This window comes from Crotalus tigris, unplaced genomic scaffold (assembly GCF_016545835.1).
Source record: "Crotalus tigris isolate CLP2741 ecotype Arizona unplaced genomic scaffold, ASM1654583v1 scf7180000017601.7605149639:7615979, whole genome shotgun sequence".
NCBI classification, from domain to species: domain Eukaryota; kingdom Metazoa; phylum Chordata; class Lepidosauria; order Squamata; family Viperidae; genus Crotalus; species Crotalus tigris.
In genome coordinates this window covers 802,829-863,776 of record NW_024096505.1, presented here as the reverse complement: position 1 = coordinate 863,776, position 60,948 = coordinate 802,829, and the positions used below count along the sequence as shown (strand labels likewise).

At 37.8% G+C, this 60,948-nt stretch overlaps 2 protein-coding genes and 1 long non-coding RNA gene across 3 annotated transcripts in view; all 3 read right to left on the bottom strand.

Annotated features, from left to right (window-relative positions):
• Positions 1-1,066: 1,066 nt before the first annotated feature.
• Positions 1,067-12,378, bottom strand: ICOSLG (inducible T cell costimulator ligand). Its single transcript, XM_039368267.1, has 6 exons — positions 12,136-12,378; positions 10,923-10,963; positions 8,789-9,133; positions 5,933-6,202; positions 3,854-4,012; positions 1,067-1,553 (listed from the first exon to the last, which is right to left on the bottom strand). The coding sequence occupies exons 1-6, from the start codon at positions 12,153-12,155 to the stop codon at positions 1,519-1,521; spliced, it is 870 nt and encodes a 289-aa protein (XP_039224201.1). The 5' UTR covers positions 12,156-12,378; the 3' UTR covers positions 1,067-1,518.
• Positions 12,379-17,609: 5,231 nt separating this feature from the next.
• On the bottom strand, positions 17,610-36,520 carry DNMT3L (DNA methyltransferase 3 like). The gene is made up of 13 exons (XM_039368021.1): positions 36,457-36,520; positions 34,904-34,993; positions 32,110-32,193; positions 31,375-31,419; positions 30,721-30,800; positions 28,196-28,308; positions 26,889-27,060; positions 26,581-26,671; positions 25,581-25,669; positions 24,693-24,768; positions 21,522-21,661; positions 19,999-20,084; positions 17,610-17,754 (listed from the first exon to the last, which is right to left on the bottom strand). Exons 1-13 carry the CDS (start codon positions 36,518-36,520, stop codon positions 17,610-17,612), a joined length of 1,275 nt encoding a protein of 424 aa, XP_039223955.1.
• A 23,238-nt stretch (positions 36,521-59,758) lies between these two features.
• The window catches only part of LOC120319231, an 11,944-nt gene continuing 10,754 nt past the window's right edge, over positions 59,759-60,948 (bottom strand). Inside the window, exon 5 of the long non-coding RNA XR_005559714.1 lies at positions 59,759-60,542. This is a non-coding gene — a long non-coding RNA (uncharacterized LOC120319231). The remainder of the gene's footprint in view (positions 60,543-60,948) is intronic.

The window sequence follows — 60,948 nt, the reverse complement described above, 5'->3', positions numbered from 1 at the left end:
GCATGGTAAAAGTTTAATAGCCCCAAAAAGACTTGTAGTTCCCCTTTAGACTTAGGGCTTGGGGCCTGCTGAATGGGATTGAAAGATGAAATTTGTATATTAGTGGATGCAGATTGAAGAGTTACACATTTCCAGAATAGAACTGAATTCTTAGAATGAGTGGCAGAAATTAGTTGATTCCAAGACCGTATCGGAGCTTGCCTTTTCTTTGCCTGCAATAACTGCTTATATTTCCTTTTGAAGAGGAGCAGGTCCTGGGTTGAGTTAGGAGAAAGATTCCTTTTTTAATATTCCTTTAAAGCAGGAAATTAGTTGTTTCTTGGCTGTGTGGTTAACATTATCAAGCCAAGGTTGGTTAAAAAAATGCTGATTTCTGTTATCACTAGTTGGACTAGTAGAGAGAATTGGCTGAAGAAGCTAAACTAGATGAATATAAAATGGCGAAGTTTGATGGGGGACCTATCATCTAGAATAGGGGTCCCCAATCTGTGGACTACTGAGCCGTGTGAGTGGTGGGCAGGTGCGCCCATGTGCAGCCCATCACGCAAATGATGTGTGCTGGTGCTTGCACTCGCAGCATGCACCGCACTCACAGCCCTGTCATGCAAGTGGTGTGCACTAGTGCTCGCAAGCCCCTCGCGCAAATAGCATGTGCCAGTACTCGCAGCCCCCTCATGCAAGCTGCATGGCTGGCGGTCACAGTCCCCCTCGAACAAAATTATCCCTCTCCTCCCTCTCCCCCCGCATCAGGCTGCCAACCTGGAAAGGTTGGAGAACACTGATCTAGGACAGTTCTACGTAGTTGAAGTGCCTCATTAAGAGCATTTGGGTTACTTTGTCCTTCATCTGACTTGTCCATGTTTGTATTTGTTCTGGGAAATCTTCAGATGTAATATGGTGTATATCCAAATGGAGATCCCAAAATCAGTATGTTGGGACAGTATCACTCTTGGGATGATCCAATATGGAATTGGAGAATTGACAAACAGATTTCTTGATATGACAATGTAGTCAATCAGATAAAGCTTTGTGCCAACTCAATGAAAGAACTCTGCCAGATAATCTGTAACAGTGTAGACATTCATAATTTACAAATCCAACTTGTAAAATGTTTGCAGCGCTTGTAAGCCCCTGAAATCTCCAATATGGTCTTTAGACTTTCTAATTAGGAGCGGCATTTGATGACCATAAGAAAGCTATCAAAGTTTGAACCTTATGCTGCCAAGATTGAAATTGCCCTCTGTTGAGTCAGAACAGTAAAGGATTACAAACGTCACAAAACGCAGAGATCCAAAAACCTTACATGTCAAAAACCGTATTCAGGAGGTTGCCTTTATCTCCAACCCATTGCAGACGAGCTGAAGGTTGGCTTCAGTTGATTTTCAGCTGAATTTCATTAGAACTTTGTTACTTGCAGGGAACGTTCAGTTTTCAGTTTCATAAAGCACACTATGTCCAATATTTGAGGGAATTCGTCAAGGTTGGGCTGCAGTGTCATCTGATTTCTTCCCAAGGAACCTATGGCCCCTGGAAATTTACCACTTCCACGGGAGCTTCAAAAACAAAATAAAATACTCATACTACAGTATATAGGAAAAAAGAGAACTGCTTAAATCTGATATTCACTTAGTGGAGCATGTAACTTTTTCCGCCCCAAAAATGACACACCAGCATCAATCAACATATTAAATTGTCTTTCATCCATCCCATGATCTTAGTACAAAGTCTTCTGTGGAAAGAAGTTAAAGCAATTCACCCGCCTGAAGATTGCTGCAAAGGGAAGACTGTAATGTTTCTTTATTCAATTCCTATAGCCTCCCAACTCAACCAAGTGATTCTGGGTGGCTTACACTTTTAAAGGTTCCTAAATATCAACACAGAACGTTGGATGCTCTGGTTATGGAGTGAAAAGTCTTCACAATCATTGGCCTTTTCAGAAAGACAACTTTTCCAAAAACCACCACCAGCAACAACAACAACTAGAGATTGGCAGAGAATTGGGGATATATATGGTGAGCCATATTGAAGCTCCTGAAAAGTATGAAGTTTTTGCATATTTATTTTTTAATTGGATCAAAACATACTTCCACTTTTAAAGACCCCAGCTTGCTTTTCTATAGCTATCATGCTGACTACAATTGTCAGGACCCACCAGTTTAGCTAGCTTTTGTCTGATGCTTCTTGTGTCCAGTATGATATGATGTGGATAGTATTAAATACAAGAATATTAGAAGAGGGTGTTGAAATAGATTGTGTCTAATAGATGCGAGAAAGTGGATATAACCGTTTGACAATGGAGGCAGTAGAATTGCAGAAGAAAAGAAGGAAGAAAGAACTGCAAATGTGAAAAACCATAGCATTTGCCATAGCAAATCCAAAGTGGTGCTGTCATTTCACAGTGGGCAGGAAAAAAAAAGTTGAAGAACAGGGTCAAGGAGGGAAAGTGATCAGTTGAGCCAGCCTGGAAGTGGGGATGGGGGTTGCACTTTGGAATATGGAAATGATCTGACCACATGACGTTGTGAGTTATCAGCTGGGAATGGACATTGAAGCCATGAGCTTCAATGAGAGGAAGTGATTGGAATATGCTGGAGTGTTGATGTTACTCAGAAATAGAAGGAAATGAGGAAGAGCTGGTGGGTGATATAACCCACAAGGGAGAAGCAGGGAGTGGTAGGTGGATCTCCCACCAGAATAACAGAAGCAGGGGAGTTAACCACAGTCCCAGGGTAAACCTAGGGCAAGAACTTTGGGAAATCCAATACTGTAGCTGGGGGTGATTTGCTTCTTGTTGTCTTAATTGCTATAGAGGAAAAGACAATGGGGCAGTAAATTGATGTAGATTCCTATCGGTGAAACCCTCCTTATAGGTTGGATTGCTGGCAGCCACAGCTTCAGGCTGTTGCTGGCTAAAGGAAAGCTTATATAAACAAGAAACCCTCTATACATGACACAAAGGCAGTGAGACATCAGGGCTGAGAAGATATGAACAGTTGTGCCATTGCTATGGAGTCTATGGATATGCTGTGGACATAGAGTCCAGGGTGGTCTAGATTTTAGGGCCTCCCTAGCTGTCCCAGGTTATTTCAACCCCACTCGTGCTGACACTTAGCACTTCTTTAAGGCAAATGGTATATGGTTTTAAACTGGAGAACATTATTATGAATCCTTTGCTTGGTCAGATCACTTCCCGGTCAGTAGGTATTCATCCTGCAATCACTCTTGTGTCCTTCCTACCAACCACACAGGAAATACACCTGGACTAGTTCAGATGAATCTAGCATTTTACTTTTTATTTCCTGTTGTAACAATTTTTTTAAAAAGTTCTCTTTGTATCCAATCTGCACAGAACGTTGAGATGAAACTGGGACTGAGGTAAACTTTCCATTGATGAGTTAGATTCTGAAATTGCTCCCTACATTGAACATTTAAGATCTGAAGTAAAGCATACGTTACGTATGATCTTTTTAGCTCTCTGATCAGTGGTATCCATAGACCTTGTTTTCAGTAGTCTGAATAAAGTAGTATTGTGACGGCATGTTGCAAATTTTGCCCCTTCAACAAACTGTGTGTGATGTCAAGACACATGTTGAAAAGGAACAGGGCCTGTAAACTCATTGCCAAGTAATTACTTTTATCAGTCTTGCCTCCTCCCTTCCTATGGGGTACTGCTTCTGACTTAAATCATTTCCTAAATTTCAGTCTGCTATCTGCATGGACATTTAAACAGGCAACCATCTTCACTTTTGCAAATCCTCTCATGCAAATTGAAAAACAAATGGAAAGCTGCATAATTGGCTATGACTACTGACCCTAAACATAATTTTGTAAAAATGTAAGTATGCGTACTTACCAGTATAAGTTGTTTGAAGAGAACGTTTATATATTTTCCAGCTTATGCATGCAATAAAAATTATAATTATGAAAACAGCAACAGGAATGCTGAAGGCTGCAGCTCTTTCATGATGTTCGTTATAAATTATAGGGCTGTTTGTTGACTTCTTTAAATCAACTGAATAAGAACAATAAGGAAGATAGGAAGAAAAAAAAAACCTTTGAACATTACTGGTTTACACTAGACAACTTTTAAAAGTAGCAACATTAAATTAAGTATCATTCAAGCATTTTCTATCCATATCTAAACTAGTAAATCATATACCCCAGCAGAATTCTTGCTTCCCCAACATGGGATCAGATCAGAAACTGTTTTGGAAAATTCCAAATAGCAAATTTTAAAATAATTCACCAAATAACAGGCTAATAAATCCCGAGTCTTCAACATTGCTAACAGTATTTCCTTTGATGCCTGCTGAGCATATCATTATGAAATAATGAACTTTATTTTTTTTTAAAGGGGCATTACCCCATTGCAAAGGAAAGCACCAGTCCTCTAAGTCTCACATAACCTCAGGGACGTTTTTTAACATAAAAGTGATGGTAGCTACAGCTTTGTGTGTCCATCTGCCTATCATCTTTAGCATTCAGAGGAAAAGGCGAGGAGTAACTTCACCAATTTACCTTCTAGTACCTTTTTTGTGTGTGTGTGACTGGCCATGCAGTTCATGGCAGTTATTTTCTGAAAGTACTCATGACAGGTTCTTAAATCCCAATTTTTTTCTTAGCCCAGTAAATTTGGGAATCCCACCCTACATCTTGTAAAGCACCTCTTCAAAGCCAGTATATAAATACCTGAACCATATGATGCAAGTACACTGTTATTAAGAAGATAGCAATTATTAAGAACCTCACCTGCCTACTTATTCTATTTTGCTTAAAGCTGATGATGGCACTTAATAACTGATTGTTCCTTTCCCACATCATCTGTTATCTCTCCAATCCTAAACTTTTACTGAAATTTCTATGTCAGAGCATTGGAAAATAGATGGGGGTGTTACTGCTGCTGTTGCTGGTTGGGCAGATTATATCCAGAAACCAACTTTTCCCAAGTAAAAGAGAAAGAAAAGAGAAACTGAAGTGCTTGAAATACTGAAAAATCAGATGGCAGTAGAAAAAGTGATAAAGATATGATGGAAAAGGGGGGATAAAAGAATCCGGATGCTTCCAGATGGAGAAGTCCTGGTTCTACCATTTGAAAGAATCAAATCTTGTTGAGAAAACATAATAGAGAGAGAGGACAGTATCCTTGGGATGCTTCATGCAATTCCGTGTATCAGGTGAGGTACATGGATTACTTGAAAAAAATCTCAACCTGGAAATCCCCTATATTGCAAGAGGATTACAAGGACAAGGCAGGCAGTATCCTACCTTTAGGAAGGAAACAAGCAAGGAAGCTTTGGAGACTTGTGTTGGGGAGAGAAATGGAAGTATAGAATTGACAGCTCCTATATAACTTAGATAATGCAAGGAGGAGGAGAATTGTTATTCATCCCAGCACAGCTGCCAAAGTATTCTGGCGAGTTTCATCTTCTGAATTAACTAAACCACCCAATTATGGAATATTAATTGAATTTTTATTCAATTTTTACTCTTTCCAACCCAACCAAATATTGAGAAGAATTTATGTCAGAGGGTATGGGATTCTTGTCTTTCAGCAGGATAACTTTCCACAAGCTGAACAGAATAGAATAAAAATTGGTATCAGGAGGAAAAGCTGGTAAAAGGAACAATTATGTTAAAAATAGGCTGGATCAGGCCAGATTATGGAGAATGTTCCAGAAAAATGCATCCCTAAGAGACAACTGGACAGCAATTTGGAATGTAGCCTTTCCCCTACTCTGAGCTCTCTTCCATCTTCCAAGTCTCATAGCCTGGATCAGAGCCTTTCTTAAGTGTTTGGAAAGAGCTTCAGAAGCCAGATTTGGCATGTTTTCCTGTTTTGCTTAATATACACAGAAGTATATTGACACATCAATTCTTCCTTACAAATACCAATGGATAGTAAGTAAGACATAAACTGTGAGGAACAACTTACTTGTAGTAGTAATATTTTGATGCAGTTGCTTATGCTCAATTATACATCCTAACTTTATATCAGAAGCCACTTTCATCTTCAATGTACTAAATACACTGAAAGACCCATCAAGCTCTTTGGTGAATTGCACCGTTACGTTCATGGTGCTGTTGTCCATTTCATTTACCCAATAAAGCCTTTGTTCTGGATAGCCATGGCTTGAATTGCACGTAAACATAATTTCTTCTCCGAGCTGCACAGGACCTGTTATTACTGGTTTGCTGTAACTGGCTGAAAAAAGAGAATTTTAATTTTATAGCCATGCTTCCCCACAACTTCATCTGCCACTTTTGAAAAAGGTATAACACTGGAGAGAAATTGTTTTAGAATTGGATGATATAACAATTTATATCCTCCTTCATCAGATTATACTACCAAAATGTTGGTGGGAATGAGGTGTTCTCTGGAACCTTACAGGAAAGTCTTCCAGATTAACCCTTTTAATTCTCTGTGGTCATATGTACCAAATAGCACACAATTGGGTTTGACATCTCACATCCATTTCCAAGGCATAATCCATAATGGCACATCTAGCATAAATATACAATATGGAGTACAAAATTAAAAGACACATCCCCATACTTTCACTGCCTACTCTGTCCTTTTTTCCCCTCAGTGAGTTTGGAGGAAAAAGAATTAAGTATGTGAGACCCAAGAATTTTATAAAATGGATATTTGAGATTGCCTTTCCAGCATCATTGTTGTTCATGTTATCCTCAAACCGTCCAATTGCAGACAACTTTAAATTATTCAGCAAGGGATATACTCATGAAAAAAACTTTTGCTAAGACTGAATAATCTGCTATACATATTCATAGCTGCAGGATACCTTCTATAAGCACATGCATTAAGGACAAGTGTTTGCAATCCACGCAGTCACCAAGAGGAAGAAAAATGATGTGGTGAGGAAGTGAATTGTCTTCATGTCTGCCGAGCATTCCATCCAGTCTCAATTAGCATTTAAGACTTTTGAACATTTTTCCTTCACATTATTCACAAATACGAAAGTTTTGCAAAACAGCTGTAGGAGTTGAAAAGGAGACAGGCACTTCCCCTGCACACAATGGCGCTCTTTTTCATACTAAAGCACTGTTTAATGTTATAGTGCTATTAAAATAAATAATTTATGCTTATATAGTGGCCTTTGCTTAATAAACTATTATATATTTACATGTTCATCAGTTGTTTCAGTACACATTTTATCTCCATTCTTTAGTCATACAGGAATTAACTTAATTATCTTTATTTTATTAATGTATTAATACATTTATTAATTAATTGAAATTTAATTAATGTATTCATTTATTTAGGCAGTTTTGTACCTTCATTTTCTGCTTGCTCATAGTCTTTTCAACACCAGAGTTGATGAAGGAAAGACAGAAAAATAACTCTTCAATGCGCTTATACAAAAAACAGCATCTTATTCACTCTTTTTCAACTCTAAACAAGAACTCTGTTCATTAGTAAGATCATCTCTTCCTCCTTCAGTAATGCTCCTTATATACGAAGGCAATTCGAAAATAAACTTCCGTTTGATTATCAGTGACAGATACTTGCAGACGCAGAATTTTTATTATACACATTAGAAAACGACAACATTACATTACTATTTGACATAATCACCATTCAAATTGAGGCACTTGTCATAACGTTTTACAAGGTTTGAAATTCCTTAGTAGTAGACACTAAAACTGGCTATGGGGGGGGGGTGATCAAAAACATCCCAACAGAACTGCTTCAAAAGTTCTTGGGTGTGTCTAGCAGTTTGCGGGCAAGCATTATTTTTTTATTTTTTTTTAATAATTTTTTATTTTTCCAAACTCTCCCCCATACATATACCGTAATACTTATCAGATATTAACATACATTCCCTCCACACTCACATACAGATACTTTTAACCAAATGAAATACATACACATAACTTTGGTGTTGCTCGCCCATTTCCCTTTCACCGTATCCACACTCCTTCTTCTTTACCTTCTTTCTCCCTTTCTTCTCTTCCCTACTTCCCTCTTCTTCCTCTCCTCTCCTTCACCATTCTCCTACCCTTTCCTCTTCCTCTAACCTTCCTACTTCCTTCTCCCCTCCTTTACTCTTTTCTCTCTCCTCTCCTTTCTTCATCCCTCTTCAGATACAATTCAGGGGTAATGTCCGAGCAACTCCTCTCTCCAAATTTCCCTATCTGTATTATATACAATAAGATTAATACTTCTATTTATCTAACCTTCTCGGTATATACTTCTATAAACATTTATACAGCCTGCAGTTATTCAATACTGTGTCGCCTGGGTCTCCCTCCTTATCTGCTCCTTCTTCTTCCATCTAAATTGATGTTAACTATCTTTTAACTGTATTCTCTTTTCAGCCAATCATAAAAAGTTCCCCAAATTTCATAGTAGTCTGACTCTGTCTTATCTTTAATTGTCATTGTTAGTCTATTCATTTCTGCGCATTCCAATATTTTCCCAATCACCTCTCCCTCTGGGGGGGGCTTTCAGTGCTTTCCAACTTTGTGCAAACACAATCCTGGCTGTGGGCAAGCATTATTGTGAACCAACACTACACCAGAAGTAGTGGCATCCATAATAAGTGTCGAGGCATGCTGACTTCCAGTGTGGTGTTGGTTCATAATGCTCACCCACACACTGCTAGACACATGAGAAATTTCCCACTGTTTACCCAATTCTTTTTATGGACTGGCAAGCTGAGAAAAAATTATCTTTGAGGATAAATTTCAACCCAATCTTTATCATAATAACTTCTCTGGCCATCAAACAACAATTCATAAGTATTTGCTCAGAAGAAAAAGCCCTTACCTGCCACTTTGAGCGATATGGATTCATTATGAATGAGTTTAAACTGTCCATTTATATTTTTCTGTATTATGCAATGATAGATAAATTCATCTGCTATCCTGATGTTTAACAGCTGCAAAGAAGCACTGCCTTGTTTTGGCTCATTTAACAGAGTCCGTCGTTTGAATTCTTCACACTGGTACTTTTCCATATTTTCATTAGGAAAATAGCCAGCTACAAAGCATGAAAACCTGTCTTTTATTTGCCATGATATTCGATTCCTATTGTAGTTTAATGATTCTTCTTCTGGATAACAGCATTGCAATTCAACACTGCTTCCTATTATGCCAATCACTTCTGTTTCAGCTATAAAAAGAAGATTCAAAAAAATGCATTGCATCATATAATCTACTTTCCATTTTCCCAAAATTAAAATTGAAGTCACTTTATGACTGATTCTCTTCACTCCTGAAATTTCTATTTATTCTTCAGAAGTACACAGGTCTGCCCTTGAAGAACATTTAGAAGCTTCAACTCTATTCAATACATGTAAGATCACTGCTATATGAACTGCACTGACTGCTGGTGTTCTTCATGCTTGGGATTGGGTTACCTAGGGCAGGTGTGCCCAAGCCCCAGACCGCAGCCCACTACCAGGCAGTGGCCTATTCAGAACCGGGCCCACGAGAGACAGGCCTGCATACATGCACACATGCAGCTCAACTTGTGCAAGTGGCGGGGCAGAGCACAGGCACATGCATGTGCAGCTGAACTTGCAGTTGATCTGTGTGCATGCGTGTGCATGCCAGCCCACCACTCACGTGAGTTGAGCTACATGTGCATGTGCACCAGCCTGCAGCTTGTGCAGCCTAGTTCCCTCTCCCCCCCCAGCTGGACTGCCAAGCCACAAAGATTGGGGACCACTGACCTAGGGGACCTTCTCTCAGTTGTTTCTACTCATAAAATTTGGTTTGGCAGGTTGGGCATGTTAAGGATCCAATGAGCCAAGCAATATTGGCTGGTGGGGATAAAAGAAGTGCCTTCTCCTGCCCTTTTCTCCTGCTCCTGCCCTTCCGAGATTGGAATGATGTCTACCTTATTGGCCTTTCATAAGCCGTCATGATCCAGCTGCATGCCCAGGGTCCTGAGTATGAGGTCCCAAGTGTGTTAAGGGCCCCCTTACTTGGCTATATTAACAACTGTAGCAACAGTTTTACTTGATGACCATATATATTTATTTTGTACTGTTTTCATTTTTTTATATTTTTATGATGTCCATCATCTAGGGTCATTTGTTGAGATGGGCGGCTATAGAAATTAAATAAATAATAAAACAAATTAAAATAAAGGTCACTGGGCTCCTGTATTTAAATTTGTACTGAAACTTTATTAGTTCTGCATATTTATATAGAGAGCTGTTATGCTCTCTATATAAAGAATGGATAAGGAATGGATGTGACAATGCATTTGTGTGCATTCTGTTCAGTGGTTACAGTTCATGCTGAAAAACCCATTATTTAACTGATTTACTTACATGGCCATCTGTCTTGCAGCAGTGAATTTGGGCAGTTAATAGTTTAAAATATCAGCACAAAACATACACATAATGAAAACAATACAAGCACATTTGGGCAAATGAAGAAAACATAATGGCAAATTTAAAGGAAGAGTGGACGACTGAATTCTTAACAAGAAGCCTCCCTGAAGGCCTCTAGCCTCTTTATTATAACTGTTCTATCAACAAACTTTCAACTGATGTCATTTCAGTTGAATCTAATGGAAATACAATTCCATCCAATATCTGGTCAATCCTTGGCTTAGTTCTATCATTACCACAGCAATTAAGCTGAGCAGGTATCCTTTTTTTTCAGTAGGGATTTCAGTCTGTTGATTACCTGCTTAATATGTGTATTGGGGTTCAGATTATTTAAATAAAAAACCCTGAGAATATCAGTATTTTATTGAAAAATATTTAACAGTAAGGGAAAGTTAATTTAATAGTCAACTGCCTTTAGAATAATGCAGGCAACCAGATTAAAAACTCCTTGCCTTTGTATAATTTGCTCTGAAGTCAAAATAGCTGTATCATTTCCATTAACACAGTGTTTAAAAACTTGCTTTATAGTTGAATAAACCTAACATTATAATAACTTACCAGATCTCCAAACCCAAAGAAACAAGACCAAGAGTCCAAAGCTAAAATAAAAAACCATAAATTTCAAATTAAAAATTAGAATGTGTAATTTTAAAAATTCCACAATGTATTGAGGAAAATGTATGATAAGGTTTAGCATAAGCCATATAATAAATAGTAGGACTAAGATGTGAACCAATTGAGTTCATTATTTTCACTATTTTATCTTTTCTCTATTAATCATAAATGTATGCTGCCATAATAAAACATGATCTTGGCAGCTTCTATTACTATATACATACATATCTAAACAGCCCATTCAAAAATAAACACAGAATTCAGTAAGAAGAAAAACTGTAATATCAAACCAGAAAAAGGTTGATACAGCATTTGTGCTTCATACATTATCACAAACTGCCTTTGTGTGAGAAAAGAAAAACATAAGTTAATATATACAGTATTGAATATGACATTCTTCTGAGACCACTTTCCTATTTTTATTTTAATATTTTGCCATTTCCCTATAGAAGTATACTTGGAGGATCACTTTTGTCAAATTTTAATTCAAATCCCAGGATTAAACATTGCTTGGACTCAGTGGATTAAATGAATGTAACAGCTACACCATGTGGGCTGTGTGGCTAACCACATGTCATATCAAATCAAAACACCTCATACCAAATCAAAGCACATACATAAACAAAAACGAAACGATTTGGATACATCATCGTTTCATCTCACAAGAAAAAAAAAGACAACACCTTTCAAAGTTGAGTATTAAAATACCAACGTTTCAACTTTAGGAATGGTTATTTAGAACGCATTTTTTCTTCATTATTAGCAATCATTTCTAGTCTGATCTATCCATATGTTCAGAATTAGGTCCTATAAAGGCTTATTCTGGCAACTAAGAGTAACTAATCCACCGTTCACATTTCGCATACAAATCCTCTTCTTGGAGTTGCCGCTTCACTACTGACCGTTTGTGATGCCTCTGAATTTACTTCGAGTTCTCAGCAGAGATACAACAAATATACAACATGCTATCAGGAGCAGGTAAAAATGCACTTGGATTCCTGCACATTCGGCCGATCGGCAGTTCTTTGGTTTACTAGCCTTCTAAGCCCAGCAAATACTCTACTTGTTTATTTTACTTAGCACATTTTAAAACCGACTTTGATACTTGACCGCCCCGCCGCTACTGACTGCGTGAGACACACCCTCCGCTACTCACCGCTCGCGGGGGGCCACCATGACCGGGCCGCGTCTGCAAAAGCTGGGCGAAGAGAAGGGGGGGGCTCCTCAGCCACTAGCCAGCGACTCCCACGCAGCCTCCCCAGCACTGGAGGAGCGCAGACCCCAAACAGCTGCCCTCATTCTCGCCCCTTTCCTTCAGTCTCGACACTTCTGGAAAAACCAAACTACCCGGAAGCGGCAGTTTCCTTTTGCCTGTAGCGGGAAGGGGCCTCGAATCAGTTAAAGAAAGACTTCCCAATTCACGGCGAATGGCTATATAGTCTTCAGTCGAGTTAGCATTCTCTTCCCTCTTTCCGATGACTTGGTGCAAACTGAAAACTAAACTAAAACACTTGGTGTTATAAATTGGAAGTTCTGCGGGGGTGGAATAAATGTTACTGTATTTTATACTGTATACTATATTTTTATCTTTTAACTGGATTAAGTGGACCGAGACTCAGGAGATATGACTATCTTGATAATTTTTCTCAAGAAGCCTCAAGCTGGCATTTTTTTCTCTCTTCCCCAATTTCCAGAAAACTGAGAACAAAATAATTAGCATTGTTTACCAGCAATACTTCAAAGACATTGTTTGCATAGTTTATGGGAACACATCTCCCCTTTCCCCGAATTGATATCTTGCTTAATTTAGATTACAAGAAAGATTCATTACATTTTAACTGCATACCAGATTGTGATTTGTTAATTTTAATAATATTCATAGATAGTATAGCATCTCTGTAAAATTGCACATATATCTAATAATTTTTCACTTAATGTTAGATAAGCTGAGAGGATGGAAATGTATGTGCTGTTTATGTGATAAAGTACTGCTTTGTGACCAAGATACTTGGTCTGTAAGATACTAATAGAAATCAAAGTCTTCCTAAATAAAAAAATTACCTTGAATCCGCCTTTAGTTTTGTTAAATTTCCTTCTTCAGATTAACAAATCATAGGAATACAAAAGTCTTATTTTCTAAATAATCTAGAATAGTGATTAGAAAAGATTTCATTAGAAACATGATATGTGTACAGATGGGCCCACGTGCCCTCTGCTCATGCAAATGGAGCTACATATGTGACCAGAACCATCCCCTCCCCCTGCCCCCCCCCCCCGCAGATCTGCAAAGCAGAAAAGCTTGGGGAATGCTGCCATAGGAGATCCATACACAATATTTTATTGTGGCAAATACAGTACCTTCCTCAATAACAGGCCAATGCTGTGGGTTACCTCTACACTCCTAGGCCTTGCAAGTTGATGTAGCCACATAATAAAGACATCTTTAAATACTCAGTCTTAAAACAATGAAACATTACCAACATTGTTCTCTTCACATGGAGTGCTTTTTTTGTAAAAAAAAAAAAAAAAAAAAAAGTGCCGAACTCACACAGGTCATACAACCCGCCTTACCTACCCTACAAGGTTCCATCCAAAAAAGGTGCCAGAACTTTGTTCTGGGCGTTCTATGACAAAAAAAGCCCTGTTCACATGTATTGCATTATAGTTCTCATAGTATCAGCTGGTGACAGGTGTATCAGCTGGTGACAGGTGTACTCAACTGAAGGGTGGCATATTGGTACCCTTCATTTCTAAGATATCTACATTTTCTCAACTAAGATCATTAATGCATATTTATTGTTCAGGAGCATTTAGTTATACCCATTCTTAACTGTCCAAATAGGCATAGAGTACAAATCATAAAGAAGAAATGTGCTACAAATAATAGAATATTTAATTTCAATTTTTGACTAAAAACAATGGTTCAAATCAAATTCCTTCAGTTGTAACAAGATTAATTATTGTTTAAAGCAGGGGTCCTGTGGGCTGTGGCCTGGTAATGGGCTATGGGCTGCTGGTCACCGGGCATAGGACAGGCTGGCCAGTGTGTGCACATGTGCGTACACACACACCCCACTTGCTCTAGCGCCGTGGGGCACAAAAATAGGATGCCACGCTGTGTGGTGCAAAAATGGGCTGCTACCGGGCCAGGGCAAAAACGGGACTGCAGGGCACAAAAATGGGCCGATGCTGTGCCTCGGGGTGCAAAAATGGGATGCCGCCACACCTTGGGGCATGAAAACAGGCTGACACTATGCGTAGGGGTGCAAAAACAGGCCGCCGCTGCGCCTCGGGGCACAAAAACCGGCACCACCACACCGCGGGGCGCAGAAACAGCACTGTGCCGTACAAGTATCACGCAAGTGGTAACCCCACCCTATTTGCATCACGCGCATGTTCGCAGCGTAAAATGCTTTCCCTTCCCTTTCCCTCCGATCCGCCCACCGAGAAAGGTTGGTGACCTCTGGTTTAAAGTGTTGAAGTTTGATAAGTTTGTTACAGATCTGGTTACTATTCTAATACTGTTCTGAGCAGCAGGAAATCTTTTCTACATGTTGTGTTCCTAAAATGACAGTGAGAGTTCTGTAGGGGTTTGTTTGTATTTTTTCTTCCCAAGAAATTATATTACAGTGTAGCATAAAAATCTATCAGTTTTGAACTATGTGAACTTGTAAAATGAACTTGTAAAATGAATAGCCAGTTAACTAGTTTGTTTTTCTTCATATTTCTCTAAATGTATGCCTAGGAACTGAAAAAAGTTTGGACTTTACGGCATTCTGTAACATTTCAAAATTTGATCTAGTTCTTTTTTTTAGTGACCCAGCATGCTGAACATTTCAGATCTAATACGTTGATTATAAATAAATGGCTATGAGTGTGGAATCATGAAAGTGATGTCTGAAATCATAATTTTAAATAAAGTTTTGAAAGTAATCCAGATAGAAGACATTGCTGTGTTTCTGTAGTTGTGGACTGCCACCTAACCTGAATGAAAATATGAAGAAAATGAATGTACCAGAATATGGGCACAAGTTTTCAAGAGCACAGTGACATGGTATTAATTTTGTCTTTCCTTCAAGGAAGTTGAAATCATGGTGACTTGAATGGTTGATTTAGCTGTCTCTCAAGTGGTCTATCTAACTGAGATGTCACCAACCTTTCTTGGTTGGCAGACAGGAGGGAAAGGGAGGGGGCAGCATTTTATGTGCATGCATGCAAACGCGTGTGAATGGAGCTGTGACGCAAACGGAGTGGTGCTAGCACCCATGTGATATTCGCTAGCCCTGCCCCATTCTTGCGTGGCACAGTGCCGTTTTCACCCCCCAAGATGCGGTGTTCCGTTTTTGAGTCCCGTGGGGAGGTGGCATCCCATTTTCACACCCCAAGGTATGGCATCCCATTTTCTTACCCTGCAGTGTCCCATTTTCACATTCCACTGTGCGGTGCTATAGGCACAGCCTGGTAGTGGGCCATGGCCCCCAGGTTGGGGACCCCTGATCTAACTGATACCTATGATATTTGATATTGATATTTCTGAAAGGAAATTTAGTGCTCTTTTGAAATAAAATGAAACCCCTGTGAAAAGAGTAGTACAACTGACACACTACTTTTGCACATGTACTCTTAAAAACCACAATTCCCATCTTCAGAAATAGACTAATAGGCAGATCCTAGATGTGAGGAAGGTCTAATGAGCATTAGGGACACAGTACTTTCTCCTCTTCTCTCACACATCATCCTACAATTCCTCTTCATCTGTGATGTGTGGCTTCAACTAAATGGTGTGGAGAAATGGGCTGAATAGAGCTAAAAGGAATGATTTGTAACAAACAAACTCCTCAACCAAGTGCTGCAAATGGTAATACAGGTACTGAATAGTGGTGACTCACACCATATACATGTTGAATGTGGCATAGACAAAATGGACCCCCTTCATCCTAGTTGAAACTGGTTGTGTAATGCCACTTATTCAGAAGCAATGGAAAATCTATAAGATACTCATAGATGATAGGGGCAACAATACAAGATCTGGTTGTCTTTTGCAGTTTAAACCCAACTTGTGTAGCAAATGATTGGGGTTTTCTGAATTTTCTAATGCAGGTCTAGCATACTTTCAAAAGAGTGCTAAGCCTGTGTTTATAAGGAGCTTGGATAAGACCTGGTAAAAACTATGGAAAGTACAAATTAGCCATTATGTATAGGCAGATGCTTCTGCAAAAGCCAGTTGTTTAGTTTTTTTCTGCAGCAAGATACAAAATTCATAATGTGCAGTGCCCAGCAACCAATGGAAGATAAATACCTACACTATTCTAAACAATCGACCCATCATGAACCATATTGATTAAAATGCCTTAGATCAGTGGTGGCGAACCTATGGCACAGTTGCCAGAGGCAGCACTTGGAGCCCTCTCTGTGGGCACACGTGCCATTGCCCCAGCCTTGCCTCTCCCCGCGACCCCCTCCTCTCCAGCAGCCCCCCTGAAGGAGAGTCACCCTTGAGCGTGGCCCACACAGAGCAGGGCAGCCAAGGACATGACAGCCAGGCAGCGTAGACAAGACTCTGCCCACACCACAGAGGGTGTGGCTGCCATAGCACTGCTGGGCTGCCTGGGCAATCTGCGGTGGGCCCTGGAGGCGGTGAGTGGTCCTGTGGGCAGGTGGGGCGGGGGATTGGAGGGCAAAGTGGGGGCAGAGGAGGGAGGTGGAGCAAGGGCGGGCCAGTTTTTGGGCACTCGGTCTCTAAAAGGTTCGCCATCACTGCCTTAGATCATATACCAAAATTTCTGTGAGGAAAAGAAGAAAAACATTTCTTTTAAACTAACATAGTTAAAGACAAATTTAAGATGTAGACTAGGGTTGAGTTGAAAGAAGCGTCACAAAGAAATGTATATAAAAAGATTACTGGGTATATTCATACTATAGTTAGAAGGACATTCAGTAAGCATGAGTCCTCAGTCAAGAGAATTTAGAATAATATGACAAGATTTCACAAGCTTTATAGATAGTTATTTTCTATGGGAATCTACATAAAGAATTAAATTATTTTAAGACCAGAAAACATTTTATTACAAATAGTTATTTAGAAAAACCATCAAAATAAAGTATATATAAATGTAAGTATTATCTTTTCATTGTTTATCATTGGTCATTTCCCTTTTTATTCTCCTTATGAGACATTTGGAATCATGAATTATGATATTTCTATATGTTTATCAGGGCATCGTGTTTATATCTTTTGCATTTTAAAATTTAAACCTGCATTTACTAACTTAAATATATTCAGCATGAAATTATGCACTGTAACTTCCCCCAAAAGGAATATATAGTTTGTAAATATGTGGAATGAAAAACCGTTTAAACTGAAATTTAAAATTAAAAAGCAAGCAATAAGATTGCCTATAAATGTTTTTAAACCATATTACGAACAGATTAGAGGAAGACGAGCTTGATCAGTAGCTTGATGTGAATGAATCTGGAGATGAAATTATGTTCAGCATGAACATAAAGGTTATAGAAAAATACTGAAAATTATCTTCATACTGAACATAATTTCATTTGCAAAGCAAGATATCCTTTAAAGGTCACACTGCAGTGTCTTCTTTTGCTTTGGATTCAAGGCAAAAGATTGGCTTATGAAAAGGCCCTAAAATAGTCTTTCAAAGGAACAAAAAACTCTCTAATCAATGTAGCTGGACGTTGAGAGAAAATTCTAGATCTGCAAATGTTCTCTGCCAAGAGAGATAAATCCATGTTCAGTTCTGAAGCAGAATATTTGCTAGAAATGAATTAGAAAATGTTTATGTAACAACAACAAAAACAGTCAGGCAAGCAAGTACACACACACACACACATAAAAACTACATTTTTTTCAGTGGGCTGTTCAGCATTTCACTTACATTTTTACTTCAACCTAACATAAAGGATTATACTGTTTTCTATTTGGGCCATTTTACTTTTGGAGATCTTACAAGGCCTCTTTATGCACTACAGCATATAGTCCCACATTTAAAGATGCCGATGCCAAATTCATGACAAAATTATGTTTTGGATACTAATATTATAGGTAGATTTTTTCCCCCCTTCTTCCATGTTCCCACTCAGTTTTGCATATGTTAAAAGTACAGAATCTCTCTGGCTATAAAAAGGTGGCTTTCCAAATATTATAAATGAAATTCTTTCTCCTTTACCCTTTGTATTTTTGAATAAAGTACAGGTACCGTGTTTCCCTGAAAGTAAGACCTACCCCGAAAATAAGCCCTGGTTTTGGGGAGAGAAACACACCTAAAATCAAACTAGGGCAGGGGTGGAGCTGCCCCACGTTCCCTGCACCCGCTTACCTTGCAACCAGCCTCTCTGCCATCCTACTTCTTCTGCAGTATCCCCAGGCCTGCATTTTGGAGTCAGAGGCCTTTCCGGAAGGCCACTGCAGCCAAGTACCGAGCTATGGATTCAATCCATTGCTTGGTTATCGACTGCAGAGGCCTTCTGGAAAGGCCTGACTGGCCGGAGCTCCATTGTGCAAAATGAAGCTGTTCCTTCAGCCGCAGAAGAAGAGGGCCAGCTGAGTGGGCTGTCGGTGCTGGAGGTGAATGGAAAAGACACCCCTCCCCCCAAAATAAGACCTGGTACCTCTTTTGGAGGCAAAATAATTTTTTTTTAAAAAAAGACCTGGTCTTATTTTGGGGGAAACAGTAGTTCTCTACTTATGATCACAATTGAGCCCAAAAATTCTGTTGCTAATTGAGACATTTGTTAAGTGAGTTTTGTCCAATTTTATGACCTTTCTTGCCACAGTTATTAATGAATCACTGCAATTGTCAAGTTAGTAACATGTTTGTTAAATGAATCTGGCTTCCCCCTTGATTTTGCTTGTCAGAAGATCACAAAAGGTGATCACATGTCCCCAGGACACTGCAACCATCATAAATATGAGTCAGTTGCCAAGCATTGCAAATTTTGATCACAATGCTGCAACTGTTGTAAATGTGAAAAACGGTCACAAGTCACTTTTTTCAGTGTTATTGTAACTGCGAAAGCCCTAACTAAACTATTATAACTACCTATATACCTTTATACGTATGGTTTCTATTTTAGGGATCAAATAAAAAAAAATAGAGAGCAAACATTGCCTTTGGATCACAGGTAGGCAACCTTGGCTCTTTTATGACTCGTGGACTTCAATTCTGGGAGTTGAAGTCCATGAGTCATAAAAGAGGCAAGGTTGCCTACCCCTGTGAGAAACCTCTGATAGAAAAAATAAGCCAAATTGTAGCCAGAATTCCTAAAAATGAAAATGGCTAGTTGACTCATATTTTCAAATGTTATTTATTATAAACAATATTGTACCCTGCTGTTTAATCTCATTTTATATCTCTTACTTCATTTAGAGAAATTATACTGTAGTTCTCATAAAACTGAAATGCAGAGAGCCAAATTATATTTAATAAAGATAATTATACAAATTTAACTAAATTGATTCATCTTTTTCTTGCTAATGCTGTATAGTCATATGATACATATTTGGAGAATAACTGCAAAATCTCAAAATTACCAATAGTTACTGTATACATTTTTTGGCTGTAATAAATTTACTTGACAGTCAGCTAAAGCACTCCTGGAATCATCCTTTATAATGGCATTGGTATATTATTTAACTGTTGTTGCACATGTTACCCATGTGCTTGACCAATAGCTATATAGTCCCTGGGAATAAAAGGCACAGCAATCCAGCAAAATATCTGGAGGGGACCAAACATCTTATACCACACTGTCCTGCTGTTTAGGAGATGAGGGGGAGTGCTGTGATTCATGATATTTAACAACATTCCAGTTTAGGTATGCACAAATCCAGGAACCTTAGCTGTATCTAATTCTGAAATTTCATTATTGCAAATTTGTTATTGCTTTTTTAATAGTAAAAAAAAAAAGCAAAGATCTATTAAGGAAGCTGAGGATTTCTTAAATTACTTACAACACTTTACATTAATTCAGGTTTAAAAGAATATGCTAAGTTAGTCACCTATTAACAGACGGAATGTTGCTCCAGATGTGCACTGCGTTCTGGACATTGCCATCATCTTGTTTACATCTGAGAACTGCTTCCATCTGTAAAACAAACATATTTATACCTGAAACATTAGAATGATGACCATTCCACATAATACAAAACTATGGATGGTCTTTGACTTATGATTATTCATTTACCAGCTGTTCAAATTTATGATGTTGCTGAACAAAGGGACTTATGACCCCTGTCTAAAGCTGTTGCAGTGCCCCCATGGTCATACGAAGAAAATTTGGGCATTTGGCAATACGCCCAGCCTTACAACCGACTGTGGGGATGCTGCAGTGCCCTCCTGCCTATTTCCCCTCTCCCATCCTTCTGCATTGTACAAGGTCTTGGGCCTGCTTTTATGCCCCACTGGGTCCCTGCAGGCCTTTGATCTGCTTCTTACCCCACTGAGTACCGCAACTTCCTCCCCACCCTCCCATCACAGATTAGTCACCTAATTTTGGATAGATCTTCAAGAAGCAGCTGCTCCACTTCATGACCTACTTTCACAGTGGAGGCCATGTAGCACTGGCCCCAAAATGCTGCCCACTTCCTGGATGGTGCCCTGCAGCTTCCAGGAAGGCTGAAGGGTAGCGCAGGCCAGCTCTCCTCAAGCACAATGTCTGGACCTCAGCAATCCATCCTTCAGCCTCCCTATATAGAGCAGCAGGCCACATGTCAGCCAGAAGCAGGCCATGGGTAAGTTGAGGAGATGCTGCAGTGCAGGTCTGGGCCTGTAACTAGGTCTCCCAAGGCCTCCCCATGCTACACTTAACAACCCATGCAGTTGCTTAACAACCACAATGGGATTGGAGTCATTAAGTAAGGTGGTCACATGATCACCTCACTTAATGACTGTCATGACTTGTGACTGTAATAGGCAGGCTGCATTACAGTCAAGGACAACCTATAGGCAATTTCATTTAATTCAGCCAGGAGACTTGGAGTTTTGGTTCTGATCTAGGCATGAAAACCAGCTAAGTAACTTTGGGCCAATCTCTCTCAGCCCACAATGTCAGGCTTGGGCAACAAGTTGGTCAGTCAATTCCTGTTGTAACTAATGGATCAATATTCAGTTGATATGAAAAAAGCGGACCACTAAGAGGAATAAATAACTACCATTTTGCTCTCAGCCTGTGGTGATTTTATTATGGGAGAAGACTATGGATCAGCTGGGAAGCTGCATGAAGTTTGCAGATTCCCACACAATGGAATGTAGAACTGCTTTCCAGGACCATTTCATATGAGGCTTGGGAATAAATTGGGAATCAGCTTTAATGCAAGCTTGCTGTAATCACATGTTTGTGCATCCAAGTTTCATTTTGGATGCCAACAGGATGAATTGAAATCTCTCCTGGATATGTCAGGGATGCATGCAGAGCCAATATCATATTTTGTACTGCTCCAGTAAAAATTTACATGAATGTTAGGAATTTAAATAAGTAAATTCAGTTCATTCACTTCTCAATAGCAACTTATTTCCAACTAACCTGAAAAAAGCGAGAAGCTGCATCTCTCTCTTCTTCATCCAAGACAATGTTGTCTACAAATAGCCAAAAAAATGGCTTTTTATTTTTTTCTTCAGGACTTCCATACTGAAGTATACGAAAATATTGGTAAAAATACCAGCCTTTGGAAGAAAGAAAGAAAACAGTTTGTCTGTACAGTAAGTAGCTTTTGAAAATGGTTTCTAAAAATAAATTACACTTTATTTAAGTGATAGATACTACACATTGTTCTCAGTTATCCAGAAGTTTAGACCTTTTCAATAACATTCAGTTAGGAAATTGTCTCATATCAGTAATTCACTGGCACATAATGACCACAATTGAGGCTGGAATTTCAGTTGTAAGTCCTGGTGGTTGTAAATCAATCAAGCACCCACTTAATCAAACCTAATTTTATAACTGCTTTTAGGGCAATCATTAAGTAAACCACCTGGCTGTAAATTTGGAAACACAAAAATGCCAGAAGCTGTAAAAAAAAAAAAGTCACAAATTCCAGTCACATGACTATGAGATGCTAGAAGCTGTCATAAATGTGTTGACAAGTACCTAGAATACAGTCATGTGACCACAGGAGTTAATACATTTTACAACAGCCTGAAGTGTTTTGTTGACTGGTTATAAATCAAGGACTACTTGTAATGTTACGTTTTATGTATGTGGATTGGTGATCCAGCCACCTCTCCCAATTTTGGTGATTATAAATGATGGATCTGGAAGTAGCAAGAAGTTACACCATCTAGCTCTTTGACTACTGCCACAAATGTCAGTGGCTAAAATAATCCTTACAGCAGTGTTTTTCAAACTTAGGAGTTTTAAGATGTGTGGACTTCAACTTCCAGAATTCCGTAGCCAGTATGGTTAGGATGCAGCTTGAATAATTAGAATAATTTACTATACCTACAAAAGGGGAAAGTTGTTGAATTACTAGTAATTGATTCATGTCAGCCATAGTTATATACAGTAATGTGAATTTCAAGTTATGCTTATGGCAGTGATACCAGAGAAGTGCATATTAAAATTCTTAAATTGATAAAATATAATATTGGCCTATTGGATTTATGGTATCCACCTTTTTTTATTTGGGCCTTTCAAGTCAATTTGGATTCCTGGCAACTTCCTGAACTAGTCCCTGCAGTTATGTCGGCAAAGTTTTTCAGAAGTGGTTTGTCATTGCCTGCTTCCTAGGGGTGAGAGTGTGTGACTGGCCCAACTGGCCTCATCACTAAGGCAGAATTCTGTCCCCAGATTTCTAGCCTGATAGCCTTTACCACTACACCAAACTCTACTATGTAAATAATAGCCAATAGTAGTGAGAACAAATGGGTTATGTTTGAACTAAGACTAAGATTATTCAGATTCAAGTCCTCACTCAGCCATAAAGACAGTCACTATTGCTGAGCTTAATGTGGCTTATAGAACTTTTGTCAGAGTGTACTAGGATGCTGTCTTGAAATACTACTGGGTGCAAAAAAGTGAAATTGGTTTGTGACATGTTTACTTTCACTTAGAAACTGCAACATACTGTAGTTCCTCCCCACCACTGGGCAAAGGTTAACAGCATTAACTTTTTCTGTATACCTGAAGATTTAACAGACAAAAATATTTTATTCTAGACAGACAGAGAGAGAGAGAGAGAGAGAGAGAAAGGGAAAAAATGCGCTACTATAAGTAACTGGATCATTCATTCAGCTGTGCTTTCAGAAGTGTAATCCGTAATTCAGAAGTGGGTCTATGATTATAATCACTGGATGATCACAAGGAATTTATGGCATTGTAGCTGTTGTTGAAATACAACTTCCAGGGTACCTCAAAATTGCTGTGTTCCCTAACAAGCTTGGAAGATGTGGTTCAGCAACATCTGGGTCCAATCTTTCCTTTTTCTGGCAGTGAGGGCAAAGTTAGTGCATGGAGGATTCAAGAGATCTTACAGGTGATTGTTCTAATATCTTGTTTCTTTTAGGATCATTTTGTTTGCTTGAATAGAACAAAATATGCCTAGGAATGTGTAGCATGGCCAGACCACAATGCTATAAATACTTTTCTGGAAGATAACTAACATCAATGGAACCATCAAAAAATTTCCCAAGTAAAAACTTATATAAAATAGATGGCACGTGACACCAGTTGGATTAGAGAAAATGTTTAAAAATGTATCAAATATGTGTTGGAAATGTAAACAACAACCAGGCACTTATTACCATCTCTGATGGATATGTCCTAATGTTAAAAAGTTTTGGTTTAAGATTCATATGTGGCTAGAAGAGATAATTAAAATACAGATAGAATTTAAACCAGAACTCTGTTTGTTAGGAATATTAGGTTTGAATTATGGAAAAGAGAATAAGTATTTAATATTGCATGTGCTGACAGCCGCAAGAATAATATTTGGCCAATTTTGGAAAAATGAAAATTTACCATCTGACTAGGCTATAACAACAAAAATACTCGAATGTGCAAAAATGGATAGACTGACTTTAGAAATGAAAGAGAAAGAAGACACAATTTACTTTAAAACATGGGGAAGATTTTATTATTGGTTAGAAACACGCTAGAGTGAGAAAAGGTTATGAAATTTAAAGAGATAATTGATAATTTGTATTTATATTCCATGATTATTTGTATGAACTTGTTCTTATTTCTTCTTCTTCTTCCTCTTTGTATATTTGTGATCTTAAATAATATGGTAAACTATAATTAATAAGTAGTATATTACTATTTTAAAGTGATTATAATTAATTTATATTAAGCATTATTAAGTAGTGAAATGAATGAGATTTATTGACTAATTTGTTATTTATGTGATTATATGGAAAGTTGTTTAATAATAGAGTAATTATTAAGATTTAATATGTAAACCCGGACTGGTAGACTTGCTGAAGCAATGTTATTTCGTGGCATTACTCCCACTTTTGTGTTATCCCTTTTCCCTGGTCTAACCTTTTTGTACGTTTCCCATTGCCTTACCCTTTTTGACCCTATCCCCTTATTACCTTTATAAAACTCAGTAAAAATATTTATAAAAAAAATATTCCCAAGTAAATCTATTTACAGAAGAGGGAAAAATGCAATCCAAAGGATAAATGGTTTTCAACAAACCAGAATCCAAGGTACTTATATCAATATTTTAATTTTATATATGATTTAGTTGCTTACCAGATGAATGTTTGTAAAATTTTGCTACTGGAGGAGTTGAGCCAAAAATAAAATCAAATGGACCCCATTCTTCTATCTAGTAAATAAAATAAATCAGCTTCAGAATCTTGGTTGATTCATTAATTAACATACTGATCATTAATAATGCTGATCACCAAATTAATATATTTAATGAAGAAAAACCAGTAATTTGCCCTAATCTACAAGTCCCCAATTAAAATGTATCATACTGGGTAAGACTCTGCCCACTGATAATAATTTATTTCAAATTCATTCAAATCTGTTACTAAATTATTATGAATATTAATTAAATAATCCATAATTTTCAACCCCCAGTATAGCAGCTCCTTAAAAACAACGTTCTATGCCTTCCCCCAAAATCCTCTCAGTAGGCTCCTGAATGAGCGTAAAATCCCAATATCTACCTTTTTATTGTGGGAGGCGCATCCAACTCTCCCTACCTAAATCTCTGCCTCTTACTCAGAAGCTTATGCTTAAAATCCAATTTTTTTTAAGTTGTTTTAAGTTCCCTTGGGCACCCAGTTACTCCAAGAAGAGTGCACACAGATCTCAAAACATACACTAACCTTCCCTCCATTCCACTGTGGATCACTAAATTTTGTGTAGGGTATCTTCAAATTCAGCTTTTGTTTCTATCTTTACTTTAACTCTTCCTTCTCTTGCCAATGTTTTCTTCCAAACATTCAGTTCCCCACTCTACCTTCTTTCAGCTTGGCCTCTCATCATCTCTACTATATGAATCCTCAAAATAATCAACAAAACAATCCACACAATGTAATAAATCAATGCAAACACCTCCCCCTCTTCATAGTATACTGACTATTACCCTGAAAAGTAAAAGTCGTATAAAGCATCTTGTACACTTACATTTGTTCTTATCACATCTGTGACATCATCCATGTACTTTAGGTACCCATTGCCTCTCTTTTCCCCTAGAAATCCCAAGCCTTTCAATTCTGGAGAAGTGAAATGAGAAGTACAAGATACATTAGATACAACACATGATCTCAGTTTGTCTTGGATACATTCAAAGGTGCCTGTTAAAGCCAATTAAACTATGTTAAACAACATGGAACGAGGAAGGTGGTTGTATGTTCTGTATACTATTCTCCTGAGTAAAATGGTAGAAGAATACAGGACACATAAAAAGGAGAATTTTTAGTGGATTAAATTAAATACTGTCCCTTTATTGGTATGTGTTTAGCTATTAATTGTTCTCAGATCTGCTAATCATTTAATATTTACATAGTGTGTTTTTGTCTGACTGATTGATTATATTAATTTATTCAAAAATGATGGTTGATGCCACTTGTAGGCAGTTGATATTCTTCATAATAAATTATTTCAGCAGGAGTTAGACACTTGAATATTTCTTACAGAAACCAATGGGCTCAATGAGTATGTCATTTATTTTTCAATGAACATGGAATGAAGCAAATGTAAATTTAAAAGTAGTATTCAAAAGGCAATATTGTATGCAATTTGTGTGTATAGGGTGGGGGGACTTCTATAATTACTTATACTTCTTGCAAATGAAATAGAAACCCAGAAACATTTAGGCTGATGTAGTCAGCTCATGATGTAAATTATCCTTTATAAAGATCTATAAAGAAACAGATTTGGAAAAGTCCAAAGGTATTCCATTCAATCCTTACAAAAAGATCTAAAGGGTTCCTTATCACTATCCCTATTTTCTAGTCACTTGCTCATCAAATCCAGACTGCAATCAGCAATCAGCAGAGAACATCACTGATAAAATGGCTTTGTAAAACAGCTGGCTCCTAATGAGCCAAGTCAGCCAAGTAAGTTATAGTCTACTGTATATGGATTAGAAACTATATCCATATTACTATACCTGTTTACTTACCTTCTGTAATATTGTCAAAAAGTGAAAGGACATGAATTGACTTTCTCTCCCACGGAGACAATAGCTGATATATCCATATATTAGGGCTGTTCTAACACAATCAATAAAACAAATAATCCAATAACAATAATTACAAACTCACACATTTTCTCTTATTTTTAGAAATAGTTATTTCAATTATTAACATATCACATGGGTACAATAAGGCCACATCAGGTTAAATAACACAATTTAAACAGTTAATTTAAATTTACAGTTAATTTAAAGCCAAGCAATACTTGAACATTTTTAAACAAGCTTTCGCTTACGGATTCTTGATCATAGAAATGTTTCAGATCTGCACGCCATTTTATTCTCCTCTTTAGCAATCCATTTACATGCTGGGGTGCACATATGAAGCATATCCAGGTAGTTGTTTCTTTTATTTCTTCTGCACACCCAGGATAAACAAGAGTATCCACACATTCTTCACAAAAGCATCTAAATAAATTTAAAAATAAAATTGTTTAAAGGCACAAAGTATTATTTTCCTGTTTGAGCTGAGCCTCACTGCATTCTGTTAAATAGATCTGGCTTTTTTATAACAGCCGAGGTGGCGCAGCAGTTAGAGTGCAGTACTGCAGGCCACTTTAGCTGACTGTGTTCAGCAGGTCAGCGGTTCAAATCTCACCGGCTCAAGGTTGACTCAGCCTTCCATCCTTCCGGGGTAGGTAAAATGAGGACCCAGATTGTTGGGGGCAATGTAAATATATATATACATTGCTTACTGGTGTACACTGCTTAGAGAGTGCTTGCACTTAAAGCGGTATATAAGTCTCATAAATAAATAAATAAATAAATAAATAAATAAATAAAGTTACTTGTCTCAATAAATGCTGTGAAAATACCTTTGAGATATTTTGTATGTTTCACTATTCAAGAATATGCAAAAGAATCTTAAAATCTATAACAAAAGTTTATGTAAATTTGGTATACAGTTCAGTATGGCGGAAGTCAGGGAGGAAGCACACAAATTAAGTCCCAGCATACTTTGCCACTGAATGTGTTGATAGAGGTTCCTAAATTCATAGTTCAGGAATATCTAGAGATATAGTTTTTTATCTGTATTAGAGTTACTAACTGCCAAGAAAAGTGACCTGAGTAGGGAATAGTCTTAGTAATAGCCTTAACTGCAAAGATCAGTCAATGGGTTTTTTTGCATGATGGTTCCTACCCTATAAGGGAGAGCACTACCTTCTATTTCATATCATTTTGCTGTCAAAGAAGCATGTCCAGCAAAATAGATTAATATTATGATATGAATGGAAAAACAACAGAAATCAGAAAAAAACGGAGGTTTCATGAAGTTAATTTGGTTAACTGGGTAGGACTGCAATTAAGGTGGAATATTAACCATCTGTTACAGGAATGGTAACAGTAAATTATTACTACTGCTATCATGCCCAACTTTTCATTTAGCCATTTCAATGATTTTTAATAAATACATGCACCATCAAGTAAAAGAATGTTTTATCACCCCCTCCCATTTAAAGTCTCATTGCAAGGCAAAGACTTCTTCAGCTTCACGTTTTGTATCATTTTAAAGTTTCATTTGTAGTGTTTGGATATTGCTCACTTGTGACATGCTGAATGATCACACATTATTAGAGATTTGCCCCAGCAGCAGATGGTACAGTCAGCTTGGTATCCATCATCGTCACACAGGAAGAATCTTTCCAAAAACCTTTCCTTAAAAAAAGAAAAAGGACATAAAACTTACTTCATAATACTATTTTAATTCATAATACTATTTACACAATAACAATAACAACAACAACAATAATAACAACAATAATGATAATAATGCTGATGTAGTTGGAAGGGACCTTGAAAGTCTTCTAGTCCAATCCACTGCTCAGTCAGGAAACCCTCAGGCAGAAAATCCTATCATTGCAAGGCAAAGACTTCTTCAGCTTTACATTTTGTAGCATTTTAAACTTTCATTTGTAGCATTTGGATATTACTCACTTGTGACATGCTGAATGATCACACATTATTAGAGATTTGCCCCAGTAGCAGATGTATGAACTTAATGTATGAATTTAATTCATAATATTGTTTACTCGTAGTTCACACATGCACATGCTTCATGCTAGTCATACAATAACATTTTAAAATACTGTAGACTAAAATTATTGTTTTATTTTATAAATAGGAAGTGAAGTTTGAATATAGTTTATTTAGAAATACTCCTGCGGTTGTTAGGCATTTCTAGTGATACTGTAAACGACTACTGTACTAATACTAAATACATATTACCAATAATGCCAATAATATCTCTGATCATTCTAACTAACTTCTTCTATTGGTACTTCAGTTAGCATCTACAAGACATGCATTTTAGGCTTATTTTCAAGGAACACTAATTGCTTCTCAGCCATATTGCTTTTTTGACCCAGATCAAGATATAAAATTGGGTATCATCAGGATTCTGATAACACCTAATCCTGTGTTGATAGATGACTTCTCCCAGTAGATTCATCTTTACAGCATGTTGAATAGAATTGGAGAAAGCCCTAAACCCTGTGGCTTCTGATATTTCAGGGGTCTGAGGTACAACTTTTCACTCCTTTCCATGTTGACTTAAATGCCCCCTCAAAAAACGAGGAGAAATGCACAATACAGTGCCCTCCCCAGGGTGAGTCCTGAAGAATACCATGGTTAATGGTATCAAAAGAGAGAAAGAGAAAGAATACTGAAGGAGAATATTAGAGGTCAATTGAAAGCCTGTAATCCAAAGATACTGTCCCAAGGAAACTAAAAATGTCAGCTTAGCCATAAATGTTGATAAGCTAGGAAAAAATATTAGGAGTCAAGGAGAGCTTTAGGAAAGCAAAAGCAACTCCCTAAAAAGAAAACAGTAATGAAATATTGCCCCTTTCTTCTTTCCAACCCTCTTGGTTTTATAGTTCTGCCTCATTATCTTATGTTTGTACCCCATGATTTAATTGATCTTCCTTGGAATATGACCCAATCAAATATTTAATGTTGTCTCTACCCAATTAAATACCTTGCTATTATGTTCAATTACATATATATTCTAATGTACATAAGTCTGTAATGCCTTTAAACCTTTCTTTGCCTCTAATTTGTGGTTCAGGGTAATGGTATCTTGGTCTCTGGGTTAAATGAACCCCATTAAGGGAAAAATTTCCTTCAGATCGTCCTATATTTTCTTTTATATGCCTGAGTTCTTAATTTTTCAGATAAAATGAAGCAGTAAAACAAAGCAGAACAAATGAACAAAACAGAACTGTAGTGGCCTAATGTCAGAGTTAAATTATAACACAGCTTAGTTTTGAGGTAGGACTCTGTAGGATTGTTCAGAGCCTGATTTCAGAGCTCTACTTTGTCTGGAAAAGTAAACAACAGTTCTACTCACTAAGGCAGGGATTCTGGCTTGCAAGTTTTGAACAGCGTGCAAGGACCATACACAAAAAGTTGTGGAAAAATTTGTGTTATTTCCACTTCATTTTAGTGAAATTACAGTTATTTATTTATTTATTTATTTAATTTGTTTGTCTTGCACAAAGTGATTCTGGGTGGCTTACAACGTAAAACCACACAAACACAAATATCTGTAACAGCACAAATACTAATTATGACTAAAAGATGGAGAGGGAGGGAACAGGATGTGCAGGGGAAAAGTGGAATCTGCTATTGGTCTATCAACCACCTCCAGCATGAAACTTCCCCATTGGGGCCCCAAGCCGGGTCTTCAGGCCCTTATGGAAGGTCAGGAGGGTGGGAGCAGTCCTCACCCCAGGGACAAGATGTTCCAAAGAGCAGAAGCCATGGCAGAGAACCCACTTCTACTAGACCCCACCAGCTGGAATTTCCTTTTGATTAAACATAGGATTGCTTAATCTCCAGTTAATCACATTAAACACCACAGCAGCAAAAACAATTTTTGAAGGCTTTTGGAGGATTTCTGCAGTCTCTGGGTCTCAGATAGTACATCTCTGTGCCATAGAAGAAGATAGCTTCTCTGCCATGGTTAGTAATTTTTACAATCTAGGGCCAGCAGAAAGATTCACTCTGTTGAATGAAGGAGTACCACTTAAGCTAAAAGAACAGAAGTAGAAGTGATCAGCTACTCACTGAACAAGGAGCACACATTCCTCCATGGAACAAAGGATGTTGTGTGTGAATCTCAAACCCTCCACAGCATATACAGATATCTTCAGACAAACAAAACAAAACAAAATCAGGAAGATTTAACTTTAGTAATAATTGCCATAGATTTCTGTGGTTTGATAACGAGAGTTGGCATTTTATAGGACACACTCATGAAGATTGGATTAAGATATAGAACATCAATCGTTTAAAAAAGAAAGATGTGTATGAAAAAGATGTAAAAATGCAAGGCTGCTTGAATATGGTCTTTATATAATCTTAATAGCAAATATATGTATTTGTACCTAGTAGGACTACAACTTTTCCTGTTGTATCTTTTGCTGTAATGACATACAGAATTTTTTTTAGCAGAGTATTTTTTTCATTGCCTCAAAATGTTTTTTTGACAAAAATGACTAATTAAATGGGCATTGCACTGTATTAATTTATTTAGAATCTAAGTGGAGGAAGGGCTAGTCCTCTCTACAGGGCTCAGAACTATAATTCTAGAAGCTGTAATCATAAAAAATCTTTTGGAAGCCATTTGACTGAGGATGGATACCCTATTAACAGCAATTCATGAAAATAGAATAATAACGAAAACAATTGCATCAATAGTTAAAAACATTAATATCTCACCTTCAATATGCCTCTCATTATATTTCACTTCATGGGCAATATTTTCTACAGAAAAAAGAATGAGCACTTTTCACATAGAGCTTTTTAATTAGTTTCCACTTGAATTAGTCTCTAATTCAGTATAAAATATATATTGAATAAAATGTTAATTATTTTCTCTATATTCGGTACAATAGCACATTTTTTAAAAGGTTCTAAGTGAGGAGGACCTTTTGGATCACAGGACAAATGAACTCATACTCCCCACCATTAAAGTGCAGAATGATAATAACAACACAATGAAGTTTTTGTCATTTGTCTTCTACTGCCACCCCCTACAAATACTTCTGTTTCTCATAGTTTCTTCCTATAGGACAAAACCTTTTTCTACTTCATGTTGTGTTGTGCAGGTAGTCCTTGTTTAGCAACTGTTTCATATAGCAACTGTTTGCAATTATAACAGTGATGAAAAAGTAACTTTGCAACCAATCGTCACATTTGCAACATTAACAAGTCTGTAAAGCAAAGCTAAACTGAAGTAAGATCATAAGCAGAGTTGTGATTTCACCTAGCGATTGTTTCACTTAACTACCATGTTGCCAGTTCCAACTGTGGTTGCTAATCAAAGACTACCTGTAGTACAAAATTGCAGTCAATATACTCAGAGCCCTTGGGTGCAAAGTTTAGTCGCTATTCAAGGTGCACTGAGTAGAAGAAATTTTCATACATCCTGGGAAAAACAAAATGAGATATTACCTTTGCTTAACTTAGAGGTGCTTATTTCTTCCACAGAACTTGTAGAAATCTCAAGATGAGAACTGTAGTTCTCTACTGATGCCGCTAAAAGTATAATGAGGGAAAAGAAATTTCTTAATTATGTAGTAATTTAAGTAAGTAAGATATGTCCTGCATATCCTACTTAAAGCACTGTTGGTTGTGAGTATGAAAAATCTTTTAGAATTAACTTGAATTTCAGATCAAACTCAGAAGTTACATTTGTAATAGGCTTCAAGAGCCAGAATTCCCAGCCAAAAGGCCTAATGTTTATGCTGTATGGGAAATTTAGAAGTCTGAACCACATTGGAGAAGCCTGATAAAAATAATCAATTTATTTGAACTGTCGCAATCAGTCCACTTTATTCCTCCTGGCAACATGTTTGAACATGGGAGAGGTTTGGGAATACCTTCTTCCAGAAAATGTAGTGGAAGCATATCACAATTATGCCTGAAAGTTATCAATGTAGAGAAATAATAAGAGTGAATCCTTCAGCCATCTTTTTTTGAGCTAATTCTCTGTCCCAATTCTATACCAATATGTCCATATCATGGGCAGCAGTGTGTGCCAGTTATTGTTTTATAGGTTATATGGTGGACTTTCCCAAACTATCATCCTCTGGATTTGTTGGATTACAACTCTAATAAAAAAATAAACAGATTGTGATGTTGGGGATGATGGAAGTTACAGTCTAGTTCAATATTTCTTAACTTTGGCAACTTTAAGATGTGTGGACTTCAACTCCCAGAATTTTGGGAGTTGAAGTCCACACATCTTAAAGTTGCCAAGATTGAGAAACATTGGCTCATCTAGGAGTCATCAAGCTGCGAAAAGCTCAGATACTCCAATGCAGTTCATTATCAATTTCAGTTGCTATCCAAAGCAGGAAAGTAGCCACATTTTCCTATAGGATGGTGCACCTCCAAGAACGTAGAGCTGTCTCCAGGTTACAGAGAGGTGGAAAGTTTCTGCTACTCTCCAGTAAATACTACCGGCTGTGTCAAATGTGCGTTCTCCACCACACTGAATTATTTAACCAATTCATGGCAATATGATGGGCTATGTGACAAAACCCCACCTAATTTACCATCTGTTACTAAAGCCATGATCCAAGGGCGTGAGCTTATTCATAAGATCAGGGGAGGTGAGGCCAACCCCTCCCTTTTTCCCAGAGTAGCTGGCAGAGCTACTAGAAGTGTGTGTTTCTCACCACTGCAGCACTAATGCTATTTCTGTGAGAAAGAGATGTGAGAAAGAGGCATTGGTTTTGTTACATTAACTGCCAACACCAATTCCAACAGTATTGGTGAAGAGAGCGTACAGCTCTGATAATATATGAGAGCAATTTGGAAATAAACCTCCATTTGGTTATCAATGACAAATACTTGCAGATGCAGAACTTTTATTATACACATTAGAAAACTATAACATTACTTTTTGACATAATCGACATTCAAATTGAAGCACGTCTTATAAGGTTTGAAATTCCTTAGTAACAGTCGATTGGTCCCAAGTCTGGGCTATGTGGGGGGTGATCAAAAACATCCCAATGGAACTGCTTCAAAAGTTCTTGGGTGCATCTAGCGGTGTGCGGGCGAGCATTATCATGAACCAACACCACACTGGAAGTGGCGCCATGGAAAATCCCACCAAATGTGAAGATGCCAAAGGAGTACTGCTAGCGAAGTTCACGGAGCGTGGTTCGACCATCAATTCAGAAGTCTACTGTGAAACTTTATGAAAACTCAGATAAGCCATCCATAACAAGCATCGGGGCATGCTGACTTCCGGTGTAGGGTTGGTTTGTGATAATGCTCACCTGTACACTGCTAGACGCACCCAAGAACTTGTGAAGCAGTTCCATTGGGATGTTTTTGATCATCCCCCCCATAGCCCAGATTTGGCGCCGAGTGACTACTAAGGAATTTCAAACCTTGTAAGACACGACAAGTGCCTCAATTTGAATGGTGATTATGTCGAAAAGTAATGTAATGTTGTAGTTTTCTAATGTGTATAATAAAAGTTCTGTATCTGCGAGCGTCTGTCATTGATAACCAAACAGAGGTTTATTTCCGAATTGCCTTCGTATATAGGGAGCATTACTGAAGGAGGAAGAGATGATCTTACTAATGAACAGAGTTCTTATTTAGAGTTAAAAAGACCCTCTGTGCACAGTGAGTTATTACTGAAGTTCTAAACAACAACAACAAACAAGAATTATTTCAACATGAACTAGACATTACTAACACCATCAATATTATCTCATAGTTATTTATACTTAAGCACTTTTCAGATAGGGAGTTGAAGAAACAATCTCCTCTCCACATTCCAGGTTTTTATGATTGCTAGAAAAACAAGGTGCAGATTCCAAAATTCAGGTGGTGATGTAAGTGTGCCTGCGTTCAGCTGCCACAAAGAAGAGAGTGGAAAGCCATTTGTCTGAAATGGTTTAGGGTTTCCTGCCTGAGCATGGGGTTGGACTAGATGACCGCTGAGGTCCCTTCCAACATCATCATCATCATCATCATCATCATCATCATCATCATCATCATCATCATTATTATTATTATTATTATTATTATTATTTCTGGCTAGTTTGTGTGGATATTTCTGGCTTAATACAACCATTGCTGCCAGGGATAATGCCTGGAAGTCATGACTGCACCAAACATAGAAAGGCAAGAATTTCCCTTTTCTTATTTATCTTCTGCTTGTGTCACCTTTAATATGTATCTTCCATCATAACTTTTAAATCTGCTTGGAAAAAGTCATTACTTGTGTTTGGCCCAAGCAGACTGGCAGGAGATGTTTCTTCCAGTGAACTGACAGAGATGATCTCAGGAAAACTATCCTCAAATGTCAAAGCTGAAAGAGAACAGAAAGAAAAAAAAAAAAAGGGGGGGGGGAAGAAACATTCATAAAGGCCCGAAAAAAATATTTATATGGTTTCTTTATTCATTTAAGTTTAGAAGACTGCTCAAGTTCAAGGAGACTCCAGGGTGGTTATATACTAAAAAAAAAAAGGAAAAAAAAAAGAATGAAAATAGAGAGGTATACCTGGATAAGATCAACAAATACCTTACAATAACTCATAAAAGAGCACCAGGAGCTCAACAAATGCCTTATCCTCAGGGCTGAGAGCAAGATTTGTGGTACCCTTGTATGTTAGGTCACTCAAAAGATAATAATCTAGTAGTATTAGCGGACCACCAGGTGAACAAGAGCAAGAATAGTCATTCAGAAGGCCAATGCAATCTTTGGGCAGGATTAACATAAGTGACATAACCAAATTACAGGAGGTAATAAAGTCTTTGCACTGGATGGATTACTCTGCACTGGTTAGGCAGCACCAGAAGTACTGTGTCTAGTTCTTGGCACTTGAAAAGGGACATGGAGAAACAGCAGGAAATGTCAGAAGAGAACTCCAGAGGCATGACAGGGGATTTGAAACCAAGCTCTATGAGGAACTTTTGTGCTAAGGCTGCAAAAAAGAAAAAGAAAAGAAAAAGAGAGAGATATGATAGGGGTCTATATTAATTTATTCATAAATGTTTGGTCAAAGGCCAAAGTTAAATTTAAAAACAAAACAAAACAGTTTTTTGTAAGCTTAGTAAAATAAGGAACAAAATTCTAACAGGAAAGCCAATAGGTGACTTTGGGCCAATCAGTTTCTCTCAGCCCAACTCACCTCACACTGCAGTTGTGAGGAAAAAAGAGGAGGAAGGAGTATTCTGTATGTTTGCCATCTTGAGTTAAAAATAAAAAAAGGTGGGATATAAATAATTAAAATAACAGGTTAAAGAGTTGAAAACCAAAGAAACTAAATGTTTTTTTTCCTTATGTACGGTATAAAAAATAGTGATCTATATATATCAAAAGGCAGTCACATCACGCTGCAAAAAATGTGGGAGTGTTCTCTTCTGAAACTGAGAGCAGAACAAGGATCCACAAGTCAAAATGAAATAAATTTGAATATTAGGCAGTGCTTCCTGATGACAAGAGCTGTGGAACAGCCTGCTAAAAAGCTACGGCCTCCCTTCCCTGGGGGTTTTCCCTGGATTCCAGCACTGAGAAGGGTTGGGCTGGTGAATCTGTTCAGTTCATCCCCTTCTATGAGAACTTTGGGCTATTTCTAAACCTTCCCTTGACCTAAAATAAGCATTGCCTTAAGAAGGATTCTGGCGCTCCCTAACAAGCGGGTTTACACTGGCTTTCTGTGGTATTTTAGGAAAGATTTTGTCCGGATTTGTGGCATCGCTATATTTTCCCTGGGCCTCCGGGGGAGGGGACGAAATAGATAAGCCCCATCGGGAAATCTTTTGACTCGCCTGCCTCCGAGAAGTTGGACGTTTCTTCGGGGTCGCTCTCAGTGTCCACTGTGATGATCGCCATCTGCTCTTGAGCCACGCGTGAAGGCAGCAAACTCATTCCCTCGGCCCAGAGAGCAAGGCCCTTCCGACGGCGCCAGGATCCCAAGCGGACAGAGAGGCGCGATGTCCAGGATGCGAGGCGCGTGTTTGGGAGAGAAAAGTTAGTGGTTCTCGTCGCGCGTGAAAACACACAAAGGAAATTCTGGCCGAAAAGACCTTTCGGCTTCGAAGTGCAATATAGAAACTTTGTTGCGGATTGTTACGAAGTCTAAGTAAACTCTGCCCGGGTTTGAACCACAGCTGCAGCACGAGGCTTCGTGGGAAGACGCGAAGATGGCCAAGAGGCCGGGCAGGAGGAAAAGGAGGAGTATGGAAGGAGTCGTTTTAGACTTTTCTCTGGGCACCCGGAGACCTTACACAGTCACTCTCTTTGGCCATGTTAGCTTGTAATTCTGGGAGCTTCAAACTCAACACATGTGGAGGAAAGGTTAAAGCAACCCTACTGTTAATTTCTATCACCAAACCAATAGAAATCAAAAGGAGAAAGTATTAAAGTACACTTTAAAAATGTTCTATAGCACAGATTAAAAAAATGTGATCCCCATGCAGCATTTTTCCCTAACCTGATTCCCCCTCCCCATATATACTATGGTATGAATCCCCTTTTCTGCCTGCTGGAAAAAAAATGTCCTAGTAGTAGAGAGCACGTGGTGTTGCCCAGACTGAGAAAGATACAAATACAAGAGGATGAAAATACCAGAATATAGAATGGCAATTTTTTCCCCCTCTCATTTGTTTGTTTTAAAGTAGATGGCATATGACTTTAAACCGGGGTAGTCAACCTTGGCTCTTTTATGACTTGTGGACTTCAACTCCCAGAATTCCTGAGCCAGCCACGCTGAGGAGAAATGGAGGTTTCCAAGCTGAGCCATGCTGGCTCAGGAATTCTGGGAGTTGAAGTCTACGAGTCATAAAAGAGCCAAGGTTACCTGCTTTAAACCATCTTAATTTCATTGGTGTTTTCTGGTCCAAATATTAGCATGTCAAATGAATGTCCAGCTGGGACCCCCAATTTGGCACACAGGGGTGACATTATCCACAAATGCACCCAGATTTCTTGCTCCATCTGAGTAAGTTGCAATTTTGCAACTTAGTAAAAAATAAAAAGAAAAGGAGGGGGGGGGATGTTAGGATGCTGCAAAGCAAAGTATCAACTCATTTTGTTTTTGTTTTCAGGAATGTCTTGGATTTCCATAAACTTTTTTTTTTTTTAGAAAAAAAATAATAAGTTGATGCTGTCCATTGTTAAGTCTGGAGTTGTATCCATTTGCTCAGAAAAGGAGACAAAGATAAGCAGGTTAATAAGGCATATAGGCATCAAGAAGTGATGGAGGTGTCATTTTATAAACTGATCCTTTGCAACTGACAATGTCTTCATTTAGTGACGTGTGAGCCTTCTACCCCAAATTTATCAGAGTGACCCCAGCTGTTGTTAAGATTCCCATCACTCCCCCAAGATTAAGAACTCTTGATCTATTATAATTGTCATTCTGAAATTGAGAGATGCAAAAGATATACTTGTCTTCCGTCCAGTGTCACACTGTGACAATACCTATTTGTAACGAAGAGCTAAGGATACTCCTTTCTCTTATCAGTCTGATTGTACCAATAATTGCACTAAATATTCTTTGCAAGAAGACGATGGGAACTTATAGTTATTATAATGCTACTTCTATGCATGTATGCACCACCCTGCTATAACTGAACGATGCAGTTGATTTTATATCCTTTTGCTTATGGTTTTCAGTACATTTCAAATTAGGTATATGCAAATTAAGTATATGCAAATCAACCTTCATTTGTTTTGAGACGGGGATCTGAGATTTTATATAAGTATTATAGCCTGGCAATTTCTGTAATATAAATATCTACCTGCCTGACTATATTCTGATATATTTCAGGTTTCTGGAATAACGGTGTAAAAATCAAGGCTGTTCTGCTGCTTAGCAATATTTTCTAATATTTGCCTCAAATCTGTACTTGAAAAACTAAATTCTCAATTAATTTAAGTTGAGAAAGAGATTGGAGGAAACAGCAAGAAAGAGAAAAATATTTGCGGCAACATTTTTATTTGGTATTCCTAAAATATTTTTTTTTATGTGTAAAGAAAGGAAGCAATGGCAATTATGATTCCGAATTGGCCTTAACTTGAGTTAACCTGGATTTTGATTCCCAGAACCTTAGTATCAGAAAAAAACATGGGCATTGCCATAGTAAAAAAGAAACTACTTTATCTCCATAGGAAAAAAAACTTAACAATTTCATAGCTGTTAGAAGGACAAGAGAAGTAACAGTGTGGTGGGTCAGGTATGGCAAGCACATTTTCCCAAGCCCTGCTCGTGTAGGTAACTCATATTATCATGGCCCTCATTTAACAGTGTCTTACAAATGGTAGTAATGATTGTAAAAATATGTTGATTATGTAGAGCTTCACTGCAAGGAATAATCTCTGAGTGGATTTCATACAATAGATAGTATTTTACTATTTTTTTTTCTTTTCACTGCAGCCCCAGGGTTACAAACTATGCTGAATTGGATATCTTCAGTTTTCTAAATCTCCTGACAGATGGGGCCAAAGCAGCAAGTGGAGAGAGAAAGACCAGCAGAAGGACTCCTTGTGCCTTGGTGTTATCAGCAACACGTGTAAAAATCTTTGGTATAAAACTATTGAAGTTTACAAGTTGCCCTTTCTCAACCAAGGAAGGTCTTGTCTTGTTTTATTTTTTAACTTACCTTGACTGTGCGTGAGTCATATTTTTATCTCTTTGTTGGAAAGTACTCTGTATTGGGTTTGTTTCATGTGTCAGCTTGGTTCTTTTATCTCTTTTGGATTTATTTTGCTTTTGAGTTCACTGGAATTCATCCGAAGTTATTGTCATTTGTGACTGGTGTGATGTGGCTTTGGTGCATTCCTGATTAAGGGAACAAAAAAAAAAAAAAGACAGAACAGGTAATCATGTCTGATGGAACTATTGAACTGGATTAAAAAGATTAGGAGGTCTAGTGGTGGATGTGATTTCCAATTTTTTTTAATTAGTTTATCAAAATATGAAATAGAAAGAAAAATGAAAATGGTGAAAAAGTTAGGGAAAAGGGAAGAGGAAAAAGTGTAGGATAAAAGGGGAAAAAGAAAGAAAAGCATTGACTTCTGACTCTTTTTAGCGTAGAATCTTTATTCAAAAGCAAACGAAGCTTTCTTTGCAAGCCCTCTAAAGAAGATTAATGTGGCATTTTACACACAAATTCAATAACCTGTCAATAGATGGTGCTAAAGTACTAATAATGTCTATGCTGTCTTAGCTTTGGTTTCATTTAGCTCAGGGGTTCTCAACCTTGGCAACTTTAAGACTTGTGGACTTCAACTCCCAGAATTCCTCAGCCAGCTAAGTCCACAAGTCTTAAAGTTGCCAAGGTTGAGAACCCCTGATTTAGCTGCCTGGAGAAAGGCTCTGTTTCACTTAACAAGCTTCTATCAGGAGGAAGGGCTCAAGTAGCAGTAGCAAATCTCATTTTCCCTTTTATTGTAGTTGTCCTTTTGTTCCTATATGAACAACTTCTCTAAAAGAAGAGCACACTCGAAGTGTCAATTTTATAGAAGTTTTCTCTTGCACCTCCTTAAATCCCAACAGCATGATCACATGTTTCCAGAGATTTAAAAAGTTTTAATCTTGGGTGTTTTAACAATGGCTGCAAATGAATCATGGATTAGTACACAAATTGTTACACCAGCACATTCAAAGCATGATCTCATTTAGATCCAGACATGGCAATACGTCATGCTACAAACTGTGTTAAGTGTTCCCATAGGATGCTGGCCAGAACTGCTTCTTTCTCTTGCTTGTACTTTGAAAAGGACAGTTCAGGCTTATAAGAGTGTTAGTCTAGACAGTCAATGTTTTCTTAACCCATAAAGTAGACAAGAAACCATGCAAAGCCAACGGAGTCTATTGAAACTCTGGCACCAGACCTACAACTAGAATCCCAGCCATGCTAAAATTACATGAACAAATGAACAAACCTTTGGATAAATTAATTATTATTGTTTAAGAAATTTATATGGCTTGATGAAGATTGGGGATATGCGGAATTTCACAGCTGATTTTTTTTTTATGAATGTTAAGAACGACTCCTTATATACCTGTACACCTACAAGCACATACAAGATATACGTTCATTTCCACTTGGTATTGTTTTACAGGATTAAAAAACATGCAGTTCTTGACATTTTAATATACTGATGCTTTCCTCTATTTTTTTGGAGGGGAGTGCATATTTCTAATCAAATACTATTAATTATTTAATGATTAAAATTTCAAAGGTAAATAACATTGGAAAGATACAGATGATCTACGCAATACAGTATGTAAGACTGCATGATTGCTGCTAATACTGAAAATTCTGCAAGTATCATATTAATGGAGTTTTAAATTACAGTCAAACTCTACTGCCTGGTTTTTCAGGGCCCAAACTCGATAGCCTCATTAGTGTCATTTCTGAGACTGAAGTAGCCTTAGGTCAACTACATAAGAAACCTCAGCTTTTCTTCAGGTTTGTGATAGCTGAGCAAGTGAGGGTAATCAAGACAAAACACTAGGAGATTTTGAATGAAATGCAAATCTTTCTTCCCCAGCCAGATGCCATCCAAAAGATGACTTTTATGCAATTCTTAGCCAGTTCCCATCATCCTGCCTACTTCTAATATACACATGCCTAATAGGTTATCTTTAAGAGCATACAGCTTTAGACCAGAATAAAACCATAATCTGTGGTTTTAAAAATAACTTGTCTAAATAAATAGATTTCAAGTGGCAGCTTAGGAGAGGCTGTAGTTGAAACGCCAACTTACTACTTTATATCTAAAGTGGATGCTTTCATTTTTTTTTTTCATTTAGTTATTGTAGGCAGTGGTTCTCAACCTTCCTAATGCCGCAACCCTTTAATACAGTTCCTCATGTTGTGGTGAACCCCAACCATAAAATTATTTTCATTGCTACTTCATAACTGTAATTTTGCTACTGTTATGAATCATAATGTAAATATCTGATATGCAGGATGTATTTTCATTGTTACAAATTGAACATAATTAAAGCATAGTGATTAATCACAAAAACAATATGTAATTATATATTGTGAAATATTTATTTCTAATTACACGATCCATTGTCAATGGTTTAAAGCCCCTGAAATGAAGCCGAACCATTCAGTTCTCACTCTTAAATTGACTACATATTGGCAGCCCATGATTTATGGAAAGGGGAAAAAAATCCCCAATCACTACCACTGAGTGATTGTTATGCAATCATAACTGTATAAAGAAGGTATTATGTGATAGTTCATAATATAAAGTATTTCTGGTAAACTCTGTGCCCAGAACCACACAGGGAAAGAAGGCAGAAACAATTTAAAAGTGGAGCCTTCAAACTACACTTGATATTGAAAACATATTGAATTAAAATCAATTATTGAATTGAAAAATAGCCACTTTGGTTTGGTAGTGAAGGCATCAGGCTAAAAAGCAGGAAATGGTGAGTTCTAGTCCTGCCTTAGGTATGAAAAACCAGCTGGGTGACTTTGGGCCAGTCACTCGCTCTCTCACAGCCCAGCCCACCTCAGAGGATTGTGTTTCTGAGGAAAATAAGAGAAAGGAGTATTAAGCATGTTTGCACTTTTCATATCCCTTTTTTCCTCTATACATCGTGGACTTATCATCTTCATGTGGTTACTTAATGTTCGTTAATCACCTTTCAATCAAACGCCCGTGATTCAAGCCAGTGTGGCCGAATGGGTGACCTTCCTCCTGGGCAGCCGCGATGGCAGAGCGGGTTGCAAGGCCGCCAAATGCCAGCCTGGATTCGGTGGCATTTCTGCCTCCCTCAAAACAGGCGACTGGAGCCGGCCCGCCTGGCTGAGGGAGAGCCAGGGAAGGGAGGAAGCCCTTGGGGGGGCCTTAAGAAGACCCCCCCCAACGGATGCCCTTCCCAGTGGGAAGGAGATGTGGCTTCCGAGGCTGCCTGAAGAAGGTCAAAGCCGCCGGTTGGTCAGAGGGGCACCACGACCGGGTCCCTAACCCCAGCAAAGCCATTGGGGAGGGAAGCTGCTGGGGGGCTGTAGGAGTCGCTCACCCCTTGCTCTCTGAATGGTGCCCCCCTCCTGTCTGGGGGGGCGAGCGGGCAATGCGGGAAGTTGGGCCGGCTGGCCGCTCTGTTTGCCCGGCTGCGCCTCTCTGCCCACTCGCCTGGTGCATCTGCTGGTCCCTTCCCCGCAGCAGCTCCTGGGCTGGTGGGGCAGGCAAAGAAGGTGCTCTTGTGGTGTGGCACCTCGGATCAGCAGCCAGCCGCCCGCGCGTGCCTCAGCTGACCCGGAAGAGCACTTTGCATGGCTCGGAGTGAGCAGGCCCGATGCTGCCTTCCCTGCTTCTCCCCCTTCCTGCTCCCTTCCCCGCCCGGGCCCAGTGGCAGAGACAGGCAGGCGAGGGGGGAGGAAGGGGCGTGTGAGGAGGCAGCGGCGGTGGCGGTCTCAGCAGCGGCCCCTCCGCTCGCGGACCCGGAGAGCTTCTCGGCTGGAAAATGACACTAGTTCCTGGCACTGCCCTCTTAAAGATGCTGGTCCAGCAGGAAATGGGAGCATGGTGGCAGAAAAGGGCTCCAGTTGCTGGAAAAGAAAGCGGGGCAGGGGGTTTCTCAGTTCCTAAGACCATTGGAAATATGTGTTTTCCGATGGTCTTAGGCAACCCCTGTGAAAGGGTCATTTGACCCCCAAAGGGGTCGTGACCCACAGGTTGTTGTAGAGGAAAAAAGAAGAGAGGATGGAATGTAAGCTACGATTCAGTGGCTACTAGGGATTATTTTGAATTGAATGGATTTTATTGGCAGTATTTTAGTTGAACTAGTTTTGATATTAAGCCCATTTGTGCAGGCTAATTCCTAGTTTAGTTACTAGATTTGTGGAACATGTCCTATCATGTTAATAGGCAACAATCAATGATCAAGTATCTATATTTTTTAAAAGTATTACCAATGATTACTTCCGTAATTTATCTGTTTTGGTCACCTATAACAGAATTGTTTTGGTCAGAACCTTCTATAGATGGGGTTAACACTAAATTCACTAAAGCTGGAATTGACAGTGTTTTCTTATTTCCTTTATCATTGTAACATAAAGGACTAAAAGAGAATGTCACTATGATTCTTATTTTACAGATACAAAGAAATGGAACAAAAACCCAGATCACTTAAGGAATGTATAGTTAAGCTGTGATTTTATTGGCAACCTCTCAGATCCAAAAACAATGGCCTCACTCTTCCAGATATGGTCTCATTTGTTTTTGAAGTGGATGTTTTATATTGTTAAGCACACTCTATCTCTTTAAATGGTGATGCTTACTGAGGCGTCTGGGTTTCTCTGCATGCGAACAATAGTTCTTTTAGTTAAAATATTCTAGCAAAGTATACTGAAAGGACAGATTTCTACGTGAGGAAGCACAGCTGCTATGTCTGTGGTGGATCCTTCACATCTTCATATTTCTTATGTAATATATCATGAAGTTCAGTCCTCACAATTCATTCTACTTTGATTGTATCCAAATTCTTTATTGCCTTTGTGTAACCCTTTTGGGTTATGATCTCACTGCTAACCTTGCTGTGGATTGTTGATACTCAAAACATCTACCAGCCATCTCATCTATTAGAAGGCCATACACTTAGCTGCAATAACAGGATATGCCGTAGATTCAATATTCGTTTATGGTTATTTTAGATGATGGCCATATTTTTTTTTGAAGCAAAGACACTTTCGTGGCAACATAAATGTATGTGTTGTTTTCTTAAATACATAACCGTATAATGATGGGAAATCAGCATGGAATCAAAATGCTGTGTCTCCTAAGTAATATTTTTTCTCTCATGGTCTTGAAAGCACCATGAATGCAGTTCTCATTTTCTTTGCTTATTTTAAACTTGGGTGCTGAGATTTATTCTTAGGCTCATCTAAACCATGCCTAATTCTTACATTACACTACATTACAAAGAGCAACAATGGTTAGAAACAAAAATTACTGTTCCAGAATTCCATTTTTTCTAGTCTGAATATTTCTCTAAAAAGTGTCAGACATGTATTTATGTTTTCACAGAGCAATACATATAAAACCCATACGTTTAGATAACCATTTTCCCCAAAGGAGCAATCAAAATGTAAAATATATTTAACATATATTGAAAACAACTTCAATTTACTTTTAGAAGCATCCTCTGCCAGCCAGGGTCATTGAATGATGATGATCTTCTATCATTTTTCAAGGAAGTTGGTATATTACATGGCTGTAACACGCAGATATTAGAAACAATGTTTACACATAGCCTTTTGCTTTCCATTTAAATTGCTTTAGGGCAAATGCTCAAATGTAATTTTTTGAAATTACATTGGAAAGGGAGAAAATAAGTCTAAACTGATCTTAGCTTTCTTGAAGAACTACTCCCATTTGTGAGGTCACGTCCAACAACAGGGTAGCTGCTGTTATTTTCCTAATGAAGGTGAATAAATTATAAAATGACTATTTTATAAATTGAAAAACATAAATCTAATCTAATAAAACAAGTTCCTTTATCAGTGTTGGAATTGATCTCATATGAATGCAACACTCAAACCATAGTCAATAATGTAACACTTTACTGCAACACTTTACTTGCACCAGCATTTTAGTGCAAGACCCCCGGATTGGATATATGCTGCAGTTAGTGTGAATTTTAGATGGCAATGACATTGCAGGCAATTTTCCTTTTAAAGGAAATGGCATCTTTTGTAAGGGTAATTTTATTCATAAGGGTTTCTAGTCTTCCTGGTTTGTCTGAGCAATTGTAGGATGATGTTCTGTATGTAATTTTAAAAGAAGACCAATATTAAATTTTAATTGTGAAAATAATTTACTATGCATTGAATGTTGGGATGGTCTTGGGTGTATTTTACCTAGCATAACTAATGTTCATGTCTTTTCCTCGATCCCATTCCCATCATTCATTGTGATGATATCAATTTACAAAGCACAGAGGAGTTGCAGTAAAAGAAGTCTGTGTCCAATGAAGCACGATAAAGGAAATTTAAACGTAGTACCCAACTAGATTATTAAATCCATGAAGAATCCTTACGTCAGAAGTATTGGATTTTTGAAATGAAACTGGAGTAACGTTCAAGACATGATGGATGTTGCATCTTGGCAGCTTGAGAGTCTAGCCTGGATTGTGGATACTTTCTTATTTGATTGTTTTTTGTAAATATAGATTCTGTTTACTACAAAGGATGTAATAACTTGTGTGTTCTGTAAATAAAATTACATACTGTATTTTATAATACTTATTTAATATCTCCCTTCTCACAAAATCACATTTTAAAGTTATATACAATGAAATTATTATATATTCATTTACAAACTCTGAAAGAGGAAAGAATAGCAAACAATTTATTCAGCATTAATACAGAGAGATCAGCCATCTCTAAGCTGTAGCAAGAGGCATCTCAAGACTTTAAGGGAAGAGGCATTCCAGCGTGCACCGGATAAAATCACAAAAAAGGCAATTAGCCTTTGCCATAGAGCAGTGATGGCGAACCTTTTAGAGACCGAGTGCCCAAACCGCAACCCAAAACCCACTTATTTATCGCAAAGTGCCGGGGCTGCATCAGCATTGTGGTGCCCTCATGGGGGGGGGGTAGGGAGGCACCTCTGAGTGCCGCCTCTGGCACGCAAAAACCGGGGCCGCAAAAATGGGCCACCGTGCTGCAAGGCGCAAAAGCGGCTGTGCCGTGGGGTGCAGATACAAGGCACTGCAGCATGCAAGAACGAGGCAGGGCTACTGAGTATCATGCAGGCACTAGCCCCATCCCATTTGCAGCATGTGCATGCTCACAGCCCTGTGCATGCACACATGCATATAAAATGCTTCCCCCTCCCTTTTCTTTCAGTCCACCAATCAACAATGGTTGGTGACCTCTGCTCTACCACCTCTACTTGAGCTGCTAATCGGCCGCTTCACATCCTTTGTGCTGGCGGCGGTGGCACACGTGCCAACCGAGAGGGCTCTGAGTGTTGCCTCTGGCACGTGTGCCATAGGTTTGCCACCACTGCCATAGAGCTTCCTCTGATGATCTGAGAGACAAATTGTTCTGCAGCAGCCATTTTAAAACAGAATTTCAGAGTCAGAAACTCAAAAAGACAAATAGAAGTTATCTGGTTGATTTTTTTAACCTTATGGTTTTGAACTTTATAACAATATAAATAGGCATAAATGTCCTCATTTTAAGCCCTTTCTTGGATACCAAACTGTATTGATCTGTTATAGCTTTATATGCCATGGCTTTCTCAGAGAATCCTGGAAACTATCAAAACTAGACACAAACTGTAGTTCAGTGCTGAGAATTCTATTAGTGGCCTCTTTTTATAGAATTATAGCATTGGGGGTTTTCCAGAATGGGTGAAATCCAGTGCTTTTTTTCTAAAAAAAAAAAGGTGCTGGAACTCACACACATCATACAACCCATCTTGCCTGCCCTACAAGGTTCCATCCAAAAAAGGTGCTGGAACTCCGTTTTGGGCGTTCTATGAGAAAAAAAGCCCTGGTGAAATCTATAATAATAGCACCCTTCTCCCATGGCGCTCTTTCATCGACAGGGTGAGATAAAAAAATATAGGCAGTTAAGTCAATGAATTCCACAGTTAGTGGGAAACATAGCTCAAACATAAATTTGTTTTAACTAATCATAGTTTTAGAATAACTAAAGTTTAAGAATTCAACATACTAAACTGAAGATCTTAAAGAAAAGATAATTCTATCACTCCATAGCCACACTGAATGAAAAAAACAGAAAACACAATAATAGATGACAACAATAAGAATAGCAATTTTTTTAGTGAGATGCATAAAGCTTTTGAATGTTAACTTCCTGCCTGAGATAGAAGGGAAGCTAAACTATTGATCTTTCTTTACTGTGACTTCACTTTTATTTCTATTTTTCTGTTTTTCTTGTCAGCCTAGAACAAAGTACAGGGAGGAAATGAAAGTTATTTTGGCAAAGTTAATTGCTACATGTTCAAAAACAAAACAGCACAGCACAGAATGTGTTTTTATGAATTAAAATATATGATTCCCCCCCAGCAGTATAGAAATTGGACATTTTATTTGTAAAACCTCTTTGAATGAATTCTCATTAAAGTAGCCATATCTTTTTTTCAAGCATGTGCCAAAGTGGTTTTAAATGGTTGCTCTGCTCATGCTATTGTATGTTCCAGAGTACCAATACTAGTTTGCTTTTGAACATATGCACAGTCTTCCTCTTTACTATTAAGAAATCTTGACGTTTAAGTACTTTTATTTTCTAGGAAGAAATGTTAAAATAACCCCTCAATAATATATGTGGGTACATGTCTCTGAAGTTCAGTCCAAAACTACTCAAGTAGAATTTGAACTACTAAGTATTCTGTAATGCCTGCCAGATTTTAGGCTTGGTTTCACACAATTGTGCATTGTCGTTTGCATGTCTAAGGTAGAAAACCTGAGGCCACTTGAGGGCAGCAAATGCCTTATCTTGATTACAGAGACCTGAAAGTTTGGATACTCTCAAAATGTTCCTGTATGAATTTTGGGGGCAGAAAATGCAAAACATTTTTGTCTTTTCTTCCAGCTAAGCAAAGCAGCTGGGAGAAGAGAGGTGGACTGCTTGTCACCTTGATGGAATTGTTCATGTAACTGGAATTGAGGCAGTTCTACAAACCCAGACTTGATGACCTGATTCTTTCCTCAGGGCCAATTGGAGCTCATAGTATTTTGTATGTTAATAATTTAGTCCAGTGCAATGTATTTTTTATAGATTATTATTTGTATTCTAATGTTTTTAAATTCTTTGTTAATCTCCCAGAATCACTTGGTAAGTGGGTAGCCATAAAAATAAAATGAATGAATGAATAAATAAAGTTCAGCATTGTCCAGATGTTATCCTTAACCAAAACTTTTGAAGAAATCTACTGATTAGTTTACATTAATGTAAGCAAATGTTGCCCTTTAGCTCAAGGGTGTCAAACTCACCGTGTCATATGATGTATTGCGACATATCACAACTTTTTTCCCCTTGCCGGAGCTGGGGTGGGCGCAGCTTCCACGTGACACATCCAGCCCGCAGTTTGACACCCCTGCTTTAGATGATTTGATGATTGATGACCGTGATGGGTAAATTGCAGTACAGAACATCCAGACCCCATAAAGTTGGTTAGTTTTGGCTTACATTCTCTCTATGGAATTTCCTTTAGATACATTGACTTCTTATGTCCAAGTCTGCTGCAATGAAGCTAATGCGTAATACCATCTGATGTTATAGTGGGGGGGGGGGGCCTTTGCAAAGTGCAAAGGTCTATGAATTTAAATTTCAGTAGTTAGTTTCAGCCCCATAGAACATCTTCTAGCTACCCACATCCAGTGAGTTCCAATAGGATGAATTTGACCACATAGTACCTCCTGATGGTCAACACATTCAGCAATTTTAGTGCATCTATTCAAAATGTCTTCATAAGATTAAAAATGTGTAAATTGAGTTTTTGAACTATGGAAATAGAACAGAAGCAAAGTATTTTCTTTCATATTATAGCAGAAAAGTTATTTTTCTTCATAATTTCAAAGTTCTTTTTGTTTGGAGCTACTAACAAAAATACCCTTGAGATATGGGTAGGTGTTAATGATTCACAGAAGGAAGAAGTTCAGAGATATTGCAAGTCAATTTTTTAATATGCGAATGTAGCCTTGTTGTATTTATTTTGAGGGGAAAGTTATTAATTGAGACAATTCTTGACACCTCAAGGCCCTCGTGTTAAAAACAAAACAATTATGAAGGGTCCCTAATTACCCCTGGGAATTTGCCTCCATGAACTTACTGTATTTCCGAAGTATTTTGCTTCTTCTTTACCTACATACTTTTGCCTTTCTTCTCAGAGATTTCACACAAAGATTGTTATAGGCTAGGACAGTGATGGCGAACCTTTTAGAGACCAAGTGCCCAAACTGCAACCCAAAAACCACTTATGTATCGTTGGGTGCCAGGTGGACGTGGCCTACTGGGTGGGCATGGCTTCTATGGTAATGGCAGAGTGGGTGGGACTAAAAAGTTCAATCAATCAATTCCAACTTTGCGAGATCTTTTTTTTCCTGCAAGTTGAAATTGATTGATTGATCGAACCTTTTTTTTTTTTTTGCACATGGCGGTGGAGGCCTAAAGCGAAAAGGTTTTATAAAACCCAGCTGAAGGCCTAGAAATGGGATGATGGTGCACGTGCCCATAGAGTGGGCTCTGCGTGCCACCTGTGGCACGCGTGACATAGATTCACCACCACGGGGCTAGGAATTTCCAAAAATATTACAAGGAAAGTTTCCAAGGCTAAGGAAAAATGGACAAATGTGTGAACTTTTTTTCCAGGCATACTTTCCTCTAGAAGCTGAACTCAGTCAGGGAGAGGTGAGTTATGGGTTGACTTTCTTTAATTTTCAAATTATTGCTGATCATTTCATGTCCTGTGAATGAAATTGCATGATTCATTGAATCACAAACTAGCCAACCAACATTATTAACCTAGATTTTTGTGTGAAATCAGCTAATCCCATATTTTTTGCAAATCCGGGAATTTGAATTAATTAAGTAAATTATATTTCACTTAACCACGAGCAATTGTCTTGTATGTGCCAGACTATGTTAATTGGGCTTAGCTAAGTTTAAACATAGGATATGGTGCCATCAAGCAGAGTTTGAGCTTCCCCACTAGAAGAAGCTGGATGGTGATCCTGCAATATTTGTGATTCTAGCAAGTAAATAAACAAAGAAAAATATAAAATATCCCATCTCTTTGGTCTTTCTTTATTAATTGTGCTATAAAGTGATGAGGATCACAGAACATATTGACCATGATTAGGGTGTTGCACTAAGACTAACCAGAACTAGATTCAAGTACATCCTCAACCGTGGAAGCTGACTGGGTGACTGAGGTAGTAACTTTCTCAGCCTCGCTCTCTCTCTGGGTTGTTTTGAGAAATGCTGGAAATGGAATAGTATGAAAAGGCAGAATATACATCTCATGAAGTAATAATAAAACAAACCACGTTATAGCTGAAGTTATTTTCTGAAGCCAACAGCAATACTCTGTAGGATCTTAAGACATTGCCCAACAAAGCTAGGATTTTGAGCCTCAGATAGTTGCACAGGCTGTGCCATAGGACTGATCTCATCTTGCAAGTTGCTTGACCGTCCCAGCAACTGCATTGCCTGGGCAGCCAGGTCAAATATTTGGTAGCCAAGGCCTCCTGTGTTGAGCAGTGTTGCCCTCTGAAAACCTCTGCTTACTCATATGCTCTGTGACAGATGCTACTTTTGAGATGATGCTAAGCTTTCTAGGCAAGGACAGTGAGAAGGTGAGGCAAGACTTGGCAGGGAAGAAGGGAGACAGGGCTGTTTGCTAATGATGCAGCCCCTGGGCTAATGAACTAGCCTTAATGTGGCACTTGGGATTATAAAAGTTTGATATCCTTAGTTTAGAGCAGTGGTTCTCAACCTTCCTAATGCTGTGACCCTTTAATACAGTTCCTCATGTTGTGGTGACCCCCAACCCTAAGGGCTCTCCAAGCGCACACTGATGCCACCCATTCACCCGCCGTGCCCGGGGCTCAGCGCACCTCACCTGTTCTTGCCTCCCTTCTGAAGGTGGCTGGCTCCAGCTGGCCGGGGAGGGAGGGCAGGAAGGCCGCTCCGCCGATTCCGCCCAGCCTGGTTGGAAAAGCGCCCAGGCGGGGAGAGGGAGAGAGCGAGCGAGAGAGAGAGCCAAGAGGGCGACAGCACCGGCAGAGCTTAGTTCAGCCTCCTCCGCGGAAAGGGCTGCGAAGCAGCACAGCCTCCCTTAGGAGATGCTCGATGGTAACAAATCTGGCGCTGGAATGGTCCCCAGCTCGAAGCCGTTGGAGACGGATAGGGGAGCGGTGTCTCGGTTCCTAAGACCATCGGAAATATGTGTTTTCCGATGGTCTTAGGCGACCCCTGTGAAAGGGTCGTTCGACCCCCAAAGGGGTTGCGATCCACAGGTTGAGAACCGCTGGTTTAGAGCAACAATAAACCAAGAAATGAATAAATCTAAGATAAATTGAACATTCAGAAACATTCCAGAGAAATAAAGTAAAGATCAAAATTCTTTGTAATGTTCACTTTCCGAATATCTGGAGAATTTGTTTGTTTCTTACCAGTGAAATGGTAAACTGTTAATTCATACCATGGTAATATCTGTTGCAATAGTTTATTGGCATGTATTCCTGACTTTGTTCTCTAGTTCAGGGCCAGAAATGGTCTGTGTGGTGCTGGACCTCTCCTAGTAGACTTGTGCTTTGTCTCTTTTGTTAATCTTTATATTGGCTAAGTCTTGAGGAGCATTTAAATTCCTGATCCTAATGGTCATGGCTGCGCATACAGAAACATCCAATCATTTGAATAACTTTAGTACAATCTATGTTCCTCTCTGCTGCTTGACTTGTTTCTACAATCAAAATCATTTTGCTTTAACTTGCATAAAAATGTTTATTTCACTTTTTAAAATTTTCTCCCATTTAGCTCCTGTTCTTTAGACTTAACTCCCCCTTGAATGACATTTGTAATCTATTTTTTCCCAAAATTTCAACAGTCCCTTAAAACACTTTTCCTGCCAAGATTTTATGACACTGGAACAACTTTTATTTCCATTTCCAGTACTTGCTACCAGTTAAATTAGGTAATGCTGGGATTAGGGAACATTTTAAAGTAATCATTGTACTGTTTCATTGTTCATAATTGTTTGTATTATATTTTACATTGACTGTTTTTTTTAATGGAGTGTTTAGATCAGTGTTTCTCAACTTTGACCACTTGAAGATATGTGGACTTACTTTCAGAATTCCCCAGCCTGCTAAATACAAGTATTACAAATATACTAGTAATTTAAGACAAACTCAATTCCTGTGATGTGAAAGACAAAGCCACACAATTTTCTTAGGAGTAGTGTGGAAATATTCTAGCGTGCAGTATAGAGTGGAATCACTCTATATACTATATCATTTCTTGAATACTTGATGCTATCCATCTGTTGATGCAGCCTAGGATTGCATTGGGTTTTTTTGGCAGATGCAGCACACACATACTTAAATGGTAGTCCACAAGATAGTTAGAGTCCTCTTGCAGAAACTACTGTTGAGCCAGTTGCTTCCTATTCCATACCTATGCATTTGGTTTTTCCTGCCTATGTTCAGGACCTTACTTTCCTCACCACTGAACTGCATCTTGTGGGATAGGGCCCAATGGTCAAGTCTATCAAGATTCTTCTGAATCTTGAGTCTAACTTCCAAAGTGTTGGCAGTTCTCCCCAGCTTGGTGTTTTCTTCAAATTTATGAGTTCGCTTTCTATATTTTCATCTAGATCCTTTATGAAGATGTTGAAGAGCACCGGGCCCAAGACAGAACCTTGAGGCATCCCATAAATGCTTCCCTCCATGTAGATGTAGTTTCATTGAGTACTACAAATTGAATTTGATTGGTCAGCCAACTGCAAATCCATCTGGTGGTGGTACTGTCAACCCCATATTGTACTATGTTTCCCAGAAGTAGGTTGTGGTCTACTTGATCAAATGTCTTGCTGAAGTCTAAGTATACTATATCCACTCTATTCCCTGATCCATTAATTTAGTCATTTTATCAAAGAAGTCAATATGTTTTGTTTGGCATGATCTGCTTTTAACAAATCCTTGCTGGTTTCTAATAAGCCACTTAATTTCAATTCAGGACGTGGCTTGATATTTTCTGTTTTGAGACTATATATTTTTTTAAAAAAATACTTTTCAGTCTACCTATAGTCTTTATTGCAGGTGTTAGCCTTCCATCCAAATACTAATCCAACCTAACCTTGCTTAGTTTCTCAGCACAGTTAAGGTAATATGCTTATGTCATTTGTCTATAATTAGCACTATGATTCTGAAAACAATGTTAATGCTGCAATTATAAATAAAGCTAAATCAGATTTGTCAAAAAAACCCAAGCAATTGTTGTAAAACAATATTTTAATACTTTAATAATTATTCATCTGCCCCAAAATGTTTCAGAGTCTTTTGTTTTATCTTCTGAATTTAAACCTAAGTCAGTGGCTCTAACTCAATTAAAGTTCCAAAGGCATTCTTGGATTGAAAAAAAAATCTGTTTCTAGGATACAGAGGATGATATTTGCCTTCCACTCAATTCATTTGCAACATCTTAACTGTTGTTTTGTTTCCTATAAAAATCTACTTTCTGATGAAATGGATGCTTGCCTCTAGCAGATAAAAAAAAACACAGTGACTAGTCTGCTTGATTTATTTGGTTGTTACTGTGTAGCAAAACAAACAGAAGTGGCAATATCTTTTTTAAAATCTTCAGCTTTGGAAAAGATCTCAAAATCCTTTTTTATTGAAAGTGTTGAGTTTCTGATTCTTGGAAAGCCACATAAATTTATTTATATTCTGAGGTAGCTATGAAGATGATTGTTAAAATAAATAAATCAATGGTTTCACTATTATCTTTTCCAAGGAATTATCAGAACAATTCCTATGTTATATTCACCATTTACAAGACTTGTCAGGAAATGAATGGCTATATTAATTGTATCAGCAAATAAACTGTTTTTTTGGTTTGGTCAGAAACCTTGACCAGCATTTTTAAAAAATTAGTATGAAATCATAATTGATCTGAAGCTAATCAGAAAGTCTTGAACTAAGGATCTTACTATCCTATTTAGTGGTTTGAGTTTTATACTAAAACCAGTGAAAAGCTAACTTGGTGATTATAGGAATTCTATTATAATTAGTTAAAAATAAGGAGTTGAAGGAAAAGTTCCAAAGAAAAATAGTAAACTTCGTCCTTCCATTTATTACAAGGACAATTGATTCAAAATTATTTATGAAACATGAAAAGATCACTCAGGAAAAATGGCCAGAAGCAGCTTCAAAAATCAAAGAATATTATGTTAAATGAAACACAAACTTCTTTTTCTCTCAAATTTAAGATTTAAGATGGGTCCCAAAAGATTTGTAAATGAAAGTTGGAATTTAAGAAAAAGTAAAGATAAAGTAAGTAGTGAACTGGCCAAATTTAGATGTTATCAGTGGTAAACACATCTGTGTGGATCAAAAAGTCAAGATGGCAGCCACTGCAGTGCCTCATCCCTTTTGGATGTGTATCAGTGTCACTGTATGTGCAAATGGGTGGGATGTCATGACTACAATTCTGAACTTTTTTACACCTCTCCAACCTCTGGATGCTGCTATTTGATTCCCAAACATTCTGGTTAATACAGCAAAGAGTGATTTTGAAAAAGTTTACTTTAAACTGGGAATTTGATTGACTAAATGGCAATTGGAGTTCAGTGCAAGTAATGTAAATTGATCCACATTGGGGCAAGAAACGTAGAACTATTTGTACGTACTTATAGTCTCTGAGTACTCTTTAAATTAACTTAGAAAAAGGTAGATTGCATTGCATGTATTGCATAACTGAATGATGATATCAATTCAGTAGGTGGCATATATGAAAAAAAATGGCCACACACAAATCTACCATATAACCACACTTGGAATCCCATGTGTAGGAGGTGGGAATGATTAAACAAATAATAATGAGAAATTGGAAAAGTGTTACAGTATTATTGTAGATGTTAACGAATAGTTCTTGGAAATATAACACTTATCCATCTTGGAAAAGGCAATATTTTCTTCTAATCAAAGGATGAAACAATATCTTCCTCCCTGGGAGAGTTTTTATGGTATTTTACAATAATATATTTTACCTGATTATACTATAGTATTATGTATTTTATTAGTAAACCACAAATTTACTACATAAGGTAGGGATTTGTTTTTAATTTTTCCCCCCTTTTCTTTTTCTGGTTTCTATCATTTCTTAAGTTCAAAGATTGTTTCATTTAATTTTGTATTTTAATGTATCATTGTATTTTGCTTATATTTGTATTTCTCTAAAATAAAGATAAAATGTAAAATTTTAAAAAGCCTACCAAACAAAAAGAAGAACACTTCAAACCCAATCATGGCTGGAATTTGAATCTAGCTTTCTGTCTAATTGTGATAACAGCAAATCCTCTGAAAGAACTGATTGACTGATTTCTTTGTTTTTATTTTTAATATCAGCCTATGGTATTTTAGCAGTTATTGTTTATCATTTTTGATTTTTTATATTGATTACATTTTGTTTTTTGAAACTGATGTGGTAGGATGTGATAAAGAAACAGAACAAAATTAGACATTCCCAGATGATTATCTGTTGCAAATCTGTATGACTCATAGAATCAAAAAGATAATTTAGTGTTCTACTACTGTATCCTTTAGAGCAGGGGTGTCAAACTGCCAGCCTGTGGGCCCGTTGCATCATGCGGAGGCCACGCCTACCCCAGCTCTGGGTTTGAAACCTGTGCTTTAGAGCATCGTTAATAGATCAAACCTTTGAGATCTCCTGTGAAGAAAAACTCCTCACTTCATGCAGGATCATATTTCATTACAAGTCATGTTGTCAGGAAGGTCCTTTTGAAATCTAGCTTGAATCACCCTCCATGTAGTTTTAACCCATTAGCTCTGGTTCTCTTCTCCAGGGCAATAGAGAATAGGTTCAGCTTCCTCTATGTGATAATTCTTCAGGTATTTGAAGATTGCTATCACATCTCCCCTTGTCTCTTTCGTAGTCAAAAGATGCCCAAATCCTTAGTTCATTCCTCTTGGTTTCCAGACCTTTCATTATCTTGGTAGTTCTACTTTCACTTATTACCATTTATCATTGTTTTTTTTGAACTGTAGCGTGTAGACACCATATTCCAAATAAGGATCTTCCTGTGATTCAGAATCTATGTTTCCTATTAATGCACCCCGAGATAATATTGATCTTATCAACAGATGTTTCACTTTGCTGGCCTATGTTTAATTTGTGGTTGACAAGGACATCCAGATCCTTTTTAAGTATACTACTGCCCAGTCAAGTCTCCTCTGTTTTATGACTTTTATTTTTTCTACCCAGTTGCACAATTTTGCATATCTCCCTGTTAAATGCCATCCTATTTATTTCATCACAATGCTCTAGCTTGTCTAGAAATGTTTCAGCCTTCTCTCTCTCCAAAGAATTAGCCACCATTTCCAGTTGGTAAGTATACCAGTATGGAGAGAAGGAGAAAGCTGTCATTATCTCCTCTAATCTCTGATTAAAGTGATATAATTCAGTTGCATCTTTTGTCTCTCTGTTTGATGTGGACTCAATTGCTTTGTATACAAATCTCCCAGATTCAACCCTTAACATTTCACCTTGGATTAGGAAGACACTATTTGAAAAGCTACTTTTGGTAAGAGTAGACAACACTGAGGTAAATTGATAAATGACATGATTTGGTAGAAGGCAGCCATCTCTGTCTTATTAAAGTTTCTAAAGGAGATTAATATGTCAATCAAAATACATGTACAAGCACAGTTCTGGTTTTAATCCAGGTTTATCCTAGAATGAGCCCTATTCTAATAGAGGTTCATCTCCAAATATCATTCCACGGAGCTTCTATATTTTTAGGTATACAAGAATACACTAACACTAACACTAGTTTCATTAAACCAGGAGCACCCAATTTTGTTTAGGCTGGGAATGACATATAGCTTTGGATAAAACACAAAGAACTGTGCTCCACAAAGTAATTGGATCTCATACAAAATCGGTATTGTTATAACAACAATCCAATTGTTTTGATTTAAATTTAGCATTTAATTAAATTCAGTGACTATAATTAGTCCCCATGAATTTAATAATTTTCTCCTCCTGATACATTAAAAATGCAAGCAGATGGCAATTTTGGGGGTTATAGCTATTGCTTTTCAGAAACTCTTTTGTAAAAGGAATAATATATTGATAACTATTTTATGAGTTGTCTAATTAATTATAGTTCAGATTTGAACTTGCTAACAAGCACTTGGCTTTTGCTTGCTCTTGACCTTCGGTAGGAAATAATGACTGTTTGTGGTTGGCATACATTTCTTAAGAAAAACAGAACATAGGACAAGAATGTAAGAGAAGAGAGGAACTGAGCCTTGTTCATGGGTACAACTTTTGCAATGACACGTGTAGGAATGGTAGTGAGGAAAATAGTGGCTAGGACAAGGACAGGGAAGAACAGGGAAGTGGTCCGATAATCAGGACAATAGAAGAAGAATAAGGAACTAACTCAGTAGTCAGTTCCAAGAATAGGGAGGTGACCGGAAGGAAGGTTCTGAGAAAGGGAAGTATCAAAAAGTGTTTTCAGAAAATCATTTGATGATGTGTTTAACAAGAAAAGGGAAATGAGAGGGAAATGGGATGGCTATTGGGTGGTACCAGAATGCTAGAGATGGGCACACTGTAAAGGTATAAAACTTGCCTCAAAGATTTGGGTGGTGCCACCTGGCTCAGCCATCACACTTAATGACAGCTTGTCCATTTTGTCCTTATTGCAATAAATTGTTGAAATGTGAGCACTGGATTTGTGTGTCAAATTTAAATAAACCTCTGGATCCTAAAGTGAGAATGTTGTTGTGTGTTGTCTCTTGTTTCTCTTTAACAGGTTTTTCTCCCTGACACTTTGCAGCCTGAGGATATTTTTGCACTTCTGTTTCAAACTATGCATCATACCAGTAAGCATTGCAATGTTATTTAAAAGCTGTGCCCTCCCATTTTTAAAAAGGAAGTAATGTATTACAGATGATTACTAGACTGTTGCCTGCTCTTAAAGGAAACATCCTTTTCTTTGAAGGCAAGCTGTTTTTTAAAAAAAAAATCAAGAAAAGTTCTCCCCTCTCCCTGTACTAGATGTTGTAAATGAGCCCATCACAAGCCTCAGAGCTCAGACAATGGTTGTCCAGCATTAGTCATGCCTTTTGCACATACTCCAATTGTTTTGTGTGCTTCGATCTGTGGGGGCTGCAGGGGAGACTTCCTCAGCTCATTCAGGTAGACTCATTCCTTTTGGGCCCATGTTTGGGATGGTGAAATAAAATAGTTCCCATCATTATCCCTAGAAGTTAATTAGCTGTGACACTGGGAAAAGGGCAACCTCTGGATAATGAGATATTTATAAAAAGGTCTGTCATTTGCAAGGTTAGACAGTTATCCAAAGGATACTAGTATATGGGGCTGTGTTCCTAGCATGCCATTTACTTAAAAGGTAATAAACATCAACAAATCAAAGGTGATAGCTGTAATATAGCAATATTCAAGCCATAAGTGTGCCAAAGGAATATGCTGTAATGTGTCTACAGCATAATAGAATAAGAACATTCACATTTCCAGCAGTGATTTTTTTCCAACTCTCTATTTACAACTATATGAATATTAAAGCAAAACAGAATCATGTCTATAGAACAATGTCAAATGAAGCAATATATAGCCTACAGTTTAAAGCCAAGCCCTTCCTACACATTATCTGAAATGTCCAAAAGACCCAGAAAAGAATATTTTGTTAAGAATCTCCTTTTAAGATCATGGATATCAACTTAATTTTCTTCAAAACATTAGGTCATAGTTTTGTTAAATGAGACTGTTCCAACTTTTATTGTTCCATGTTGCTTGCCCACAGTATTTATCTTAATGTAATGTTTCACTTCTGAGACAAAGTTAATGACAGACTTGGGAACTTCAACTAATATATCTAAACAGTTGAGGTTTTTAGGCATGGCTAACACTTGCGTCTATACATTGAAGAAAAAAGTGGTTTTAATTGAATGTAGTGCTAGGAATTCTTCTGTGCTTCAAATTGCAGACAAATCAGTCTAGGTGTTACTAAGTTCTGCTGAATAAAATTCCACTTATATTCCTTAATACTATTTCTGCAATGAATATAGACAGATATTGAATACTTCAATGAGACTGTGCAATCATGCTTGTTAGCTTTAATCTTGTTAGCCCACTGCCCCGGCCAGTTTATCTTGTGGCCATAGACATAGATAAAGGTAGTTTTTTCACTATGATGCAAAACATAACCAAAAAGAGTGATTGTCCACAAGGGGAGCATGCAACAGGGATAACCGAGAAAATTAGGTTTTATTTATTTTAACACAGCATTTTCCTATCAGTGAAAAGCCACATTTAAAGTAAATTACAAATAATAATCACTTTAAGGAGGATTCAGAGAAATTGGAACAAGTTCAGAAAAAGGCAGCTGAATGATTAGATAACTAGAAACTGTGAAAGAAATGGAAGGAGCTGGCTATGTTTAACCTTAAAAAAAAAATAACTGAGGGGAGATATAATAACATATTCTTCCAATACCTGAATGATAGTCACAGAGATAAAGGTCAAATTTTGTTCTTTTTTGTTGTAGAGTGCAGAAAACAAAATAATGTATTTAAATTATATGGAGGCAAAGTGTGATAGAAGGTTAGGAATAGTAAGAACAATTTTGTTGGAAGCTGAATCTTTCAGTGTGTGATTGTAAGTGTTCCCCAGAGTTTCTCTCTTTAGCAATAATTTATGAATCATATTTTATATCATAACAGAAAGGAGATTATTTTTTATTGTAAACAGAGTCTAACCCCACCTAACTACATTTTGTCAGAAAAGGAGTCCAAGAACATGTACTCTGTGTATATGTGTTTGAGACAAAAGGCAGAAATAAATGACCTTAGATTAGAAATTTCTTAGACAAAAATAGGCAGAACAATAGACAAAGAGGGGACATAGAGTTAATCCTTCTTGATTATAATCATAGTGCCTTCATGGGCCGTAGATCAAGAAAAACCTGAAGAACCAGTGTCATTGGATTTGGACTTCCAGCAGAAGAAGAGAGGTGTCTGGTTCCTTTTTACTGGGTGTATTCAAGTGGAGGTTGGGCTGCTCTGACTCAGATGCTTGCATTGGATTTCTACAGCAAGCAGGAGGCTGGGCTTCATGGCCTTCTTCCAATTTCATAACTGTATGATCATTACAAATTAAAAGTGTTCAAAATAGGGGATGAAAGCTGAAATAACTAATATAACAGATCTGAATAAAAGATCCAGCTAAAGTAAAATCATTTTAACAACTTGTTCAAGAAGGGTCTCAGAAATCAAATCTGACTCTCAAAATGTTTAAGAATATAGGGAACGTACTTACATTTATACTTTGGGGCTCTACTTTTAGTTTTTCCATTTTTATTGAAAGTACGAGAATCTGAACTGGAAAGACCTTCTGCATCTTAAATAGTCATTGAACTTTGGTTCAGGTTTATGGATTACTCTAATTCCTGGCCATTTAAGGCTTTTCTGTTACATTTATGTATTTATAAAATTTATTAGTTTAGAAACATAGGTAACGTATTATGTTTTAATGTGCTTAAAT

Excerpts from the sequence above, each read along its gene's own strand:
- DNMT3L (XM_039368021.1), bottom strand. The coding sequence starts at position 36,520 with ATGGCGATCATCACAGTGGACACTGAGAGCGACCCCGAAGAAACGTCC. Across the intron at positions 26,672-26,888 it reads ATTTCTATGATCAAGAATCC|AACAGCCCTAATATATGGAT; the intron begins GTAAGCGAAAGC and ends TGATTGTGTTAG. Across the intron at positions 21,662-24,692 it reads ATTTTACAAACATTCATCTG|GCTGGTATTTTTACCAATAT; the intron begins GTAAGCAACTAA and ends TTTCTTCCAAAG.
- ICOSLG (XM_039368267.1), bottom strand. The coding sequence starts at position 12,155 with ATGGTGGCCCCCCGCGAGCG. Across the intron at positions 4,013-5,932 it reads TCAAAATATTACTACTACAA|TTGATTTAAAGAAGTCAACA; the intron begins GTAAGTTGTTCC and ends GTTCTTATTCAG. Across the intron at positions 1,554-3,853 it reads TCTTCAAACAACTTATACTG|CTCCCGTGGAAGTGGTAAAT; the intron begins GTAAGTACGCAT and ends TTGTTTTTGAAG.